Consider the following 71,305-nt stretch of genomic DNA (forward strand, 5'->3'; position numbering starts at 1 on the left):
GGCACCTTAGAGACTAACCAATTTATTAGAGCATAAGCTTTCGTGAGCTACAGCTCACTTCATCAGATGCATATCGTGGAAACTGCAGCAGACTTTATATATACACAGAGAATATGAACCAATACCTCCTCCCACCCCACTGTCCTGCTGGTAATAGCTTATCTAAAGTGATCATCAGGTGGGCCATTTCCAGCACAAATCCAGGTTTTCTCACCCTCCACCCCCCCCCCACAAATTCAAATAAATTCAAATTTGTGTGGGGGGGTGGAGGGTGAGAAAACCTGGATTTGTGCTGGAAATGGCCCACCTGATGATCACTTTAGATAAGCTATTACCAGCAGGACAGTGGGGTGGGAGGAGGTATTGGTTCATATTCTCTGTGTATATATAAAGTCTGCTGCAGTTTCCACGATATGCATCTGATGAAGTGAGCTGTAGCTCACGAAAGCTTATGCTCTAATAAATTGGTTAGTCTCTAAGGTGCCACAAGTACTCCTTTTCTTATTGTGAGTTAAGTGTTCTTTAATGGGCCATTCAACTTGAATAGTTCCTTCACAATGTGCTGGCTAAATATCTTGTGGGTGCTACCCAGAGCAAACATTTGAAATCCAGGTATAGAGGCAATACTCATCACTTCAAATCCAAAAATGATGCATGCATACAAATAGCACAGTCATATTCAGAAAATCATAACCTTTCCATAGACACCTTACTTGATATACCTTATAAGATTTGTTACAATTATATATCAGTGGTAGCAACAATGATCTACATGGTCATATTTTAATCAGATAATGTCACATCCCCTCTTCCTGCAACCTGTACAGAGCTGGCAGCCCCTAGAAAGGAAAGGGCCCATGTCCCATTCCCCACATCCCCTGAGCCAGTGGGTTCCCCAACTCAGAAAACTGAAAAACTCAGTATGTGATATACATCTAGAGGGAGTAGATAGGGACATCTTATATTTTCTCTAAGTAATGTTTCTCTCCTTGCAATGACCTGATTTCTTCTCTTTCCCCAGCCCAATTGCACACACTCCCTTTATCTATTATCTAATCTAATCTATCTATCTATCCAATCACACATTCTCTTTCTCTCTCTCCAGTAGAGGTGACTCTGAATTCTAAAACAGCCAACCCTGAGCTTGTCCTGTCCAGTGACAGGAGGAGTGTGTCTCTTGGAGACGAGCGGATGGACCTGCCCAACTACCGCGAGAGATTCGACACAGCTCCTTGCGTCCTGGCCAATGAAGGGTTCTCGTTTGGGAGGTATTACTGGGAAATGGAGGTGTGGGATGCTGGCTGCTGGGCTGTGGGGGTGGCCAGAAAGTCAGTGAAGAGGAAGGGACATCTCAGACTCACACCTAAGCATGGCTTCTGGACTGTGGAGATGCACATGGGCAAATACTGGGCTCTCAACACCTCCCTGGCCCTTGTGTACTGCAACGAGAGGCTTCACAGGGTCGAGATTTACCTGGACTACACGGAGGGTTAGGTGGTCTTTTACAATGCTGAGTCCTTGACCCATCTATACACCTTCATTGCCTCTTTCAAGGAGGAAAATTTCCCCTTCTTCTATACCAAGGACAAGAAGATCCCACTGGTCATTAATAGGTTCGAGACAGAGGGATGGATTCCTCTGACTGAACAGACGCAGCCTAGTCCAGCCCCCATCATTTGACTTGCATGTGCTTTCCATTGCCCCTGGCACAGACAGAACGTGAGCATGTTGCTTACATCCGCTTTGCAGTCAAATATTCCATTTTAATGCCATTGAAACGCTGCCTTTGGATTTTTTTCAGACTGAAAATTTGTCAACGTGAGTGGAATGAAACATTTCAATTTTTCATTTTGAAGTTTTTCATTTTAAATTTTTAAAGTCCAAATCAGGAGAAAACATTTGAATTTTATCAGATGAAACATTTTGATTGACCTAAACCATTTTTAAAAAATGCTGTTTTGCAAGAAATTTTAATTAAAAAAATTCATTCCAATTTGGACTGAAAATAAATTTTGAAATTGCAGAATTTCTAATAGAAAGGAAATTCCAGTTCTCACTCATAGAGTGCTAGACTCTTCTGGTTTCTAAGCCTTTAGGGAGTCACATTTAAAAGTAATTATGAGGAACAGAAACCTATTATTTTTCTTTTAAATGAGAGCTGAGATTTTTTGTAATCACAGGACTCTGGGAGCTGGGGCTTTAAGGAAAACAGAAGTTTTGCCATGAAATTGCGGGACTTGGCTTATGTCATAAAAATAAAGGGAAGGGTAAACCCCTTTGAAATCCCTCCTGGCCAGGGGAAAGCTCCTCTCACCTGTAAAGGGTTAAGAAGCTAAAGGTAACCTCGCTGGCACCTGACCAAAATGACCAATGAGGAGACAAGATACTTTCAAAAGCTGGGAGGAGGGAGAGAAACAAAGGGTCTGTGTCTGTCTGTTGCTGGGTCTTTGCCGGGGATAGACCAGGAATGGAGTCTTAGAACTTTTAGTAAGTAATCTAGCTAGGTATGTGTTAGATTATGATTTCTTTAAATGGCTGAGAAAAGAATTGTGCTGAATAGAATAACTATTTCTGTCTATGTATCTTTTTTGTAACTTAAGGTTTTGCCTAGAGGGGTTCTCTATGTTTTTGAATCTAATTATCCTGTAAGATATCTACCATCCTGATTTTACAGGGGGGATTTCTTTATTTCTATTTACTTCTATTTTTTATTAAAAGTCTTCTTGTAAAAAACTGAATGCTTTTTCATTGTTCTCAGATCCAAGGGTTTGGGTCTGTGGTCACCTATGCAAATTGGTGAGGCTTTTTATCCAACATTTCCCAGGAAAGGGGGTGTGCAAGTGTTGGGAGGATTGTTCATTGTTCTTAAGATCCAAGGGTCTGGGTCTATAGTCACCTAGGCAAATTGGTGAGGCTTTTTACCAAACCTTGTCCAGGAAGTGGGGTGCAAGGTTTTGGGAAGTATTTTGGGGGGAAGGATGCGTCCAAACAGCTCTTCCCCAGTAACCAGTATTAGTTTGGTGGTGGTAGCGGCCAGTCCAAGGACAACGGGTGGAATATTTTGTACCTTGGGGAAGTTTTGACCTAAGCTGGTAAAGATAAGCTTAGGAGCTTTTTCATGCAGGTCCCCACATCTGTATCCTAGAGTTCAGAGTGGGGGAGGAACCTTGACAGCTTAGAAACCAGATGATTAATAGAAAGAACTCAATTTTGTTACTCATATTTTATATAAAATTATTTTTTAAAAAATCTCTTGGTTTTAAGCCAATCTCATGATTTCAGGGGGCAGTGTGTGTGTCTTTTGACACATCGATCTTGGACACTGTGGGGTTGGTGATGCTGCCTTTCCCTCGAAACCATCACACCATGGACCAACCTGGCATTGCCACAGCAACTATGACCACTGCCTTCGTCGTCATGGCAACTGTGGCCAGTGGATGTGAAAAAAACCTCATAATAAATTAACGCCTGAAAATGAACATGGGTTTTTGGTGTGATTTGGACTCATTTGTTAATTAAAAATAAACAAATAAACACCTAATTGTTTTTACTGTTAAAAAAATAATGGTTTCTTCCAGCTAGCTCTTCCCCGAGGATAAAGATGGGACAGTCCCCGATCTCTGATTGGCTGCTGAGCCTTACGTGGTACATCATATCTCCGCCGCCAGCTTGAACGTGCGAGCAGGCAAGCCCCTGGCTTCCCTTCCAAGGAGAGAACACCGGTGCGGGTGGATCACGTGACCATACTGGTGGCGCTATGGGCGTGTCCATGTTGGAGTCTGCTACGGGCGTCGCCATATTCTCTTCCCTCGTTGTCGTCACCATCTTGCGTTACGGCAGGAGCAGAGGGCGAGGTAAACAGCTGGCACCCTAGAGGCCCCGGATGTTACTTTCTCTTCAGCTAGACCGTAAACCAAGATGGCGACGCCCACCGTGGATCCAGGATGGCGGCGTTCACGTGTGATTACTAACGCTCTCACTTTGAGCTTATTTATTTACCTCGGTGAGAACTGAGCCGAGCGATCTCTCTGAGCCTGCAGGGATGTTTCCCTCTATCCCCTCCCGGGGGCAGCTTGAGGGCAGAAACGGGGCGGGGGCTGCGCACATGGGAGCCGCCATGTTGTACGGCAGATATGCAGACGGGGAAAGAGGTGTCCCGGAAGAGCGGGTTCCGGTTCCGCTTGGCCTGGCTGGGTTGCGGGGAGGGGCTGCAGCTAGTTGCTTAGCCTGGAGAGTAAGAGGTAAATAGAGCAGGTCGCCCCTACCCCGGGGGTTGTCCGCCCCTATGCACTGAGCCGAGGCCCCTGGGGGCGGGACCAGGGCCCGGGGTACATGGGGGTGGAGGTAGCCGGGGCAGGGTGCATCGAGGGGGTTCAGGGCGCATTTCGGTGGGTGCAGTTTGCGATGTGGGAGGGCTGGGTGCATTAGGGGAGGGGTGGTTGCATGGAGTGTTCGGCTGGGTGCAGGCGTGGCAGGGAATGGGCAGCTTGCATTGGAGAGGAGGTTGATGTACTTTGTTTTGGGGTAGAGGGGTGCTGGCTGCATTGGGAGGAGGGGTGGGCGCAGAGGACATTGGAGTGGGTGCAGCTTGCATTGAGGAAGGGGCAGTGGGATCATTGCTGGGCACATAGGGGGAGGGGGGCGCTGATTGGGTGCAGGGTGCATTGGGGAGGAGGATGTGGGGTGGATGTAGAAGACATTAGGGTGGGTGCTGGCTGCATTGGGGTGAGTGCAGGGAGCATTGGGGAAGGGGCGGGGGTGTGTGCTGGGTGAATTGGGGAGGAGAAGGTGGGGTGGCTGCTGGGTGCATTGGGATCGGGGAGAGGGCGGTTGGATGAGTGCAGGGTGGCTGCAGAGTGCTTTATGGGAAGTAGCAATAGATGGGGTAAGGAGTAAATAGCATGGGATGAAGTGGGAACCTGGTGACTCTTCTGTGTCCATTTAAACGTGACAGGGTTCTCTTCTGTCTGGGGTGTGTATGTGTATCTGGTGGGGTGGGGAGTCTTGGTGCTGACAGGGGTCTGCCTTACTCTGTTGGTGTCTGGTACAGAAAGCAATGTCTGATTCACTCTCTGCCGCTTATTTTCCAGCCTCCTCTCATATCTCTGCAGATCCAGCTGGACCCCAGTTCTCCAGACTTCACGCTCTGAGCCCCCCCGGGACTGGCTCTCATCAGGGTCTCGCTGGGGCTGGCAGTGGGGGGTGGAGGCGTGTCTGGCTCTCTGCCACTGGAGATTCTTCTCCACCCCCTCGGCGAGCTCCCTTCCTGGCTTTTGGTCTCTGTCTCAGATTGCTGAGTCTCCGTGGTCCTGATTCTCTCTTCTCCGAGCTAGCCATCCTCTGACTGGGCAGCGAGAAGTGGTTCAGATGCTGGTACAAGGAGGGACATCCATCTAATACCTCCTCTCATGCCTTGTTGCTTGATGCCCCAGCCACTCTCCAAGCTCTTGCTGTAACCCAGGGCTGCCGCAACCATTCCCAATTCCCTGCCTGCTCATGGCTCGTATGTTGGTGTGACCCAGTGGATGGGCCCAGCACTAAGATGCCTGCGTCCCTGTGAAGGCTTCACCGGCGGCCTGCCTGCTGAGGAAGACCTGATACTGCCAAAGGGAGGAGTGGCGTGGGGGCCCCACAATGGAGGACTCAGACCAGCGGCTGGTTCTGGGTATGAACGTGGGGGATGGGCGCCAGACGCCTCCTGGGGAGCTGCGGACACCCACGCAGGAGGGTGAGGAGCTCAGGGCTCCTATCCCTGAGGATGTCTGCAGTGGTGATGAAACCAAGATGCCGTTGAGGGACGAGGAAGACGTGGAGGAAGAGTTGGATCCCAGGATACAGGTGAGGGCTGGCTGTACCTGGCTTTCTCTAATGCTATCAGTCACTGGTGTGGATGTGAGCTGCGAGCCAGTGGGAGCTACGCATTCCCATGGGGACCTGCTCCATAGGGGATGTCACAGCCCCAGCTGCAGAGCCTGGATGTTTAGCTTGAGCTGTGGAGACTCTTGCTTTTAGCACTGGTTCAATTCCTGGTGTTGGTTAAAACGGCCCCCCGTCACCAGGGTCTACATTTGTACATACATCAGAGGGGCAAAGGCGTGTGTAGTCCCTATTGCAGAAGGCAGTAACCTGTCCTTGTGTGGTAAACTGGTGTAACCTCCTGTGTGGAGACTTGTAATCCAGTTCATAACAATTTATCTTAATCTGATTCATAGAATCATAGAATATCAGGGTTAGAAGGGACCTCAGGAGGTCATCTAATCCAACCCCCTGCTCAAAGCAGGACCAATCCCCAGTTAAATCATCCCAGCCAGGGCTTTGTCAAGCCTGACCTTAAAAACTTCTAAGGAAGGAGATTCTACCACCTCCCTAGGTAATGCATTCCAGTGTTTCACCACCCTCCTAGTGAAGAAGTTTTTCCTAATATCCAACCTAAACCTCCCCCACTGCAACTTGAGACCACTACTCCTTGTCCTGTCCTCTTCTACACTGAGAATAGTCTAGAACCATCCTCTCTGGAACCACCTCTCAGGTAATTGAAAGCAGCTATCCAATCCCCTCTTTCTTCTCTTCTGCAGACTAAACAATCCCAGTTCCCTCAGCCTCTCCTCATAAGTCATGTGTTCCAGACCCTTAATCATTTTTGTTGCCCTTTGCTGGACTCTCTCCAATTTATCCACATCCTTCTTGTAGTGCGGGGCCCAAAACTGGACACAGTACTCCAGATGAGGCCTCACCAATGTCGAATAGAGGGGGGCGATCACGTCCCTCGATCTGCTCGCTATGCCCCTACTTATACATCCCAAAATGCCATTGGCCTTCTTGGCAACAAGGGCACACTGCTGACTCATATCCAGCTTCTCGTCCACTGTCACCCCTAGGTCCTTTTCCGCAGAACTGCTGCCTAGCCATTCGGTCCCTAGTCTGTAGCTGTGCATTGGGTTCTTCCGTCCTAAGTGCAGGACCCTGCACTTATCCTTATTGAACCTCATCAGATTTCTTTTGGCCCAGTCCTCTAATTTGTGTAGGTCCCTCTGTATCCTATTCCTGCCCTCCAGCATATCAACCACTCCTCCCAGTTTAGTATCACCCGCAAATTTGCTGAGAGTGCAATCCACACCATCCTCCAGATCATTTATGAAGATATTGAACAAAACCGGCCCCAGGACCAACCCCTGGGGCACTCCACTTGACACCGGCTGCCAACTAGACATGGAGCCATTGATCACTACCCGTTGAGCCCGACAATCTAGCCAACTTTCTACCCACCTTTTGGTGCATTCATCCAGCCTGTACTTCTTTAACTTGCTGACAAGAATACTGTGGGAGACCGTGTCAAAAGCTTTGCTAAAGTCAAGAAACAATACATCCACTGCTTTCCCTTCATCCACAGAACCAGTAATCTCATCATAGAAGGCGATTTAGATTAGTCAGGCATGACCTTCCCTTGGTGAATCCATGCTGACTGTTCCTGATCACTTTCCTCTCATGTAAGTGCTTCAGGATTGATTCCTTGAGGACCTGCTCCATGATGTTTCCGGGGACTGAAAAAAGCCCTCTTCACTGAGGGCTTGTCTACAAGGAGAGATTGACCAGTAGAGCTATAGTGGAATAATTATCATGCTGTAGCTATGCCGGTATCACTCCCTGCATGGATACGCTATTCTGGTATAAAAATGACTTTCTTCTGGAAGTTCGAGGGGGAAAAAAGGTGGGTGAGGTAATATCTTTTATTGGACCAACCGAGCTTTCAAATTACATGCAGGTTTTCAGGTTGGGGAAAGGTACTCTGAGTGCCACTGCGAAATACAAGGTTGAAGGGATAGTTTAGTGTAAGTAGTTAGCACATATTCTAAGGGGCCATTCAAGGTGAAGTGGCCTGTTAACACAGAATAACAGAAGTTGTCCAATAAAAGATATTACCTCACGCCCCTTAACTCTCTACAACAATGCTCATCCCAGAATAATTACTTGCAAGTAAACAGTCACTTTTATTCTGGACTGGCATATCCTCTCGTGGGGGTACACGGGTGTAGCTATTACAGGATAATAGTATGCTGGACAGTTTCCCTATGTAGACAAGCCCTGAATTAAATTAAACTGATTTCTAAAACATCTTTGAATTGGATTAAGGCTTTGTCTAGATCAGGATTTAAAAGTGTCCTTTGATCCTGTTATCTCACTTGATCTAATTAACACCTCCTGGGATTCCAAGACAAAGCAGCTGTAACTGCAGCTTATGCTAAACTGGTCAAATTAAAAGCCTTCCTAGGATCCTGGTAATGTAGGGCTGGAAGGGACCTCGCAATAGCCTGTAGTCCAGCCCTTGTTGTCTGTCCACAGCTTAGAGTAGGGACTGTCTTTCTTTGTGATAGTACAGTGCAGCCCCTAGGGGCTACCGTAATGTATGTGACTCAGGTCATGATCAGAGATCCAGGATCCTTGGTGCAGGGTCCCATCCTGCCGCCTCAGGGAACAGCAGAGCTCAGGTGCCATTAGACAACTCTGATCATCAATAGATCTCAGAGCTCATTAGGTCTCTGGTCCAGGCCCTTGCTGTCTCGCATCTCGATTGCTGCAGCATCTTCCTCCCTGGCCAGGACCGGTCCCATCTTCTTACCCCACTTACGTGTGTTCAGAACGCTGCTGCTGCAAAGATCATTTTCCTGTGGGACCCCCCCCCCCCACCTCTCTGCGAGCTCCCCATTGGCTCCCCTTCGCATCTCACACACAAACTGCTTATCTTAAGGCTCTTCATGGCCCTATCTATCATCCCCCCTGTGCTATTGAGATGTGGAGCCCAGCCTCCACTCTGCTAGTGACACCAGCCTTCATCACCCACTTGGTAGATTTTCCCAGCAGCACCTCCCTGCTGCCTGCCATGTCACCCCTGTCTGGAGGAGGGGGAGCAGCAGCTCCCATAAACACCCACCAAGCCACCTAAGTGCCTCCTTTGCCGCGATACCTACATGACTCTCGACGTTGGGTAGGAGCTGTGGCTGCTGCTTATCGCTCTGATCAGACGTGACTCATTGTTCCTTTGCGCTCCCCATCCATCTGTCTCAGCCTGTTGTCTCTTGCACATCTATGTTACTGCAGGTGTTGTACATGGTGCCTAGCACGATGCGGCCATGACCATAATACTTGTTGTGCCATCAGAGAGCCTGAGTCCCTGGCACAAAGCCCTGTCCTGTCTCCTCAGAAGAGGTACACACAATGATCCCCACCTCTCCTCTAGTACTTCTCCCCAGCAGAGCCAAGTGTTCTACAGATTTATCAGCATTTCACAGATGGGGAGATGAGGCAGAGAGGGGCAAAGCGACTTACCCAAGGTCACCCAGCAGGCCAGCGGCACAGCCTGGTATATGCTCTGTGCACTAGGCCACACTGTGTTTGTGGTGCCATCCCCCGCAGCTGTGCCGGGAGTGGAAGGGGTGCAAGGAGGGGCTCTCGCAGGCTGGGAGGGGGGCCTGTCGGGGTGGTGCTGTCCTGCTGAGCTGGGCGTAGCATTGGGGCAGGTACCTGAGCCTCCTGCTCTGCTTCCCCCTTGCAGGAGGAGCTGGAGCATCTCAACCAGGCCAACGAGGAGATCAACCGGGTGGAGCTGCAGCTGGATGTGAGTAAGCGCTGGGCTCCCTGTGGGGCCGGCCGCCTTGCCTCAGACTGAGCACGACCCTGCCACGACCACCCTTATGTTACAGCCCTGTCCAGGCCATGGAGATCCCCGGCAGCTCCCACCGATTGTCTCCGTGCTGGGCCAGCGAGCCTGGCTGTTACCTTGTGGTGGTCGCGGCTCTTACTGGGCATTCAGTGACCCTTGGAGCTGCTTCTGTAGCCCCTGTGCTGCCCTGTGAAGCCAAGCAGAGTTGGGCTGGGTTAGCACTTGGAAGGGGGCAGGGGTGCTCTCTGGTAGTCAGTGTCCCAGTGTGGGGCCTGTGCTGAAGGGAGTGGGTTGGGGCTCAGCAGGGGCCACTCTCCCTTGGTGGTCAGTGCTGGCCCCAGTTCCCCATTGCAACATTAGGGGACGCTGTGCTGCAGGGAGCAGTGCAAGGGTCAACAGGGAGTACTCTCCCCTGGCGGTCAGTGGTGGCCCCAATGCTTCTGCTCTCCTCCCCACTGCAGGAAGCCAGGACTACTTACCGCAGGATCCTCTCTGAATCCGCCAGGAAGCTCAACACCCAGGGCTCCCAGCTGGGGAACTGCATTGAGAAAGCGCGTCCATACTACGAGGCCCGTCGCCTGGCCAAGGAGGTGTGAATGCTCTCCTCTGCCCTGCCTGGCGTGGCCACCTCCCTGGCACATGCCAAAATCAGACTCCTGGGTTCTATCCTGGCCCTGGGGAGTGAGTGGGGTCTAGTGGGTTAGAGCAGGGGGGTGGGAGTCGGGACACCAGAGTTCTATCCCTGCTCTGGGAGAGGAGAGAGGGCAGGAGTCCCTTGCCCTACTCTCTCTCTCCGTGTGACTTTCCTCTCCCCTCCATGCAGGCCCAGCAGGAGACGCAGAAGGCAGCGCTGCGGTACGAACGAGCGGTCAGCATGCACAATGCTGCCCGCGAGATGGTCTTTGTGGCAGAGCAGGGCGTCATGGCCGACAAGAACCGTCTCGACCCTACCTGGCAGGAGATGCTCAACCATGCCACCTGTAAGGTGAGATGTGGGTGTGGGGCCGGAGGTTGTACCACCCATGTAGGGGGGAACCACACCACTTGCAAGGTGAGACATGGGGGAGAGAGGGGGCTGTACCAACCACATGGGAGGGAACCATGCCATTGGGAAAGTCAGACATGGGGACTTGGCCAGAGAGCCATACCAATCATGGGGTACAGGGGAATTATACCAACCACATGGAGGTGCTGACAATGCTACCTGCTAGGGGAGAGCTGGGGGACCACATTGGCTGGGCACAACGGGAGGAGGACTTTGCCATCTGCCTGGTGAGAGCTGGGAGCATGGACATGGTGGAGGCAATAACCAAATGATCACACCATCTGCCAGAGGAGGGGTAGGGGTGCCACAAGGACCATACCAATTGCACAGAGAAGGGGGGGTGGTAGGTTGCACCCCCCTGGCGGGTGACAGCCTGAGTCCCTGTCAGGGAAGGATGGATGGGGAGGGGTGATGGAGCTGGATGGGGAGGGGTGATGGAGCTGGATGCGGTGTGCGTGGGAGGATGGGGAGTGGATGGAGGAGACTGAGATCTGCAAGGCTCTGTGTGTATGTGAGGGCACAGGCTGGGTGGGAACAGGGACCTGCTCTGAGCTGTATGTCATCCTGCTCCGGCTGCAGGTGAATGAGGCGGAGGAGGAGCGGCTGCACAGTGAGCGGGAGCACCAGCGTGTCACCCGGCTCTGCCAGCAGGCCGAAGCCAAGGTGCAGAGCCTGCAGAAATCCCTCAAGCGCGTCATCGTAAAGAGCAAGCCCTACTTCGAGCTAAAGGCCCAGTTCAACCAGATCCTCGAGGTGAGGCGTTACAGCCCCACTGAGATCCTGGGGGGCCGGGGCACACATCCGCCCCCGCTGAGATCCCAGCATCCCTGTGGGTGGATGAGCAGGTATATGCCTGCTTGCCCCTGCTGAGATCCCAGCATCCCAGGGGGGGCACACACGCATGCCCCCACTGAGATCCTGGCATCCTCAGGGGGGCCAGGGCACGTGCACGCCCCGCCCCCGCTAACATCCTGGTGTCAGTGATTTTGAGGGCTGGGTGTGTGCGCGGCTGGGGTGGGACATACCCACCCCTCTGAGATCCCACAATGCCCTGAGTGACGTGTTGCTGCTCCCTACCCAGGAAGGGATGGATTTTCTCATGGGTGCTCCCCTCCCATGGCTGTGGGGCCTGAGGCAGGGGAGCAGGGAGAGATGTGAGGCTGTGATTGGGTTTAGAGAGGAGTGGGATGCGTGTGTGTTTGTCTGTGCGCACACGTGTGGATACCTGCAAGGAAGAGTGGGGGTGGGGCTGAGCATGCAGGGGGTGGACTGAATTTATAGGATGGAGAGAGGGGGGGTGTCTTTCTATCCTGGGTTTGGCTCCTCCTCTCCATCCCCCCCTCCCCCCCGGAGCACAAGGCCAAGGTGATGGGACTGGAGTGGTGGGGTGGGCGGGAAGGGTTTGGGCACATTGTGTGGTGGCAGAGGGAGCTGTCGGACCCCTGATGTCCTCCAACCCCCAGGAGCACAAGGCCAAGGTGACGGGGCTGGAGCAGCGGGTCTCCCAAGCCAAAATGCGCTACTCGGTGGCGCTCCGTAACCTGGAGCAGATCAGTGAGCAGATCCACGCCCGGCGGTTGCAGCGCCTCATCCAACGCCGGGCCTCGCCGGTAGGGGCGGAGGCGGGGGCCGGGCTAGGCGCCGAGTGCCCCCCCACGGACACGCTCTCCATGCTCAGCCTGCAGACCATCGCCTCCGACCTGCAGAAGTTCGACTCGGTGGAGCATCTGCTGGGGCTGTCGGACGCCGCCAGTCTCAACAGTGATGAGCTGGAGGAGCAGGAGCGGCGTCGGGGCGGGCAGAGCCAGTTCAAGCACCACCGCAGCGTCAGCCTCTAACCCACCTTCCTGGCCCTTCCCCTTGGCAAGCCCAGCCGGAAGGGGCTGTGCCGTGGTGAGGAGGGAGTGCGGTGGCTGGATGCTGCGGCACTAAGGCGGAGCAGCCTTTCCCGGGGTCCGCGAAGCACCGCTGCTTCCTAAGGGGGGCCCAAAGACACTGCACCTCCTGGGGACGTTGCTCATTCTCTCCTCCCCCCCCGGCCCCCCGCACTTCCATGAGTGCCCTCTGACACTACACCTCCCAGAGGGCATTGCTCATCCCCTCCCCCCCAGGTGAGTGACCCCTGGCACTGCACTGGGTGACCTCTGGCACTACGCTTCCCAGGGGGCATTGCTCATCCCCTCCCCCCCAGGTGAGTGACACTGTGCTGGGTGACCCCTGACACTGCACTTCCATGTGGGCGTTGCTATACTGACACAAGTAGCATGGAGGCTGCTGATTCCAGCCAGCAGGGCTGTCTGGGTACCCTGGGGCAGGGCTCCATGCTGGAGGCAGGAGCAGACATGGCCCTTTGCTGGAGCAGTGTCACCTGCAGACCCCGCTTCCAGCATGCACTGATCAGAGCACCCAGTTCCCTTGAGCGCAGTGTGCTGGCAGCTGGGGTCTCCCCAGAGCAAAGACAACAGCACACTATTCGTGGTCTGCTGCCTTCACCGACCTGGTCTCCGGCACTGCTACATGTCCTGGGGACGGGGAGCAAAACTAGCTGCTGTCTGACAGACTACATTCCTGGTGGGGGCATAGGCCCTGGCCTGGGGCTACTGCATGTGTACATCCTGGGGGACAGGGCGGGAGCTATGGAACAAGGGCCCTATGGTGTCAGCTCTCTGATAGCTACAGCCTAGTTCTTGTCCCCAAGCACCGGCTGGTGAGGGCTGCTGCTGAGACATAAAGATGGCCTGGAGCCAATGCCCTCTCCTAGTGTAAACACAGACTGGGTCAGTCCCCTCTGCCTATCCTGTGGAGCCTGCAACGCTCACTGGGTGGGTTGCTCACTCACCTCCTGCAATGTAACAGGGATGCTCCTGTGAGAATTTGGGTGCTTGTGCCTGGGGTTCATATCCCAGTGGCAGAGGTTATAGGAGCAGCCAGTGCAAACTTTATAGCCTTCCCCGCTGCTCAAAGGTGGCTGGGCTCAGAGATGCCTGGAGTCTGCCCTATGAGCAGAACACCTTCACCCGAAAGATGGCAAGGAGCTGATTCCTTCCCCCACTAGCAGGTAGCACCAGATGGTTCACCCTGGGCAGCTCCTTGTACTCTTACCTAGCCTGGTTCCTCCAGATTTCCTAGGTCAAATCCCACTCAACTCTTCCTTTATATTGAGACAAGTAAGTGTCAAAGCTGCGTGGAAAGTAATTTGCACTAGTTGGTGTGGGGATGGGGGGCCTTGGTGTCTGTTGGGAGGGGGAGTTCCTTGTGCATATCCTCTGTCCTGTAGCCCACTCTGGGCTCATCTGTACCCCCTGTGGTCTCCCAGGAGCTGGGGCTGCCTCCTCTCTTGTGATGGGTGCCCCTTTTCGGGGGGAGGCTGTTGCTGCTGCTGTGCCCTGGTGTGGCTTCACTCTGCTGTGGCTGTGGTGATAACTCTGCCAGTTTGAGGCAGCCCAGTGGATCTGTATGAGTGAGTGGCTGTGCTGTGTATTTTATTTAAAGTAAAGATGCCCTGTGGAGACTTGTGTGTGTGTCTCTGTCTCATGATTCAGTGTAATCCTGGATTGTCCACACTGCAGACACACAATATTGCAGCCAGTTCCCAGGACTCTCATCTGATCTGGGTACAACACAGGGATTAGCTGTGTGCATGCAGTGGTTGCTTTTTGTAACTACTCGGCACTGTTTCAGCCTTGGAGCTTCATATTCACTGTACAAATCTGCAAAGATTAACTCCACTAGCTGGCAGGAGGAGTTGGCTGTTATCCACTAGAGGGGGATATTGGACAGTTTGCCAGGGTGTTACAATTTCACAGTACAGTCTGGTCAGCTGTATTTTTTTTTCACTGCACTGCCAATTTGTGTGTAGTGGGGAAATCTTTACAGCCATCCCAAAGTGCCTCAGCAGACTAAGGGTTTATCTACACTGGAAAATTTTCACTTACACTGATATAACTCCCTTCATGGGCACTCCTGTTCCAGAATGAGTGGCTTTTTAAAGCTTAGCTTAAACTACTTTACTTTGAAAGTAACAAGCTTAAAATGGAAAAAGGTCACTCTTAGTAAGAATAAGTGTCCATGTGGGGAGATACACTGGTGCAATTATAGTGGTTTAAATTCACTTCTGTCATACCATGGAAGAAGCTTCCTGTGTAAACAGGAGATTAACTATAAAGATAAATTTTAAGTGATTATAAGTCAAAACACAAGAAGTCAGACTTGGTCAAATGAAATAAAAGGAAAATGCATTCTAAGCTGCTCTTAACACTTTCAGTGCCCTTACAACCTTAGATGCTTCTCACCACAGGCTGGCTGGTTGCCCTTCAGCCAGGCTCTCCTCTTTGATCAGCACTTCAGTTGCTTGGTGGTGATGTCTGTAGATGGAGGTGGAAGAGAGAGAGCATTGCAAATGTGTCTCTATTTTCTCATGTCCTTTCTTCCCTCTTGACTTTGTCCCCCAACCTTCAGAGTAAAGTGAGCATTACCTCATCGCAGTTCCAAAGTGACCAAAGGAAGGGGGGTGACTCCCTCGAAGGTCTAACAAATTTGTTTGTTGCTGTCTAAGCCACCGTCTATTGTTCCTGTGAAGCTGGGCTGAGTTTGTCCCATCCATGCCCTGATGAGGTGTGAACTGCCTCTCTGTTCTTGGAGAGTTTTTGCATGGGCTCGCTTTAAGCCATGAGGATAAATTTTCGGCCCCATAACTACATACATGAAATTATAACCTATAACCTTACTGTAACAATTACTATAACAACCATGCTCAGTGCATCATGAGCCTTCTGAAGACACCCAACATGACAAACTTTGCATTGGATACCACACAATCATTTTATAAAGATGAATGTGGGGGTGTAGGGTGTTCCTCCAAGGTGTACAGAGCATCACACCGCCCCTCTTAGTTTACTCCAAGAGGCTTAGTCACTGACTAGCTCAAAGGCAGTTTGTGGTATAGTTCTCTTGGCATCCAGCCATTAAGGCCATAAGGCAGTGTGCCTCAGTTTCCCCATTCACACAGCAAACCAGGTTTTTTTATGGCTTCTCTGCTGTGATAAGCTTTAAACCTGTTTACAGGTATTAATTTAAAAGTAGCATTACCATAAGGTTTAACATCTGTCAAAATTCTTATCCCCCAAACTTAACATTAATACCAAAATTTTTATCACAGATGGGTGTTTACAAGAATATTTATGATACCACACCTTCTGTTCTGATCGTGTAGTTTGAGGTTAGTTTGTTCATTGCCAATGGCGTCCTTTGAGACTCTTTCATGTAATCAGTCACTGGCTTTTCTTTCCCTCCAGTGTGTGGGCTCTTAATTTAATCATGTTTCTGGCATTTTGATGTCTCAGAGTCTGGCAAGATAAGGGTCCAGGAGGATCCTGCACATTGGCTGGCCCTTTGGGGAACAGTCTCCCAACCCCAGGGCTGTACATATGTAGAAAATCCAGCTCCCCTTTTGGGGTTACCCTGTGTGTCCCCCTCCCAGCACTGAGTCCTTCCCTGCCCCCTAGAGGGCTGTGAGCTGGGCGAGGGGTGCTTACCCTTTGATCAGATGCACCTTTTCCCAGCAGCTTTCCCATAACTGCTGTCTGTGTCTCACCAGCCTGGGGGAAAACACCCCCTTCTCTGTCAGTTGGGTCATTTGTATTCTGGCAAACTACCACCTGGCAATTTCCTGGTCCAAACTCCTCTGTTATCACAGGCATTAGAGCTGCATCTTGATTTAAAGAGAGACAGTTACTTTCCAAAAACTTATCAGAAATAGCATCCTGAAAAATTGGGACCTGGAATGGGGTACCATCTGCCACCCCTTTCTCTGTCCCTGAGAAGTCAGCGGTGTGACGGCTCCCCTCCAGGAGGTCAGTGACACAGTCCTTCTCAAAACCTGGGTCACAGCCTGAGTGTCTGGGTGCACAGATGCTGACCCAGCCATCCTCCTAGTGTCCTGGGCATCCTGCCCCAAGTGACTAGTGAGGAGACATTCCTGTACCCCCACTATTCCTTCCCCAGTTTCCTCTGGGCTTCTTGCTCAGACACATTTCTCTGTGCCCCCTAGGAAGGGTTCTGTCCTGTGACTCTGTAACACAGGGAAGCAGAGTGCTTCCAAGTATGGGGGGGCTGAGACTAGCTCCTTTCCAGCAGAAGGCAATATGCCCTCTGGCGCAGGGGCAGGAGAGGTGTTGTCAGGGATTAAGGAAACTGTCCCAGTTGTTAGCTGGCAGAGTTCTGCAGAAGAACCAAAGACAGAAGGAAGGAATAGTGGGGGTACCGGAATCCTCACCCACCTCAGCATTTTCTGAGATCCCCTGCCCCTTCTCTGGACTCTCCTCTGGGACACATTGCTCTATGCTCCCTAGAGCCATGTGACGGGGAACCGTGTTGGATCACAGAAAACCGCTTGAGAACTGCCAACTGATTTCATAGATGTGTTGAGACTACTTCTGCCCCTGCTTTCCCTGCCAGACTGGGACTTCAGTGCCCTGCCTGGTTTGAGCCAGACACACTAGCTGGCTGCAAACCCAGAACCAGGTCTGAACCACATCCCCTAACAGCTGCAGGCTTAACTGAAAGCAATTTAAGAAGTGTTCCTGTCTTTAACACTCAGATGCCCAACTCCCAATGGGGTCCAAACCCCAAATAAATCCATTTTACCCTCTATAAAGTATATACAGATTAAACTCAAATTGTTCACCCACTATAACACTGACAGAAAGATATGCACAGCTATTTGCCCCCCCCCCCCCGGTATTAATACATACTCTGGGTTAATGAGTAAAAAGTGATTTTATTAAATATAAAAAGTAGGATTTAAGTAGTTCCAAGTAATGACAAACAGAACAAAGTGAATTACCAAGCAAAATAAATTAAAACATGCAAACCTATGTCTAATACAGTAAGATGCTGAATACAGATAAAATCTCACCCTCAGAGATGTTCCAATAAGCTTCTTTTACAGACTAGTCTCCTTCTAGTATGGGTCCAGCAATCACTCACACCCCCAGTAGTTATTATCCTTTGTCCCAGTTTCTTTCAGGTATCCTTTGGGGTGGAGAGGCTATCTCTTGAGCCAGCTGAAGACAAAATGGAGGGATCTCCCTGGGGTTTAAATAGACTCTCTCTTGTGGGTGGAGACCCCCCCTCCTCTCTCCTGTGCAAAGTCCAGCACCAAGATGGAGTTTTGGAGTCACATGGGCAAGTCACATGTCCATGCATGACTCAGTTTTTACATGCAGTAGCCATTGCCCACATGCTATCTTGAATGTCTCCAGGAAGACTTCTTATGTGGATTGGAGTCTTCCAAGATCCATTGTTTGTTAAGTGTTTCTTGATTGGGCACTTAAGTTGCACATTCCTTTCTCAAGAAGCTGACCAAATGCTTTACTAAGGCTACTTAAAATCAAGCAAGTACGCAGCCAATATTCATAACTTTGAATACAAAAATGACAAGCATACATGGCATATGAAGCATAAAACATATTCCATTTATGTCATATATACATTCATAAGCATATTCCCATAAAGCCTTATGGGGTGCAGTGTCACAAGCCGGTTCAGCCGCAACCTGCTGGCAGCTAACAACCTGGACAGTTATTTCTCTGGCGGACATTACACCCCCATCCCTTCCTGATGTGGTGTTGCCTCCAGCTGCAGTGCAGGAGTTGATCTCAACCACCCTCCCACCTGGAAGCACATGGCTTCCCTGTGTTACAGAGTGACAGGAATCCTCACCCACCTCAGTGGTTTCTAAGATTCCCTGCCTCTTCTCTGAGCTCTGCTCTTGAACACATTTCTCTCTGCTCCCTAGAACCAGTTTTGTCTCTGGTTGAGCTGCGACCTGCTGGCAGCCAACAACCTGGACAGTTCTCTCCCCAGCCGGCATTCCATTGAATACATCTGTCTGCTCACCTGCCCTGCCCCACAGGGTGGATTAACTACACAGACCCTAATACAACACCCCCCCCTATATGCCACTATATTAGCATGAACAAAAACTCTGCTTGTTACAGCTCAAGCTGCTCACATGTAACCTGAAAAGCACGTCCAACCTCTGAAAAGCAGGGGAGTTTCCAGTTAAGGGAGATGTTTTCAGCATGACAAAACGCCCACACATTATGTTAACCTATCTCCTTGACAGACTCTGCACCATCGCATGGAGCTCCCTTTGCCTCCCAATGTACCAATGATCACAGTGCACATGCCGAATCTCCCTCACTCGCACTCTGAGAGAAAACCATAATTCTGACCTGAGCAATATCCCCAGGCATCTAATGCAGACACTTGTAAGCCATGGGAAGTATATTGTTACCCCTGTTGACAAAAACAGCTAGCCAAAAATTGGTGGCAGGGAGGTGCGGTTGAAGGTTGTTCCAGTTAGGAGGAGCAGCTGGTGGTTGTCAGGTATTTCTTCGATGCAATTTTATTTATAAACGGAATGTACAAAGTCCTGCTTCCCTGAACACAGGAGGAACCAAACAACATGGGCAGTGTCTTTTCTCACAGCTCCAAGCTTCTGTCAGTCAGCACATCAGCACAAAACCTTTCTCTACGCTCCTCCCATCACAACACACTGTGCTTCCAGGTAAGTCTGCTTGACTGTCTTTCTGCTTCTTTCTCACACACACACACCCCTCCACCATCCAGACCCTGACCCCTGCATGTGAAACCCCTTGGGCCACACAATTCAGTTTATTCGCATGTTTTTCCATGTCCCTGTGGCTTGGGTGCTATTGCTGTAGCTTAGGTCACATTTACCCTGGATGTCAGGTGGCAGCTATGCCCATCATACAATAGCAAGGTTTAACTCAGTCCACAACAGTGTTTTAGATCTCCACGGATAGAGTCTGGGGTGGACACCAGGGTTTTGCATTATGTGTGAAGTAGGCCTGGTATATACAGGTTTTGTACCAATTTAAATGTATTGGTTAGGTTGTGCATATTTACAAAAGTAGTCTATAAAACATAAGCCCCTTCATACCAGTATAAGGGCATCCACACTAAGGGGTTTACAATATTGTGTTCTAAAGTTGAATCAATATAAAAACTGATTCAGGCCTTAGAGCATTTGGTACATAAAGTGTGTTTCTTTGGCAGTGCAATGAGTATCCTTGTGAGGTTGCAGAGTCTGGCAGTACGATAGGTTAACGTGCCATGCAAGTTCAGTTCTGTTAAAGACACCTCCCTTAAAATGGACATTCCCAGACATTTCTGCAGTTGTATCAAATACTTTGTTTCTTCTAATATATTTAGAATTCTGGTTTCTTCTGATAAAAGGAAACTCTGATCCTATGGTGCCTGTCATCTTATCTTCTAGGGCAATAAATACTTCCCAGGTAGGCAGCCACTCCCCTTCTACTGAACAAAGTCTCTTTGGAATCACAGTGAGTTTCAGCCCTGGTCTACACTAGGACTTTAGGTCGAATTTAGCAGCGTTAAATCGATTTAAACCTGCACCCGTCCACACAATGAAGCCCTTTATTTCGACTTAAAGGGCTCTTAAAATCGATTTCCTTACTCCACCCCTGACAAGTGGATTAGCGCTTAAATCGACGTTGCCGGCTCGAATTTGGGGTACTGTGGACACAATTCGATGGTATTGGCCTCCGGGAGCTATCCCAGAGTGCTCCATTATGACCGCTCTGGACAGCACTCTCAACTCAGATGCACTGGCCAGGTAGACAGGAAAAGAACCGCGAACTTTTGAATCTCATTTCCTGTTTGGCCAGCGTGGCAAGCTGCAGGTGACCATGCAGAGCTCATCAGCACAGGTGACCATGATGGAGTCCCAGAATCGCAAAAGAGCTCCAGCATGGACCGAACGGGAGGTACGGGATCTGATCGCTGTTTGGGGAGAGGAATCCGTGCTATCAGAACTCCGTTCCAGTTTTCGAAATGCCAAAACCTTTGTGAAAATCTCCCAGGGCATGAAGGACAGAGGCCATAACAGGGACCCGAAGCAGTGCCGCGTGAAACTGAAGGAGCTGAGGCAAGCCTACCAGAAAACCAGAGAGGCGAACAGCCGCTCTGGGTCAGAGCCCCAAACATGCCGCTTCTATGATGAGCTGCATGCCATTTTAGGGGGTTCAGCCACCACTACCCCAGCTGTGTTGTTTGACTCCTTCAATGGAGATGGAGGCAATACGGAAGTAGGTTTTGGGGACGAAGAAGATGATGATGAGGAGGAGGTTGTAGATAGCTCACAGCAAGCGAGCGGAGAAACCGGTTTTCCCGACAGCCAGGAACTGTTTCACACCCTAGACCTGGAGCCAGTACCCCCCGAACCCACCCAAGGCTGTCTCCTGGACCCAGCAGGCAGAGAAGGGACCTCTGGTGAGTGTACCTTTTAAAATGCTATACATGGTTTAAAAGCAAGCATGTGAAAGGATTACTTTGCCCTGGCATTTGCGGTTCTCCTAGATGTAGTCCTAAAGCCTTTGCAAAAGGTTTCTGGGGAGGGCAGCCTTATTTCGTCCTTCATGGTAGGACACGTTACCACTCCAGGCCAGTAACACGTACTCGGGAATCACTGTAGAACAAAGCATTGCAGTGTATGTTTGCTGGCATTCAACCAAAATCCGTTCTTTATCTCTCTGTGTTGTCCTCAGGAGAGTGAGATATAATTCATGTTCACCTGGTTGAAATAGAGTGCTTTTCTTCAGGGGACACTCAGAGGAGCCCATTCCTGCTGGGCTGTTTGCCTGTGGCTAAACAGAAATGTTCCCCGCTGTTAGCCACAGGGAGGGGGGAAGGTTGAGGGGGTAGTCACGCGGTGGGAGGAGGCAAAATGCGACCTTGTAACGAAAGCACATGTGCTATGTATGTAATGTTAACAGCAAGGTTTACCCTGAAAGAGTGTAGCGACTGTTTTATAAAATGTGTCTTTTTAAATACCGCTGTCCCTTTTTTTTCTCCACCAGCTGCATGTGTTTCAATGATCACAGGATCTTCTCCTTCCCAGAGGCTAGTGAAGCTTAGAAAGAAAAAAAAAAACGCAGTCACGATGAAATGTTCTCCGAGCTCATGCTGTCCTCCCACACTGACAGAGCACAGACGAATGCGTGGAGGCAAATAATGTCAGAGTGCAGGAAAGCACAAAATGACCAGGAGGAGAGGTGGCAGGCTGAAGAGAGTAAGTGGCGGGCTGAAGACAGGGCTGAAGCTCAAATGTGGCGGCAGCGTGATGAGAGGAGGCAGGATTCAATGCTGAGGCTGCTGCAGGACCAAACCAGTATGCTCCAGTGTATGGTTGAGCTGCAGCAAAGGCAGCTGGAGCACAGACTGCCACTGCTGCCCCTCTGTAACCAACCGCCCTCCTCCCCAATTTCCATAGCCTCCACACCCAGACGCCCAAGAACGCGGTGGGGGGGCCTCCGGCCAACCAGCCACTCCACCACAGAGGATTGCCCAAAAAAAAGAAGGCTGTCATTCAATAAATTTTAAAGTTGTCAACTTTTAAAGTGCTGTCCTTAAAGTGCTGTGTGGCATTTTCCTTCCCTCCTCCACCACCCCTCCTGGGATACCTTGGTAGTCATCTCCCTATTTGTGTGATGAATGAATAACGAATGCATGACTGTGAAGCAGCAATGACTTTATTGCCTCTGCAAGCAATGATTAAAGGGAGGAGGGGAGGGTGGTTAGCTTACAGGGAAGTAGAGTGAACCAAGGGGCGGGGGGTTTCATCAAGGAGAAACAAACAGAACTTTCACACCGTAGCCTGGCCAGTCATGAAACTGGTTTTCAAAGCTTCTCTGATGCGTACCGCGCCCTCCTGTGCTCTTCTAACCGCCCTGGTGTCTGGCTGCGCGTAACCAGCAGCTAGGCGATTTGCCTCAACCTCCCACCCCGCCATAAACGTCTCCCCATTACTCTCACAGATATTGTGGAGCACACAGCAAGCAGTAATAACAGTGGGAATATTGGTTTCGCTGGGGTCTAAGCGAGTCAGTAAACTGCGCCAGCGCGCCTTTAAACGTCCAAATGCACATTCTACCACCATTCTGCACTTGCTCAGCCTGTAGTTGAACAGCTTCTGACTACTGTCCAGGCTGCCTGTGTACGGCTTCATGAGCCATGGCATTAAGGGGTAGGCTGGGTCCCCAAGGATACATATAGGCATTTCAACATCCCCAACAGTTATTTTCTGGTCTGGGAATAAAGTCCCTTCCTGCAGCTTTTGAAACAGACCAGAGTTCCTGAAGATGCGAGCATCATGCACCTTTCCCGGCCATCCCACGTTGATGTTGGTGAAACGTCCCTTGTGATCCACCAGAGCTTGCAGCACTATCGAAAAGTACCCCTTGCGGTTTATGTACTCGGCGGCTTGGTGCTCCGGTGCCAAGATAGGGATATGGGTTCCGTCTATAGCCCCACCACAGTTAGGGAATCCCATTGCAGCAAAGCCATCCACTATGACCTGCACATTTCCCAGGGTCACTACCCTTGATATCAGCAGATCTTTGATTGCGTGAGCTACTTGCATCACAGCAGCCCCCACAGTAGATTTGCCCACTCCAAATTGATTCCCAACTGACCGGTAGCTGTCTGGTGTTGCAAGCTTCCACAGGGCTATCGCCACTCGCTTCTCAACTGTGAGGGCTGCTCTCATCTTGGTATTCATGCGCTTCAGGGCAGGGGAAAGCAAGTCACAAAGTTCCATGAAAGTGCCCTTACGCATGCGAAAGTTTCACAGCCACTGGGAATCATCCCAGACCTGCAACACTATGCGGTCCCACCAGTCTGTGCTTGTTTCCCGAGCCCAGAATCGGCGTTCCACAGCATGAACCTGCCCCATTAGCACCATGATGCATGCATTGTCAGGGCCCATGCTTTCAGAGAAATCTGTGTCCATGTCCCGATCACTCACGGGACCGCGCTGACGTCGCCTCCTCGCCTGGTATCGCGTTGCCATGTTCTGGTGCTGCATATACTGCTGGATAATGCGTGTGGTGGTTAATGTGCTCCTAATTGCCAAAATGAGCTCAGCGGCCTCCATGCTTGCCTTGGTATGGCGTCCGCACAGAAAAAAGGCACGGAACGATTGTCTGCCGTTGCTCTGACAGAGGGAGGGGCGACTGACGACACGGCTTACAGGGTTGGCTTCAGGGAGCTAAAATCAACAAAGGGTGTGCCTGTACATCAAGGAGTATTTCAGACAGGACTGCACGGAGGGTTCCAATAAGAAATGGTGCACCTAAGTTATCGTTGTTATTGGAACAAGGAGGTTAGCCTGGCCTCTGATTGATACATGTCTAGATTTACCTCGCTGCACCTTCTCTGTGAGTGACTGCAGTGTGATCTAGACAGGGGAGGAGGCAAATGAGTACAAAACAAATCTGGTCTATTTCTTGTTCTGACCCACTCCATCTATCTTTTACATCTTTGGCTGGCAGCAGACGGTGCAGAAGGACTGCATGCCATCCACATCTCATGGCTGCTCGGCAGAAGATGGTACAGTACGACCGCTAGCCATCTTCATCTCTTGCCTGCCTGGCATAAGATGGTACAATACGACTGCTAGCAATCCTCATCTCTTGCCTGCCTGGCAGAAGATGGTACAGTACGACTGCTAGCAGTCCGTATCGCCTGCCCGCTCACCATAAGACGGTTCAATAGGACTGCAGGTCTAAAGAGAATGACCTGGTTAAGTCACTCCAAATTTAGTCCCTGCGCCCATGTCTGCCCAGGCGCTCCCAGCCGACGTGGCCAGGAGCACCTCGGACACGACGAGGACGACTACCAATCGTATTGCACCGTCTGCTGCCAGAAGGCAATGGGTTGCTGCTACTGTGCAGCAAAGCCGTACCGCGTCTGCCAGCACCCAGGAGACATAGGGTGACGGTTACCTGAGCTGGCTCCATGCTTGCCGTGGTATGGCATCTGCACAGGTAACTCATGAAAAAAGGCGCGAAATGATTGTCTGCCCTTGCTTTCACGGAGGGAGGGAGGGAACAGGGGCCTGACGATATGTACCCAGAACCACCCGCAACAATGTTTTAGCCCCATCAGGCATTGGGATCTGAACCCAGAATTCCAATGGGCAGCGGAGACTGCGGGAACTGTGGGATAGCTACCCACAGTGCAACGCTCCGGAAGTCGACGCTTGCCTCGGTACTGTGGAAGCGCTCCGCCGCGTTAATGCACTTAATGCACTTAGAGCATTTTCTGTGGGGACACACACACTCGAATATATAAAACCGATTTCTAAAAAACCGACTTCTATAAATTCGACCTAATTTCGTAGTGTAGACATACCCTCAGAGTGTCCCAGCACTCTATTCTCCAGTATTTTATCCAGTCTGAGTTTCCAGTATCCCAAGCCCATGGGGAGAGGCTTCTCCAGCCCCAGAGCTCTTTTTGTTTTATAGATTCTTATATTCATGTTAAGGCCAAACAATGAATGACTGCTGCATCCAGCTCACTGACTTGTGCCTGAGCAGATCTTTCAGAAAGCGTTGTCCAGTCACAATTTAGACTCCAAGTGATGGAAAATCTACCACATCCCTTGGGAAGCTGGTCCAATAGTTAAATACGCTAAATAATTATTTCCTGAGATTCAATCCACATTTTCACTTATTGTCATTGCATTCATCATCATTATTTAGGGGTGTGGTGGGTAAATTTTTTTCCCTCTGGTGTCCTCAGCTTTCAGGTATTTGCAGTATGTTCTCAAATCTCCCATGAGGTTTCTCTAGACTAGCAAGTGCGTTCCCCTATTTTAACTTGAGTTAATTTATTGCTATTTAGCTCAAGTTAACACACACACACTATTGTAAATGTTCATCTAGACACTTCACAAACATTTGTTCCAGGATAAAAAAAACAATTTGTGGTTTACCCCAGAGCTCAGCCACAAATGTCTAGACAATGATTTAAGATATGGGGTGACACATTTCACAACTCGGGTGTAAACGTGGATTTCAATAGGAGTTCAGTGCCTAACCTGCTTAGGTGCTTTTGCAAATTCCACTGGGGCTGGGAGTCACAAGGGGGACCTGTGTGCTGCAACACCCTGCATAGTGGAGCCGGATTTTTAAACACTCTGCTGCCTAGTGGAATACACAACCCTGAGTTAGGTGCCTAAAAATTGGATTACAAAAGCCAGTGAGCAGAGAGGGAGGGGCTATCTAGGCTGGCCAATGGGAAATGTTGAGGAGAGGGGTGTGTGGCCTAAAAAAGGTTCCTAAAAAGGGAGTTTGGGACCTAGGTCTGGGATGGAGTGAGGCACCTTTCTCTGTATCCTTCAGAGACACAAGTTCAAATCCATGCTCTACATCAGGCAGATCATGCAGGGTCATGTGCCCTCCCACCCCATATTTGCTGCTCAGCCATGCTCAGTAACACTGCTGAAGCCAGCTGCCTTCACTCTGCCCCGCCCCCCACTATCGGCAGGCACTGGTCCTCTCACTTCCCTGACTCTTTCCTCCTGCTCCCACTCAGTTCACAACTGCCCTGCAACAGACAAAACATGAGGAAACATGAACAGCGTGCCAATGCCCCACATCTCATGCTGAAGCTGATTGGTTTGTCATAAACAGGTTATGAAATCTTACCCCCACCTGTGCCTGAGGCAAAGAAGCATTTCTGTGGCTCCTCCAGAGCATTTGCAAAGCCTCATTCAGTGGTTTCATTCCAGGTGGTGAACTGCCTGGTCAATCACAGCTGCCTCGCTGCTGATGTGAGTGAAATTGCTGGATTCACTGTGGACAAAAGGTTCCATACATAGCCAATCAGACCAGCTTGTCTGTGATCTTTCAGGCAGGGCAATGTGTGATGGGAACAACTCTAGGGCCTGACCTATGCTGAAAAACTAGGTCAACATCGCTATGGTGCTCAGGGGTGTCCAAAATTCACACTCCTGCATGACGTAGCTATGGATTTCCTAACCCTACTGTAGACTCAACTAGGTTGATGGGAAAATGGTTCTGCTAGCCTAGCTATCGCTGCTTGGGAAGGTCGATCATGTACAACAACAGAAAAAACCCTTCAGCCATTGTAGAAAATATCTACACTATGGTGCTACAGAGGCATAGCTACAGTGCTGTAGAGCCCAAAGTGTAGACATGGCCTAAGACTCCTCTACTTCAGTTTCATCACGTTACTTATGGAGGTTCTGGATATGTTGGGGGAACTTCATGCCACACGCTTTCATTTGGCTCCATGTCGTGTCTGGCTGCTGAAGACAAGTGTGGAAGTCCTGGGTCCTTTGACACCAGTGCTCTGGATCTGCACTGGCTGCCCACAGCCTTTCATGTGGAGTTTTAGATTCTGGTTTTGACACCGAGAGCCCTAAATGGCCTGAGACCGTCCTGCTTGAGAGACATTTCACTTCCCTTGCCATAATACTGCTCCGCTAGAGGTGAGTGAGGTCACTTGAGTTAGAGCCCCCTCCCCCACTTGACATAAAAAAGGGGCTGCCGGCAGGGTGTTCATGGGTCTGAAATTGCCCGAATCTGTTGACCTTCTGGTCACACTGCAAAGCCTGTCTGTTTGGGCTGGCACTTGCAGACTAGTGGGGTGGGTTTGGGGGAGTGATGGGGCGATTTTGATTTGTAATATGTGTGGGGAGGAAAAATATGCTACAGTGTGGTGTGATGATTTTTATATTGCAGCCTCTAAAGGTTGGTGAGGATGGGGGTCTGCTTTACTGTTTTACATAAAGCCAAATAAATGGATACAATAGATGCCCATGAAATAATGAAACATCACAACCCGGTCAGTTAGGCTACGGGTGTTCTAGTGATGTGATTGCTTGGTCATCACATTTTTATCAGTGAGCCTGTGGGGTCTGATCACTGAGAACAGCCCAGTTTCATTTCTTGCTGGCTGTAGGATCATTTGCTCAGTGCAAATTTTCAAATGAATGGGCATTCAATATAGTTTTATCACTAAACCTTGTAAACCTTGTACTTTAGATATGGATGAAACTTTATGGGCATCATGAACTCTGGAAGCCAGGACTGTGCTCTCTTAACCAGGACTATAGTTGTTCCTCATTGCCCCAAAAGACAGAGTAAAAGGTAGTCTACCTAGAAAAGTCACATCAGCATAGCTGTGTCTCTGAGGGATGTGAAAATCCACACCCTAGAGAGGTGTAGTTAAACCGACCTAATCCCCAGTGTAGACAGCGGTAGGTTGATGGAAAAATTCTTCTGTCAACCTAGGTAACACTTTTTGGGGAGGTTGGTTAACTACGCTGATGGGTAATAAGTGTCTACCCTAATGCACTTCAACAGTGCAGGTGCAGCTGTGTCCCTGTAATGGTTTAAGAGTAGACATAGCGTTAAATAGAGAACCATGGAGTAAAGAGAGTTCTGTGTGGGGCTTGTTATCCCTCTTCCAGCACAGGCAATGGGGAAATACCTAATTAAATAGATTTAGAAAACATGCTGCTTTCATTCACATCCCTCTTTAAAATCCACTTCTTCTGTAAGGCCCTTGACATGAGATTATCACTTAAAGAATAAACCACATACCCACGCCTTGTTATGACTCTCCTGTGTCTTTTAGACTGCAGTTACCATTGTGTAATGGTTTGAATCTGCAAGTGACCTATGCCCCATGCTGCAAAGGCAGAAGAAAATCCACCAGGGGTTCTGCCAATCTGATCTCGGAGAAAAAATTTTCCTTACCCCAAATATGGCAATCAGACCCACGAGCCAGACACCTGGGACAGAATTCTCTTTAGTAAATCAGAGCCCTCCTCATTTAGTGTCCCATCACTGGCTGTTGGAGATATTTTCTGCTAGCAGTCACAGATCGGCTACATGCCATTGTAGGCAGTATCAGGATACCATCATCTTCATAAACTTCTCAAGCTCAGCCTTGAAGCTAATTAGATTCCTCTTCTCCCTCCCACCTCCTCCCCACCTCCCCTTGGAAGGCTGTTCCAAAACTTCACTCCTCTGATGGTTAGAAACCTTCATCTGATTTCAAGCCTAAAGTTGTTGATGGTCAGTTTATATTCATTTGTTCTTGTGTCCACATTGGTGTTTAACTTAAATAACTCCTCTCCCTCCCTGGTATTTATCCCTCGGATGTATTTATAGACAGCAATCATATCTCCCCTCAGCCTTCATTTGGTTAAGCTAAACAAGCCAAGCTCCTTGTGTCTCCTCTCATGAGGTAGGTTTTCTATTCCTCTGATCACTCTAGTAACCCTTCTCCAGTTTAAACTCATCTTTAACATAGGAGACTAGAATTGCACACAATATTCCAGATATGGGCTCACCAGTGTCTTGTATAATGGTACTAACACTTCCCTGTCTCTATTGGAAATACCTTGGCTGATGCATTCTAGGACTGCATTAGCCTTTTTCACGGCTGCATCACATTGACGGCTCATAGTCATCATGTGATCAACCAGTACACCCAGGTTTTTCTCCTCCTTTGTCACTTCCAACTGATAAATCCTGAGTTTATAGCAAAAATTCTTGTTGTTAATCCCTAAATGCACAACCTTGCACTTTGCACTATTAAATTTAATCCCATTTCTATTACTCCAGTTTACAAAGTCATCCAGATCTTCTTGTATGATATTCCGGTCCTCCTCCATGTTGGCAATACCTCCCAACTTTGTCATCTGCAAATTTTATTAGCACACAACCACTTTTTGTGCCATGGTCAGTAATAAAAATGTTAAATAAGATTGGTCCCAAGACTGATCCCTGAGGAACTCCACTAGTAATTTCTCTCCAGCCTAACAGTTCATCTTTCAGTGTGGCCCATTGTCGCCTCTCCTTTAACCAGTTATTTATCCACCTTTCAATTCTCATATTAATTCCCATCTTCTCCAATTTAATAATTTCCCAAGTGGAACTGTATTAGATGCATTACTGAAATCCAGGTAGTTTAGATCTACTGCATTTCCTTTATCTAAAATATGTTATCTTCTTAAAGAAGAAGATCAGGTTGGTCTTGTATGATCTACCTTTTGAAAAAACATGTTATACTTCATCCCAATTACTGTTAACCTCTATGTCTTTAACTGCTTTCTCTTTCAAATTTGTTCAAAGACCTTGCATAAAATTGAGGTCAAACAACAGGCCTGTAGTTTCCTGGATAACTTTTTTTCCTTTTCTTAAAAATATATTAGCAATTCTCCAGTCGTAGGGCCTGACCCCCAGTTTACATATTAATTAAAAATCCTTGCTATTGGGTTTGCAATTTCGTGTGCCAGTTTCTTTAATATTCTTGCATGGAGATTATCTGGGCCTCCTAATTTAGTCCCATTAAGATGTTTGAGTTTCACTTCCACCTCGGATGGGGTAATTTCTACCTCCATATCCTTGTTTCCATTAGCCACCCTGCCACTACCTCTAAGCTCTTCATTAGCCTCATTAAAAACTGAGACAGTATTTGTTTAGGTGTTGGGCCATGCCTAAATTATCTTTAATCTCCACCCAGTCCTCAGTGGTTAGTGATCTCACTTCTTCTTTTCTTGTTTTCTTTTTATTTATATGGCTATAGAACCTTTTACTGTTGATTTTAATTCCCTTCAGAAGGTCCAACTCTGTCTGCTTGGCTTTTGGCATCTCAAAAATTAAGGAAATTAGTTAGGGAAGTGGATTGGACTGAAGAATTTATGGATCTAAAGGTAGAGGAGGCCTGGGATTATTTTAAATCAAAGCTGCAGAAGCTATCAGAAGCCTGCATCCCAAGAAAGGGGAAAAATTCATAGGCAGGAGTTGTAGACCAAGCTGGATGAGCAAGCATCTCAGAGAGGTGATTAAGAAAAAGCAGAAAACATACAGGGAGTGGAAGAAGGGAGGGATCAGCAAGGAAAGCTACCTTACTGAGGTCAGAACATGTAGGGATAAAGTGAGACAGGCTAAAAGTTAAGTAGAGTTGGACCTTGCAAAGGGAATTAAAACCAATAGTAAAAGGTTCTATAGCCATATAAATAAGACAAAAACAAAGAAAGAAGAAGTGGGACCGCTAAACACTGAGGATGGAGTGCAGGTCAAGGATAATCTAGGCATGGCCCAATATCTAAACAAATACTTTGCCTCAGTCTTTAATAAGGCTAATGAGGATCTTAGGGATAATGGTAGCATGACAAATGGGAATGAGGATATGGAGGTAGATATTACCATATCTGAGGTAGAAGTGAAACTCAAACAGCTTAATAGGACTAAATCGGGGGTCCCAGATAATCTTCATCCAAGAATATTAAAGGAATTGGCACATGAAATTGCAAGCCCATTAGCAAGAATTTTTAATGTATCTGTGAACTCAGGGGTTGTACTGTATGATTGGAGAATTGCTAACATAGTTCCTATTTTTAAGAAAGGGAAAAAAAGTGATCCAAGTAATTATAGGCCTGTTAGTTTGACATCTGTAGTATGCAAGGTCTTGGAAAAAATTTTGAAGGAGAAGGTAGTTAAGGACATTGAAGTCAATGGTAAATGGGACAAAATACAACATGGTTTTACAAAAGGTAGATCGTGCCAAACCAACCTGATCTCCTTCTTTGAGAAAGTAACAGATTTTTTAGACAAAGGAAACGCAGTGGATCTAATTTACCTAGATTTCAGTAAGGCATTTGATACCGTGCCACATGGGGAATTATTAGTTAAATTGGATAAGATGGGGATCAATAGGAAAATTGAAAGGTGGATAAGGAATTGGTTAAAGGGGAGACTACAATGGGTCCTACTGAAAGGTGAACTGTCAGGCTGGAGGGAGGTTACCAGTGGAGTTCCTCGAGGATCGGTTTTGGGACCAATCTTATTTAATCTTCTTATTACTGACCTCGGCACAAAAAGTGGGAGTGTGCTAATAAAGTTTGCAGATGATACAAAGCTGGGAGGTATTGCCAATTTAAAGAAGGACAGGGATATCCTACAGGAGCATCCGGATGACCTTGTAAACTGGAGTAATAGTAATAGGATGAAATTTAATAGTGAGAAGTGTAAGGTCATGCATTTAGGGATTAATAACAAGAATTTTAGTTATAAACTGGGGACGCATCAATTAGAAGTAACAGAGGAGGAGAAGGACCTCAGAGTATTGGTTGATCACAGGATTACTATGAGCTGCCAATGTGATATGGCCGTGAAAAAAGCTAATGCGGTCTTGGGATGCATCGGGCGAGGTATTTCCAGTAGAGATAAGGAGGTGTTAGTACCGTTATACAAGGCTCTGGTGAGACCTCACCTGGAATACTGTGTGCAGTTCTGGTCTCCCATGTTTAAGAAGGATGAATTCAAACTGGAACAGGTACAGAGAAGGGCTACTAGGATGATCCGAGGAATGGAAAACTTGTCATATGAAAGGAGACTCAAGGAGCTTGGCTTGTTTAGCCTAACTAAAAGAAGGTTGAGGGGAGATATGATTGCTCTCTATAAATATATCAGAGGGATAAATACCGGAGAGGGAGAGGAATTATTTAAGCTCAGTTCCAATGTGGACACAAGAACAAATAGATATAAACTGGCCACCAGGAAATTTAGACTAGAAATTAGATGAAGGTTTCTAACCATCAGAGGAGTGAAGTTTTGGAATAGCCTTCCAAGGAAAGCAGTGGGGGCAAAAGATCTATCTGGCTTTAAGATTAAACTCGATAAGTTTATGGAGGAGATGGTATGATGGGATAACATGGTTTTTGGTAATTAAATATTCATGGTAAATAGGCCCAATGGCCTGTGATGGGATATTAGATGGGGTGGGATCTGAGTTACCCAGGAAAGAATTTTCTGTAGTATCTGGCTGATGAATCTTGCCCATATGCTCAGGGTTTACCTGATTGCCATATTTGGGGTCGGGAAGGAATTTTCCTCCAGGGCAGATTGGAAGAGGCCCTGGAGGTTTTTCGCCTTCCTCTGTAGCATGGGGCACGGGTCACTTGCTGGAGGATTCTCTACTCCTTGAAGTCTTTAAACCACGATTTGAGGACTTCAATAGCACAGACATAGGTGAGAGGTTTTTTGCAGGAGTGCTGGGTGAAATTCTGTGGCCTGCGTTGTGCAGGAGGTCAGACTAGATGATCATAATGGTCCCTTCTGACCTAAATATCTATGAATCTCTCACTTTATCCCTGTTACCCGCACACTCTAGGGGCGCCCACCTTTACCCAGTTTCTAGGGATCAAGGCATAACCCTCTTAATTTAGGCACCCACCCTTACTCCATTCCTATGGCTCAGGGTGTAACCTTACACTGTATGGGTTTGTGGGGTCTTTTACCAGTGAAAGAGCATTACATGGTAATATCCTTATCTCTATTTATTAACAATCACCAAAACAGAATGCACATGCTAAGCATACAGTGCTCACCACTCCCAATAAGGCAAACAAACTTTTCCTGCTAGCAAGTCATAATCAGGTGTGACAAAGTTCCTCCTCTGCCTTGGGGGGTCCTGCGCTTATTGTTGGATTTGCTCGCCTCAGAGATTCATGGCAGCCCTCAGTTTGGCCACTTTTGCTAGTGGCTCAAACTTGCCGTTCACTCAGCTAACCTAATCACTGGCCAGCATGGGGAAAGGGAGGAGAACAATCCCTGCAGTCTCTGCAGACTCACCTAGTGGGTCTGGTGTCAGGCCAGGGACCTTCCCCTCGGGTGAGATCCACAATCCAGGTCAACTCCTCCTGTATCCAATAGGGAGTTGGGGGGATGGGGTGAACCTGGGCCCACCCTCTACTCCAGGTTCCAGCCCAGATCCCTGTGGATCACAGCTATCTACAGTGTTTCCCGTAACAGCTGTGCGACAGCTACAACTCCCTGGGCTACTTCCCCATGGCCTCCTCCCAACATCTTCTTTATCCTTACCGCAGGACCTTCCTCCTGATGCCTGATAATTCTTGTACTCCTCCAGCAGTACACCTTCTCACTCTCAGCTTCTTGCACACCTCTTGCTCCCAGCTCCTCGCACGCACCTCACTAACTGAAGTGAGGTCCTTTTTAAACCAGGTTCCCTGATTAGCCTGCCTGTCCTAATTGATTCTAGTAGCTTCCTGATTGTCCTGGAATTGCCCCTGTTTCCTTACCCAGGGAAAAGGGACCTACTCCACGCCACATCCCCTGTGTCTCCTCCCTTGCCTGCAGCCTAGTGGGGAGGAGTGGTCGACCTGTCCCCTCCTTTCCCCTCCTCCCTCTGGTGTTTCCCCTCCCTCCCTGCTCATTATGGCGGGGGACACGGCGGGTGAGTCTCCTCAGGCGGATCCCACTGCCCTTTCCCCGCCTGTCCCTGCATTGTCCCCGCTAGCCTCTACCTCAACCGCTGCTGCCAGACCACCTGCTATTGCCCCCGCTGGGGCGCCGGCAGCAGCGGACACAGGGGTGACCTCTGCTGCTGCCACTTCCCTCGCCCCTTCCTATTCTGGGGGAGCCCCCGAGCCGGCAGGAAGGGCCAGGGCAAAAAGAAGGGGAAAGGCCCCGCCAAAAAGACCAGGCCCTCCATGGCAGGGGCTGCCCCCACTGCCACAGCCCTGCCACCGGCCGCGGCATCCCTCCCCGCTGCTCCCTCCACCAGCTCTGCGGGTGCCATTCCCCTGGCCCCCAGGGTGTATGCCCAGGTGGCGACAGCCCCCCCACCTGCCACTACATCATCTCCTCTGACCACCACCTCTGCTACCATCTATAGCAGCTGGGGCCCCTTCCCCACCTTGACCAGGAAGCACAGCGTCTGTTGCCTCCTGGTGCCTGCCTCACCCCATGGAGAAACCTATGTGCGGGCATTGGCAAGGGTGGTGGGGCCCACGGCCATCATGGCAGCCTCAAAAATGTACAGAAAGGTCATGTTCTTCCTAGCATCGGAGGCCACCGCCCAGGAGGTGGTAGAGAAGGGCCTGGCGGTGTGTGTGTGTGGGGGGGGTGTTCATCCCCCTAGAAACGCTAGAGGAGCTAGGCGTCCGAATAGTCCTGACCTCTGTCCCTCCCTTCCTTCCCAGTGTCACCCTGTTACCCACCCTCTCTACCCTGGGGAAGCCCACCTCCATTGTCAGCCCTCTCCCACTGGCCTGCAAAGACCCCACCCTCCGTCACGTCCTCTCGTTCCGCCGGCAGGTGCAGCTTCAACTGCCGCTGGTGGCACGTGACAGAGAGGCGCTCGAGGGGTCCTTCCTGGTTCCCTACCAGGGGGCCCGCTACCAGGTGCATTATTCAACTGGGGAGGCCCGGTGCTACCTCTGCCGGGCAATGGGGCCCATCTGGAGGGACTGCCCCTTGGCCCAGCATGGAGGCGCATCCTGGACCCCCGAACCCTGGCAGGGCACCGGCCCTGTCATCACCGGTGCCCCGGCTGCCCGGCACCCAGAACCGCCTCTCCTCCTCTCCAGCTCACCACTGCTCCCGCTTGGGCCAAAGGGCACCTCACCCGGTATGCCCAGACGAGCAGGAGAGCCCCACCTCTGCTGCCTGCAATCAGGCGGGGCCTGTGGAGGAAGGTGCGGTGGGAATACCGCCGGGCATAGGAGAAGGCCCACCCCAGGGGGAATCTTCCCTCCCTCATGCTGCCCCACTGTTACCTCCCCGAGTCCCTGAGCCATCGCCCCTGCCCCCCAACCCGACCACTGCTAGCCAGCCCCCAGATGATGCCATGGAAGGCTGGGTCCTAGTACAGGGGAAGTGGGGCAAGTTGAAGGCTCGAGCTCCCCTCCTTCCATCAGATGCGGAGGCTCCCCGGAAGACCAGGAAGGGGAGCACCAACACCAAGCCTTCTGCTTTGCCCACGGGTGTGTTCCATCCACCGGTGCCGGCTGGAGAAGACGTGGCAGCACTGGGGAGAAGCGCTGCCCCTCCATAGAGCTGGGGTCTGCGGCGGGCCGTGTGGCGCCGACCGATTGGGCGCCACGTCGGGGGTCCACCCCTTGCCTGCCCATCTCAGTGGGGCTGTGCCAGGAGCCCCTCTGGAGCAAGGCTGGGGGCCAGTGACCCCAGGCCCCCATATGCTGAGAGAAGAGCTGTGGGAGTGTCTTGAAGACGTCCATGGCTCCCGTAACAAGGTGCAGCTCGCTCTCCAGCGATGGGGGGATTTTCATCAAATCCTTTGGGCTGCGAGGGCCCTTATGGAGGAGGGTAAAAGGACCGGGAAGCAGGCCACCACAGCCTATCAGAGGGTCCATGGCTTCCGTGACTCCTTGCTTACCTAGGGGGTAGATCATGGTTTGCTGTGCGGCCCAATGGGGACAGTGAGCATCCCTGCCGGCGAGGATCCTCCCAGCCCTCCTCATGGCACCCATTATCTTTGCAGCATTGAACACCTGAGACTGTAGGATGGGTTTCCCCAGGTGCCAGGTGCTCTCCTTCCTTTGGGGGCGGGGGGTACTCTGTGGTTTTCCTGCAGGACACCCATATGGATCCAGCCGCTGAAGACAGCTGGCGGCTGGAGTCGGGGGATAGGGTCTACTTTAGCCATCTCACAGTTTGTATAGCTGGAGTGGCGACGCTGTTCTCCTACAGCCCGAGCTGCTGGAGGTCACCGAGGCTGTGCCAGGCCACCTGCTGCATCTCCGGGTCCGCATGGAGGGGCTCATGGTCAACCTCGTTAACATTTATGCCCTGACATCGGGCCTGGAGCGGCTGCGTTTCGATCAGCAGGTGTCCGCCTTCCTTGACTCCTTGGATCCTCGCGAATGCCTGGTCCTGGGCGGGGACTTCAACACCATCCTTGAGGAGCGGGACCGCTCAGGGACCGAGCAGTGCCTGGCCGCCGCGAACATCCTCCAGGAGATTGTAGACCATCACTCCCTGTTGGACGTCTGGCGTGACCACCACCCGGACGATGTCTCGATGTTCACTTTTGTCCAGGTGGAGGCCCATCGGTCACACCACTCCTGGTTGGACAGCAGATACTTGTCGCACTTCCACCTTTCACAGGTCTGTTCCTCCAACATCCAGCCGGCCCCATTTTCAGATCACCATCTAGCCACCGTGATGGCCTCTCTCTGTGCGGAGAGGCTGGGGCCGGCCTATTGGCATTTCAACAACAGCTTGTTGGAGGATGTGGGCTTTGTGGCATCCTTCTGGGAGTTCTGGCTGGCCTGGTGAGGGCAGAGGCCTCGGCACCGCGGTGGTGGGACGTGGGAAAGGTGCACACCCGGTTCTTCTGCTGTGACTACACCCAGGGCGCCAGCCAATGGAGGGATGCAGCGATAGATCAGTTGGAACGGGAGGTATTAGAGTTGGAGAGGTGTCTGGCTGCCAGCCCCGAGGATCCATCCCTCTGCGAAGCGTGCCGGGAAAAGCGGGAAGAGCTCCGGGCCCTTGAAGATCATTGGGCCTGGGGTGCCTTTGTTCAATCCAGCATCTGCTTCCTTCAAGAGATGGATCGTGGCTCCCGCTTCTTCTATGCCCTGGAGAAAAGGAGGGGGGCCAAGAAGCACGTCACCTGCCTTCTGGCAGAGGATGGAAACCCCCTCACAAATCCGGTGGAGATATGCGGGAGGGCCAGAACCTTCTACGCAGGCCTTTTCTCCCCAGATCTGACTGATCCTAATACTTGCAGAATGCTCTGGGATGGGCTCCCGATGGTCAGCGTGGGTAACCAAGACCAGCTAGAGCTGCCTCTCACTCTGGCTGAGTTCTCGGAAGCCCTCCGCCGCAAGCCCACCAATAAATCTCTGGGCATGGATGGGCTGACCGTGGAGTTCTACCGCGTGTTCTGGGACATTCTCGGCCCAGACCTAGTCACTGCCTGGGCCGAGTCCTTATAGAGCTGGGTCCTCCCTCTCGTGCAGGTGAGCCGTGCTCGCCTTATTGCTGAAGAAGGGCATCCGTCTTGCTCCTCAGCACAGATTACAAAGTCATAGCGAAGGCCATCTAGCTGCAGCTGGGGTCCGTGCTGGTGGACATGGTCCACCCAGACCAGACCTACTCCATCCTGGGTAGTACCATATTTGATAATCTGTATCTGGTCTGGTATCTCTAGGAGCTCGGGTGTAGGGATGGTCTGTCATTCACATTCCTGTCCCTGGATCAGGAGAGGGCATTCGACAGGGTGGACCACGGGTATCTCCTCAGCACTCTGCAAGTGTTAGGCTTCAGACCCCACTTTGTAGGTTTTCTCCAGGTGCTGTATGTCTCCACAGAGTGTTTGGTCAGGCTCAACTGGACCCTGACCAAATCGGTCACCTTTGGGCAGGTAGTATGGCAGGCGTGCCCCCTCTCGGGCCAGCTGTATGCTCTGGAGATCGAGCCCTTCCTCTGTCTCCTCCATCAGAGGTTGACGGGTTGGTGCTGTGAGAGCCAGAGCTGCGGGTGGTCCTGTCGGTGTATGCCGACGACGTGCTCCTCGTGGTCCAGGACCCGGGCAACTTGGCACAGGTTGAGGCTTGCCAGGCCGTCTACTTGGCCGCCTCCTCTGCCCGGGCCAACTGGGTCAAGAGCTCTGGCGTGGTGGTCGGGGATGGGTGGCAGGCGAGCTCCCTCCCACCCGTGCTTCAGGCCATCCGGTAGAGCGCAAGTCTGCTGCTCTATCTTGGCGTTTACCTTTCTGCCATGCATCCATCTCCGCCGGAGAACTGATATGGTTTAGAAGGCAGGGTGACAGAGCGGCTCCAGAAATGGACAGGACTACTCTGGTGCTTCTCTCTTTGAGGGAGGGCACTGGTGCTTAATCAACTAGTCCCGTCCATGCTCTGGTACTGGCTCAACACCTCTGTCCCAGCCCTGGGTTTCCTGGCCAACTGCCGGATGGTGATTCTGGAGTTTTTTTGGCCAGGAGTGCACTGGGTCTCTGCAGGGGTCCTCCACCTGCCCCTGGAGGAGGAGGGCAGTGCCTGAAGTGCCTACGGCACTCAGGTCCATGTCTTCCGCCTCCAGACTCTGCAGAGGCTCCTTTATGGTGCAGGTAGTCCGGCATGGAGAGTACTGGTACACGCCTTCCTGCACTGCTTCCGAGGGCTCCGATACGACCGGCAGCTCCAATACGACCGGAAGCTCCTTTATCTCCATCCAAGAGGTCTTCCGCAAGACCTCTCCGGGCTGCTAGTCTTCTACCAGGACCTCCTCTGGACCTGGAAACTGTTCTCTGTGACCAGGTCCGTGGCAGTCACCTTAGGCTGGGGGGGTTGACCTTTAGCAGTGGGCAGGCTTCCACCTGCCCACTTCCTGGATCCCAATAGGATTACTCTCCTGTAGCCATCTGGCCTGACCCTGTCACACAGGTCATCCAGAAACTCCAGCTTTGCATCATATAGTTGGCAGGGTGTTGAGGTCTGGCAGCTCTGATATTGGGCTGTGTCCTGGTGCTGGTTCCAAAGAACTGCCTTTTGGACCCCAGTTTATATAGTGAAACTTGAGTCCTGCTTAGCTATTCCTTAACCAATCATTTTACTAAAGTATTACAAAATAATTCTTTGACCAATCCTAACATAATGAGAAACAATTCTTTACTCAATCGTACCCCACCACCTTAGTTGATTTACACCTTCTTACATAACTAATTTTGGAAGACAGAAACAATTACAGAACCCGACAAAAAACATACCAATAAACAATAGAAAAGTGGGGACCATAAAGACAAAACAATAAAGAAGTAGAGATTTCACACCCACAACTGTTGATAGGTGATGCCTTGCCAGACGGAATGCCATCAAAGTTTTCTTTAAAAATCTTAATATCTGCTTCTTTATCTGGTGATGGGTACTGTTAGGGCAGGATCCCCTTCTTAAGAGCCCGATATTACATTATCTTCATGTAATTGAGATGGAATGTGCAGATGTGACTTTCTGCTTCTCGGCTCATGTCTACTGCTCTCCTAATATGGCTGCAGGAAAAGGCCTCAGACTTTACATCCTGGCACTTTCTGACCTCCAAGAGGTAGTTTTCCTTGCATATCCCTCCCATCTTCTCTTCCTTCTTTGCTTTCTGCTTCTCTTCATCACCTGTTTGAGATGTTTGCTCATTCAGCTTGGTCTGCAGCCCTTCCCTATGAATATTTCCCCTTGCTTGGGATGCAGGCTTCAGAGAGCTTTTGCAACTTTGACTTAAAATAATTCCAAGCCTCCTCCACATTCAGAACTTGAGTTCTTCAGTCCAGTCCAATTTTCTAACTAATTTCCTTAAATTTTTAAACTGAGCCCTTTTGAAATCAATGACCCTAGTTACAAATCTATTTTTGTTTATCCTTCCATTTATTTTAAACTGAACTAGCTCATGATCACTCAAACCAAGCTTATCTCCTACAACCAGCTCTTGTATGAGGTCCTCACTACTCACCAATACCAAATATAAAATGGTATCACCTCTTGTTGGTTCAGCAACTATTTGGTGAAGAAATCTGTCAAATATCAAATCCAGGAAAATCTAGGCCCAACTATTATTAGTAGCACTTGTCCACCAATCTATATCCAGGAAGTTAGTCTCCCATAATTAACATAATTCCCAGTAGTATTTAATTCATATGAGAATCTGTCACCCAGAGATTTTAACCCAAATTAGTGGTAATTTAACTGTTTAATTCCAGGTGGTGTTAGCAATCAATGACAACATAGCATTTCTGGCTGATGAAAATGTATACAAATAAGTGTGCTCTTATCTAAAACTATTATTTATTAGATTTAAACATACAGAGACATAAGCAATAGGTTTAGGACATCCCAAATAATTACCTAAAATCTGAGATGGTATTGAGTAATTAGCAGCAGGTCAGCAATGGCCAGTCATTTCCGCATTGGGGAGTAAGGTGTCAGGAAACAAGTCTCTCAGGATAGCTTCAGAGAATTGCTCCAAAGTACACTCTATTATCTAGTCTTTTTATAACTAACTTTTACAAAACATACAGCTCATAGTGACCCCTACTAGGTCATCACTTCTCCAATCTTCAATAAACTACTCATCAATAAAATATTCCTAACAACCTTAACCATAATAAACTTCTATATCAAAGGTGCCCAAACTCAAGGTCTCCATCCACTTATTTTCTTTCAGTCTCATAATTTGTTGACTCTTTTCTCCCCTCCTCCATTCTGATTAGCAAAAACTGCAGGTCTGCAGCTAGTATTTGACCTTGCCTCCAAAAGCCCTGCTTGTCCAAATTAACCCTTAACTTGTGGTGTTCTATTTTATTAATTAATGGTGCCTCATACATATAATATGGCTGCGATTAGCTTGATCAATTTCTGGGGTAACAAAGCAATTACTTTATAATGCAATCTAATTAATTTTCTTTCTCCCAATTATCAAGTTTGATAATTGTTTGGTTCTTCTGGTCATTTTACTTTGAAAATTGCCTGGCATCCAACTCCTTTTTACCCGACACTCCTGTCATTCTGGGAGACAGCTTCCGAACCATTTTTCTGGATACTTGAGCTGTTTAACTATCCTCTAAGCCAGGAGTTCTCAAACTTCATTGCACTACAACCCCCCTTGTGTCAATAAAGTTACGACATGACCCTGGGTGGGGGCAGAGCCCAAGCCCTGCCACTCCAGGTAGGGGGAGAAGGGGCCAGAGCCTGAGCCCTGCTGCCCTGGGTTGGGGTGGAGCTCGGGCTTCAGCTTCAGCCAGGGGTCCCAGCAAGTCTAATGCTGGCCCTAGCGACCCCATTAAAATGGGGTCATGACTCACTTTGGGGTCCCAACCCACAGTTTGAGAACTGCTGCCATAAGCAACTGCAGATTGTCAGTAGAATGGGGGTTTGGAAGACTGAAGGGAAGGAGGAGAAGTTTCCTGACAAGGCTGGAGGCTGCTGAGCAATATCTGAATCTTGTGATAGGTGCTTGATATGTTTTGAAAAACACCTGTGAGAACCAGGGGGAGATCCTCAGTGATGGCTTAGGGGGAGCTGGGAGGGACTTTCTGTATGTTGTGAATGGCCAGACAAGGGGCCTCTACAAGGTACCTCAACTGGTTAGGGATGTGGGGCCGGTCAGGGATGTGTTGGGCTCCTACTTTGACGTCAGAGTGTAGTGTCTGAAAATGAATATCCTGTAACCAAGGACATGAATGCCATGTGTTTGTGTAAAGAAATTATTAATAATTAATGTTATTAGGGGGGTCTGTAGCTCATTAAATTTTTAAGATGAATTGTACATGATAAAACCTTTATTGATTTATTATAACTCAGGGCAAATTTAAAACCAATGGATGTGTGGCACAACACACCCAAAGTGCTGAGCGCACACATGGCTGTACTGATGGGCTCACAAAAATATGTAGGTGAAAACTATTCTCCTTGTCTTGGTGAGTGGAATGGAGTGGGCAGAGCAAAACGGGATCCTCCACATAGCATGACCTCACAGACACTGAACAAGTGAGGTTATACCACATCGAGGACACCATTTTGCTCTACAATATGGAATCCTCCATGTATCCTTGTGTGCACTGTACATCTGAGGTCACACCGTGTGGAGCAAAATGGCATCCTCCACACAGTAGGGATTGCTGTGACCCTCCACATGCTGATGGCACAACCCCGGCTGCTTGTGCATCACTCAACACCATATACGCAGCTTCTGCTTCTGCTGCGAGGTAGAGAGCCAATCAGAGGACCCATATCCCCTTTACCAGCCTGCTCCTGACATTGCCCTCTCGAATGTTAACAAAAAGGTGTTGGAGTCATCCTTCAGGCCTATTTTACACAGTCCCTTACCCACTTCCTGGTTATCACAGTCCCCTGCCAGGGGACTCATCTGTTCTTCCATGAGCTGTTGCTGCAACTATACCTGAAATGTAATAAATTGTTGTAGGAGCTGTTGTTCTTCTTGCCAGAATAGCCAGGTGTGACATACTTCCCCAGGGTACAACCTGGAACTGGGGTACCGCTGAGCCCTCTGTCTCACCAACCTGGGCCCCCTCTCACACTGATGTTGTGAAGAGCTGCAGACCCCCTTCTGATCCTTCACTTACACAAACATTTACAGACAGGGACATACCCAGGTGCAGTTACATGAATGCTTCTAACCACACGTGAACCAACAATAGAGAGGCTCTAGCCAGTTTCCCAAGCCTAGAACCCCAGAACTGTACTGACTTGCCCTGGTCAAAAGCCTGACCAGTGTACATTTTTAACCCCATCCACCCTTCCCTCAATGTGAAGAGGACCATGCACCAGCCCCTGTTCCGGAGCAGATTTCCCTTTGCACTTCAAACAACACACTGTTTTAGGTAAAAAATATAAAACAGATTTATTAACTACAGAAAGATAGATTTTAAGTGATTATAAGTTTTAAGTGTACAGATCAAAGTAGATTACCTAAGAAATCAAACAAAACTACAATTCAAGTTCTATAAACTAAACAAGATTTGAATCAAGCAGTGTTTCACCCTGATGGTACAAACAGTCCACCAGTCTTCCATACACAGGCTGGAATTCCTTCTTTCTCAGCTGGCACCCTCTCCCCAGCTCATTCCTTTGTTTCTAGATGTCTTTCCAGGTGTTGAGTTGTGGGGGGAGTGAGGCCAAATGATGATGTCACTTCCCCCTTTTATAGAATCATAGAATAACAGAGTTGGAAGGGACCTCTGGAGGCCATCTAGTCCAATCCCCTGCCCAGAGCAGGACCAATCCCAACTAAATCATCCCAGCCAGGGCTTTGTCAAGCCTGACCTTAAAAACTCCCAAGGAAGGGGATTCCACCACCTCCCTAGGTAATGCATTCCAGTGTTTCACCACCCTCCTAGTGAAAAAGTTTTTCCTAATATCCAACCTAAATCTCCCCCACTGCAACTTGAGACCATTACTGCTTGTCCTGTCATCTGCTATCACTGAGAATAGTCTAGATCCATCCTCTTTGGATCCACCTTTCAGGTAGTTAAAAGCAGCTATCAAATCCCCCCTCATTCTTCTCTTCCGTAGACTAAAGAATCCCAGTTCCCTCAGCCTCTCCTCATAAGTCATGTGTTCCAGACCCCTAATCATTTTTGTTGCCCTTCGCTGGACTCTCTCCAATTTCTCCACATCCTTCTTGTAGTGTGGGGCCCAAAACTGGACACAGTACTCCAGATGAGGCTTCACCAATGTTGAATAGAGGGGAATGATTACATCCCTCGATCTGTTGGCAATGCCCCTACTTATACATCCCAAAATGCCATTGGCCTTCTTGGCAACAAGGGCACACTGTTGACTCATATCCAGCTTCTCATCCACTGTCATCCTTAGGTCCTTCTCTGCAGAACTGCTGCCTAGCCATTCAGTCCCTAGTCTGTAGCGGTGCATTGGATTCTTCCGTCCCAAGTGCAGGACTCTGCACTTGTCCTTGTTGAACCTCATCAGATTTCTTTTGACCAATCCTCCAATTTGTCTAGGTCCCTCTGTATCCTATCCCTCCCCTCCAGCATATCTACCACTCCTCCCAGTTTAGTGTCATCCGCAAACTTGCTGAGGGTGCAATCCACACCATCCTCCAGATCATTAATAAAGATATTGAACAAAACCGGCCCCAGGACCGACCCTTGGGGCACTAGATACCGGCTGCCAACTAGACATGGAGCCATTGGTAACTTCCCGTTGAGCCCGACAATCTAGCCAACTTTCTACCCACCTTATAGTGCATCCATCCAGCCCATACTTCTTTAACTTGCTGACAAGAATACTGTGGGAGACCGTGTCAAAAGCTTTGCTAAAGTCGAGGAATAACACGTCCACTGCTTTCCCTTCATCCACAGAACCAGTTATCTCATCATAGAAGGCAATTAGATTAGTCAGGCATGACTTGCCCTTGGTGAATCCATGCTGACTGTTCCTGATCACTTTCCTCTCCTCTAAGTGCTTCAGAATTGATTCCTAGAGGACATGCTCCATGATTTTTCCGGGGACTGAGGTGAGGCTGACAGGCCTGTAGTTCCCAGGATCCTCCTTCTTCCCTTTTTTAAAGATTGGCACTACATTAGCCTTTTTCCAGTCTTCCAGGACGTCCCCCGTTTGCCATGAGTTTTCAAAGATAATGGCCAATGGCTCTGCAATCACATCTGCCAATTCCTTTAATACTCTCGGATGCAACGCATCTGGCCCCATGGACTTGTGCACGTCCAGTTTTCTAAATAGTCCCAAACCACTTCTTCCTTCACAGAGGGCTGGCCACCTCCTCCCCATGCTTTGCTGCCCAGTGCAGTAGTCTGGGAGCTGACCTTGTTCGTGAAGACAGAGGCAAAAAAAACATTGAGTACATTAGCTTTTTCCACATCCTCTGTCACTAGGTTGCCTCCCTCATTCAGTAAGGGGCCCACACTTTCCTTGGCTTTCTTCTTATTGCCAACATACCTGAAGAAACCCTTCTTGTTACTTTTAACATCCCTCGCTAGCTGCAACTGCAGGTCTGATTTAGCCTTCCTGATTTCATTCCTACATACCTGAGCAATATTTATATACTCATCCCAGGTCATTTGTCCAATCTTCCACTTATTGTAAGCCTCTTTTTGTGTTTAAGATCAGCAAGGATTTCACTGTTAAGCCAAGCTGGTCGCCTGCCATATTTACTATTCTTTCAACACATCGGGATGGTTTGTCCCTGTAACCTCAATAAGGATTCTTTAAAATACAGCCAGCTCTCCTGGACTCCTTTCCTCCTCATGTTATTCTCCTAGGGGATCTTGCCCATCAGTAGCTTCTTCCATGTAGAGGGAACTTCATTGTTCCAGCCAAAGTCCCCAGCACAGTTTGTGGAAAAGTATAGGCATAAGATGGAGTCCAGTATCACACGATCTGGTCACATGCCCTTGCATGCTTCAATGAGTCATAGCAGCCATTATTCATATATTGGCTGCCACATCCACAGGAAAATTCCTCAGGTGAAGATAAGCTTCTTCCATTGCCCATTATGATCACTGATAGGCCATTAACTAAAGACTATTCACAATGTGCTGGCTAGGCTGGATGTAAACTACTTTGTGGGAGTTAACAGAGGAGCAAACACATTTGAAATACAGGTACATACTTAATATTCATTACTTCAGATGCAAATATGATACATGCATAGAAATAGGAGAATCATATTCAGCCAACGATAACTTTTCAGTTGACACCTCACATGACATATTTTGTACAAGATACATCATAATCATATCACCATGGTGAAAATGGGAGTTCCAGGGCATTGCTTTGGGGTACAGAATGTCACACAAGGATGGTATCATTTGTCACTGGGTCTTCTGAAACTCTTGGAGGGTTTTCTGCAACTCCTTTTGCTGTTCTGCTACCCAGAACATCAGTTTCTCCCTGCTGCCTGGTCTGGCACTCCTTCTCATCAGCTCCCCTCTCTAGTCTTTCTCATCCACCACAGCATGCAACATACTGGGCAAGCCCTTTCTTGTAACAGGGTCAGGTTCCCTCATCCTGCTCTGCTTGTTGATAACAGCCCTCACACACTCCTATGGCAACGTCAACACCATGTTCTTTATTTACAATGTCCCATATGAGTGCTTGTCTCCCACACCATAAGGCTTTTACCATCCCTCCAGACACAGGATGCCAGGGAGTGTGGTGGGGTGGGAGGAAATCTCATCTCTTTGGGTATGTCTACACTGGCAGAGTTACAGTGCTGGCATTTACAGCACCGCCCAGAGTGTGCTGAAGGGAAACTGCTGTTGTGTATTCACACTGTCAGCTACCTGCACAATAGTGTGTTCACGCTTGTGGCACTTGCAAAGGTATTCGGAGTGGTGCACACTGGGCAGCTATCCCACAGAGCACCTTTTTCTTTTCTGCTGCTAAGAGTTGTGGGAAGGCGGAGGGGGTCACAGGGCATCCTGGGTCCTGTCCCAATGACCTGTGGTGCATTGCTTCGCATCTCAGCAATCCTTGTGCTTCTGTCTGCATTTGGCGCCATCTTTCAATGGTTTGTGTACTGTGTGCTCTGCCTCTTCAGTCTGCAGGAATGGATCCTGCACTGTTGACCAATATGCTGCTTGCTCTGACTAACACGTCATGAGTGGCAGTGGAATTAGTCCTTAAACTACAAAGACAAGAGGAGTGTGACATTGATTTTGCCATGCATAGTAGCTACGACAAGATATTAATTGTGGCGTTCGTGGAGGTGCTGACCACAGCGGAACACTGCTTTTGGGCTCAGGAAACAAGCACTGAGTTTTAGGATCACATTGTGATGCACATCTAGGATGACGAGCAGTGGCTGCAGAACTTTCAGATGAGGAAAGCCACATTCATAGGACTGTGTGATGAGCTCGCCCCAGCCCTGCGGCACAAGGACACGAGAATGAGAGCTGCCTTGTTGTTGAAGAAGCGCATGGTGATTGCACTGTGGAAGCTGGCTACTCCAGACTGCTACCGATCAGTCGCTAACCAGTTTGGAGTGGGAAAGTCAATCGTTGGACTCATATTGACGGAAGTATGCAAGGCTATTAATCGCACCCTGCTCCAAAAGACCATGACTCTGGGCAACGTGCATGATATTGTGGATGGCTTTGCACAAATGGGCTTCCCTAACTGCGGAGGGGCGATAGATGACATGCATATTCCAATTCTGACACCAGACCATCTAGCCACAAAGTACATTAATCAGAAGGGGTATTTCTCAATGGTTTTCCAGTGATGATATGGATCACTGTGGGTGTTTCACGGACATTAACACAGGCTGGTCCAGAAAGGTGCATGACGCATGCATCTTTCAGAACACTGGCCTGTTCAGGTAGCTGCAAGCAAGGACTTTCTTCCCAGACCAGAAGATCACTGTAGGGGGAGTTGAAATGCCCATTATGATCCTGGGAAACCCCGCCTACCCCTTAATGCTGTGGTTTATGAAGCCATATATGGGGCACCTTAACAGCAACAAGGAGCGGTTCAACAACAGGCTGAGCAAGTGCAGAATGACTGTTGAGTGTGCTTTTGGCCGTTTAAAGGCCCGCTGGCACTGCCTATATGGGAGGCTGGACCTGGCTGATGACACTATTCCTATGCATGCTGTATGCTCCATAATATTTGTGAAGGGAAGGGTGAAAGCTTCACTTAGGGCTGGAACACTGAGGGTCAGTGCCTGGAGGCTGCATTTGAAGAGACCGGGGGGCACAGCGCGGGGCCATAAGGATCAGGAGGCAGCAATTTGAAGCTGAAAGCTACTAATATTTGTTGCTCTGCTCGGGAGAGCAGTGCTTATAATGCTAGCAGGTGGTTGTGATTGGTGCAGATGATGCACTATGAAGGTGTAAGAAAATTGCCTGTTGCTTTGCAGGGCTCTGTTTGCTTTCAATGAATGGAATAAAGATGGCTTTCAGACCAAAACAATTCTTTTATTTAAAAACAACTGGACGAGAGAGACAAACAAAAAACCACATCAGCACTGAGGGGGATGGGGGAAGGGAGGGTCCCAGGAGGAGGTGGGGTCCCGGGACGGTTAAAGATTTGTGTATGTCCAGGTATTATATCCAACCTTCTTCTCTGGAGTACGGGGCAGTGGGTACTGTACTTTAGCAGGGCTAAACAGCAGCTGCAGGGGAGGGCGGGCGTGGAGCTGCTCAGTTTGCAGTGCTGGTAGTGCCTGGAGCATGTCCACTGGGTGCTCCATAACATTTAAGAGCTGCTCCGTGGCTTCCTCTGTGTTCTCCTTTCAGTCCCTCCTCTCGCTGTCCCATCGCTCCTTCAATTCTTGTTTTTCAGTCACGGAGTGCATCATAACATCACACAGAAAGTGCTCCTTAGTTCTTCTTGGCCGCTTTCTAATTCTGTGCAGCTGTTCAGCCGCCGATAACAAAGAGGGAGGCTGGGCTCCCAAGGTCATACCAGTGAAGGTCAAAATGCAACAATTTACAGAAGCAGTGTTGTTTGCAACACAGAGACCACTAATTTAAAACACATCCACTATTCACGTACCTGTTACTAACTGGCTCACCCCATGCAAGCACACATGAGCCAAAAGACCCCTAAAATGGTAACCACAGGGGCAGGGGAAATCAGTGTTCCAGGACCGTACTGTACATTGAGCACATGGCTCTTGGGGAGAGCCAGCACTGTAGGGGGAGCATTATAATCTTTGTAGTCCTCTTTGCATTGTGCTCTTTGTAGTCCTGTCCCCACATTTTCCACAGACTATGTTCATTATGGAAGATAGCTCACTGCTGAGGGAGAGCAGGGAATGTCTTCTCCAGGACTACAGCTTCCACCCTGGCTCTTATGGGGCTCGCCCATTTGCAGCAATGGTCCTGCTCATCCCCCCCAGTGATGGCAGAGTGGTGTGGGAAAGTTACCCTTAATTGCTCAAGAAACAAAGCAGCTCTGCTAAAGAACCTGCAGCAGCAGATTGCCTAGTATCTCCATGAGAGTTTCCTGGAGATCTCTGAGGCAGATTCCCATGAAGTGAGGGAGTCAATCAACACCCTGTTCCACCGCTCAGACTAGGCATGTGGTGGTAGGCGCATCATACAGACACAAGCCTGCTTTCTGCAGCCCTCCCGCCCCCAACAACTTGCTTCATCGATTCCCAAAATCAAAGCCAGGGGCCTCCTCTCCTGTTTACATTTCACCAAGATCCGACAGCTGTGACTGGCTAGCCTCCTCCATGGTAGAGAAGAGCTCCTGGCTGCATGCATCTCTGACCTCTGAGTCATCCTCTGCCTCATCCTCTGCCTCTGGGTTCCCCTCCCGCTCCACATCCTCATCCAAGATTTCCTCCTCCTGGCTCGGTCCACTCTCGACTGGCATGCAAGCTAACGAAGTGTCCACATTGCCTTTGCAGTGGAGGTGGGGTCACCACCTAGTATCACGTCCAGCTCTTTGTAGAACTGGCAGCTCGTGGGTGCAGCACCAGAGTGGCAGTTTGCCTCCCGTGCCTTGTGGTAGGCGTTCTGCAGCTCCTTCACTTTGACCCTGCACTGCGGTGTGTCTCAGTCATGGCCCCTTTCTGTCATGCATCGTGAAATCTGTCTGTAGGTATAATTCCTACGGCTGGAGCGCAGCTGGCACTGGACAGCCTCCTCTCCTGAAATATTGATGAGGTCCAGCAGCTCGGCATTGCTCCAAGTGGAGAATCGCCTGGTGCGTGAAGCAGGCATGGCCACCTGGAAAGATGCGCTGAGACCACTGCACGCATCACTGAGCAAACAGGAAAGGGACTTTCAAAATTCCTAAGGAATTTAAGGGGGTGGAGATCATGGTTGGTTACCTGAGGGCAGGGCAGTAGAGTTCAAACCGATGACCAGAGAGGCCAGTCGCAGAGCTGTAATCGACCAGGGTGTCTACACTGGCATCGCAGCGCTGCAGCCCCAGCGCAGAAAGCTGTGCGCCTCTCGTTGGGGTGGGTTTTTTGCAGTTCTGCAACTGTGTAGTTTCTGTTCATTAAGTGGCTCAGCAGTGTGTACACCTAGGGAGTTAGAGTGCAGACAGCTGCTTTACTACTAAGCAGGGGCCAGGCAGCTGGAAGAGAGTCAGCCTTGGCTGGTTTGGGACTCATGGGGAGGACCAAAGCCCTGGCCCTGGGCTCCCCTCCCCGCAAGATGGTCTTGGCTGAAAGTCACTGATTTCTGTGCTAACAAGTTCTGCCCTATGCTGTGTTCCTGTCAACTAATAAACCTTCTCTTTTACCGGCTGGCTGAGAGTCATGTCTGACTGAGGAGTTGGGGTGCAGGGCCTGCTGGCTTCCCCAGGAACCCCACCCGGGCAGACTCACTGCAGGAAGTGCACAGTGTGAAAGGGGATGCTGAATGCTCCGAGGTCAGACCCAGGAAGGTGGAAGCTTCTTGCCCTGGAGACAGTATGCTCAGAGAGAGGAGGCTCCCCCAGAGTCCTGACTGGCTTCGTATGGAGTAGTTCCAGAGCATTGACCTGGTGGCTCTGTGACAGGGGCATATCACCAAGGAAGTATACATGGGAATAGTGTAAGCATGTAGGGACAAAATCAGGAAAGCCAAGGCAAGGAATGAATTACAACTGGTAAGAAATGTTAGAGACAATAAGACGAGGTTCTTCAAATATGTCAGGCAAAAAAGAAAGATTAGGGATGTTGTGGGTCCACTGCTCAGTGGAGAAGGTGAGCTAGTAACAAAAGATGATAAGAAAGCAGAGCTGCTCAATGTCTACTTGCTTCAGTCTTCACACAAAAACCATGTAACTGGACAACTAGCAATGGTAATTTAGACAAAGGGGAAGGGCTGCAGTTCAGGATAAGTAAAGAACACATCAGCAATCTTCTATTTTTCAATTTATCTAATGTTTTATCCCACTTTAATTAATCCTCTTTGGAAGTGCCATTATTCTGTTCCACAATGAGGTCTATTAGTAAACGGTTCCTATTTTGGATTAATCATACCACTTCTGGCAGTCATCCCATTGCTATTCCATGCTGCATTGCTGCATGTCCAGATTAGCCTGTGTATTTCTAGGGCCACCATGACCAGCTACCATCACCCCATTTAAATGCTTGCTCACAGCCTTATGCACCTCTTTATCAGTTCTACTCATGGGAAGCTGACACAACTGGAGTCCCATGCCCATTACAGCAGATACGCATCATGTTTCTGTTTGATCCCATCTGGTGATCGTGCACTGCCTTGCTCTCTAGAGAGATGAGCACACTCAGTTCCATCTGAACAAGAATGACTGGACTGTCAGGATCTATAAGGGACTGGCAGAGCACATACAGGAGAAGGGTCACTCCTGGGATATGGCTCGGTGCTGCACCAAAGCAAAGATGCTCTGTCAGAGCTACAAAAACACAAGGGATGCAAACAGGACCTCCAGCAATGCTCCCAATGACTGCCCTACTATGAAGATCTGGGTTGGACTTTTGAAATGAGGCCACCACTGAATGCCAGCATGGGACTCTGGGCACTTTGGAGTCAACCCCACAAGAAAATTAGATGACCCCAGATTCTGACTAGGAGAAGATTTTCTTAAAGAGCCAGTGCATCTTTGGCATGCCCGAGCCAGAGATCCAGGGGCTAGAGAGCCCCCAAACTCCAGAAGGAGACCCATCCTGAGACTGTTGTGGATGGGAGCTCTACTAGACAGTGTTATGTGCTGTATTTCAGTACAACTATATAGGGAGATTTAAACAACTTTGTTCCGGTACTGGCTGGACAGATGAGAGTTATGACTCTTTCTCTCTCTCTCTCTCTGACTGCTCTGCCTTCCCTTCCCCCCATCTTGAGTGCTAAAAAAATGGCACCCATGCCAGAAAACTTTAAACTCTAAAGGATTTATTTCCCTGAACTATCAAACCCCTCAACCAGTGGCCAAACGTGCCATACCCTCAATCTGCTTTCCCATTATGCTTAATGCTCACCCTTCCTCCCAGACCCCTGCAGCCCTCCCTCCATCTTCAGTGAAGATGACGGCACTGTAATGGTTGAAAAAATGTAACATGTTGCAGGGTGGGATCTGAGTTACTACAGAAAATTCTTTCCTGGGTATCTGGCTGGTGAATCTTGCCCACATGCTCAGGGTTTAGCTGATCGCCATATTTGGGGTCGGGAAGGAATTTTCCTCCAGGGCAGATTGGAAGAGGCCCTGGAGGTTTTTTGCCTTCCTCTGTAGCATGGAGAACAGATCACTTGCTGGAGGATTCTCTGCTCCTTGAAGTCTTTAAACCACGATTTGAGGACTTCAATAGCTTAGACATAGGTGAGAGGTTTTTCGCAGGAGTGGGTGGGTGAGATTCTGTGGCCTGCATTGTGCAGGCAGATCATAATGGTCCCTTCTGACCTTGGTATCTATGAATCTATGTTTATTGTAGCAGAAGATACAGAAAGAGAAAAAGGAATAGAGAAAGTCATGTGGCTCACAGAGTGACCAGTGCCCCGAGCTTTCAGCTACCTTTCCTTTTTCAAACTCATATTGTACGAGGATAATGGCACAATTAATTAGATGGAATTATGAATTAATTGCTTCTCACCTAACTAGCTCAGGAAAACGAGGAACTAATGTGCTTAATCTGGAGCAAGGGAGATTTAGGTTAGATATTAGGGAAAACTTTCTAAATATAAAGGTAGTTGAGCTCTGAAATAGGCTTCCAAGGGAGGTAGTGGAATCCTCATTGCTAGAGGTTTTTAAGAACAGGTTGTGCAAATTCTTATCAGGTATGATTTACTGTCTCAGTGCAGGAGGCTGTACTTGATGACTTCTTCAGGTCCCTTCCAGTCCTACTGTTTTATGATTCTATGAATGGACTAGTGTTATAAAACTGAATATAAAATTCAAACAGCTATGAGAATTAATCAGAATGGTATTCCATTAAATATTCATAAACCACATCAAGAGATTGTTTGCCCTAATTAAGAATAACTAGTAACTAAAAATTATTAACATAATTTAAAAGTTAAACTTAAAGCAATAGTATCAGATAACCAAGTATAAACTTAGTAAAGCAAATAAATTACAACAATTATACTTCAACTTGATATTCAAACTTTTAAACTAACACTGAATAAAACTAGATAGGTTGGGTAGGAGAATATAACTGAAAGTATTGTCAATGTAACAAAAACAAGCAAAACTGTTGCTACTACTTTTACTTCCGTCTCAAAAACGGTAGCATTTTGAGGCTAAGTGAGATTTTTAAGGCGAAGCCAGAGTATATGATTACTACAGCTTGAAATTCAGCAGAGTTTAGACAAACATCTCTAGCTGGAAATGACTACAATTACGTAGAAAAGCGGGGGTACAAGAATCACCCAATGTGATTATTATACGACAGTGAAGAGCAGAGAGGATTACTTTTGATTAGTGAAGTTAATAGGCAATTTTACAAGTGTGAAAGTTCAGAAAGTAGTTTGATTAACCATGGTATTCAAATTACAGCTAATCAAGCAGGCTGAGGGAGTGTTCTTAGAGTTAACAAGCAGCTAGCAGGAAGATCCTGGTGATTGAATTAATTGGCAGAAAAGAGAGATTATTAAACATAATTCTGTATACCAGTGAGTAAACACTGTAGTGTTCAAGTATAGAAAGAGAATTATCACAAAGTACCCTACTTATGGTATTTTAAATACACAAAGATAAACTAGTTAAGCTACCACCCCAAGGGTGAAATGAGGCTAGTATAGGAGTATAAGGTATTAACATATTTGATAACTCTTGTAGTTAAAAACACACCACACAATTAAAAATAGAATAAAAGTATTCTAGAGGTTAGAACATAAATATTGTAGAAAGATGCTGAAGTTGGAAGGTAGCTTTTCTCAATCTCACAGAGTGTAATGTTATAAGGGAGAGAGATCTAAGGCCTGATCTACATTATTAGGTTGGTATGACTACATCACTCATTGGTCTGAAAAATCCCTCCCCTCTCAGCTACACATTTAAACTGATCTAACCCCCCGGTGTAGAAAGTGCTAGGTTGATGGGTGAAATCTCCCATTGACCTGGCTACTGCCTCTCCAAGAGGTGGAGTACCTATGCCATGAGGAGAAACTCTCTCATCAACGGAGGCCGTGTTTTCACTGAAGCACTACAATATTTTTCATAGTTGGGTGGAAGTTGTTAGCCTTATATGACTGGTATTTTCCAAGTAAGAGTTCCTACTGTCCCAAGAGTCTGGATTTATGGAATAAATCTGAACTCCAATGGGTTCAGTGTTCTAAGGAAACAATAATTATGCTCTGAAAGAACAAATTCTGACTTCATTCAAAGTGCATAAATTCCCTATGTAATTTTAGCAACAAGCATGGATTTCCTAAATCCTTCTGCACTTTTCACCAGGTGGAATTTCTCACCCTGCCTTCTGTTGTTCATTGTGAAGTCTCCTTCATGGTGGGACATAGGATTCTGTCTTCAAAGAAATGTAAAGAGTCAATGGAAAAAGGGAACTTGACTCACAGTCACCCACCTTATGGAGTGGTTGCCCTAACCATAATGCTGCTGAGTCATTCCAACTCTCTCTCTCTAGCCAAAGGACTCTTTTAGTATTTATATAAAGTGGAATTGTTTCATAAGGAGATACTGAGGGATCTATCAGAATATCCCATAGTTCGTGGCCAGGGCACTCACGAGAGGTGACAGATACCTGCTCAGATACCTTTGTTTCATTAGATGGAGGGGGGACTTGAAATGGGGGAGGTCTCCCACATCCTGGGCAAGTGCCGTAATGACGGGGCTAAACGTTATGAGTGAGATCCTCCTTTCCCACACCAGCTGTTTTGTGTGGAGGTAGGCAGCCTCTGAACATACCTATTGGCTTGGATGCCATCAGCAGAGGAGTGTCTAACTTCTCCACTTCATGAATCAGAAGCAGAGATAGGTGCCTATCTCCATGAAATGGGCGGGGCTTAGGACATACCCTTCTCATTGGCATCTCCTACCGATTAGCTTAGGCAGCTCCCCACCTAGTGCAAAGGCTTTTGTGAATCACATTCTAAGATGCATTCTCTTCCCCTTCATTGTATAGGGAGCCTGGATATCTAACTTGGGCTTTGTGGATCCCAGGGTTGTTCCTGTGAACAACCTAAAAGTTAGGCATTGTAATTATCTGAGTGTCACAATGCATAAATCCCATGTTGGATTTGGGCCTAAAACACTATCAAGAATAAATGAGAAGTCATAACATATAACATAAAGATTGTTCTACATTTATAACAACTGAATGGAGCATGATCAGTGTTCAGAGCTTCTGAAGAAGTTACAATCTAATCCCATCCTAGCCTCTTGCTCTGTACATCTCTGTCCCAACAAAGTGATTTCATTTTCTGTTTTAATAACTACACATTGCATATCCTCACTACATGGCTACTCCAGCCTAGCCTGATCCTCTGAAATTCATGGGAATTGGCAAAGGTCATCCCTAACCAGGGCATTTCTATGATGTGTGTCCTGTGTGGAATTTCTTATGAGGTTTAGGCTCTGCCAGGAGCATTTCCCACAGTCGGGCCACTTATAGGTTCTCTCTTGCCTGTGGGTTCTCTGATGTGCTAGAAGATGTGAGCTCAGCTTTTCCCACACTCCCTGCATTTGTAGGGTTTCTCTCCCATGTAGATTCTCTACTGTTGACTAAGAGTTGAGCTTCAACTGAAGATTTTCCTTCAGTCAGAGAAGATATAGGGCTTCTCTCCTGTGTGGATTGCATGATGTGTAATAAGCGCTGAGCTCTGACTGAAGCTTTTCCCACCGTCCATACACTTGTAGGGTCTCTCTCCACTGTGGATTCTCTGTTGTGTAGTAGGGGCTGAGTCATTCTGAAACTTTTCCTACACTTGGGACATTGAAAGAGTTTCTTCTCCATGAGATTCTTTGGTGAATAATAAGGTTTGACCTCTCTGAAGCTTTTCCTGCACTCAGGGCATTCATAGGGTCTCTCTTTTGTATGGGTTCTCTGATGGGATAGATGTTGTGAGCTTTGACTGAAGCTTTTCCCACACTCACTGCATTTGCAGTGTCTCCCCCTATGTTGATTCTCTGGTGATTAGTGAAATCTGCATTCTGAAGCTTTTCCCACAGTTGGGGTAGTTATATCATTACTTTCCTGTGTGGATTCTCTGATGTTTAATAAGGGATGAGTTGTGACTGAAGCGTTTCCCGCAGCTGGGGCAATTATAGGGTTTCTCTCCTGTGTGGATTCTCTGATGTCTAATAAGGTGTGAGCTCTGACTGAAGCTTTTCCCGCACTGGAGGCATTCGTAAGGTCTCTCTCCTGTGTGGGTTCTCTGATGTGATAGCAGGTGTGAGCTCACACTGAAGCTTTTCCCACACTCATTGCATTTGTAGGGTTTCTCTCCTGTGTGGATTCTCTGGTGAGTAATAAGAGTTGAGCTCCTACTGAAGTTTTTCCCACACACAGGGCACTCATAGGGTCTCTCTCCCGTGTGGGTTCTTTGATGTGATAGAAGCTGTGAACTTTGACTGAAACTCCTCCTGCACTTGGAGCATTCAAAGGGTCTCTCTCCTGTGTGGGTTCTCTGATGTGACAGAAGGTGAGAGCTCACACTGAATCTTTTCCCGCACTCACTGCATTTGTAGGGTTTCTCTCCCGTGTGGATTCTGTGATGTTGAATAAGGGTTGAACTGCAGTTGAAGCTTTTCCCACAGTCAGGGCAATTATAGGGCTTCTCTCCTGTGTGAATTGTATGATGTGTAATAAGGGCTGAACTCTGTCTGAAGCTTTTCCCACAGTGCAGACACTTATAAGGTCTCTCTCCTGTGTGGATTCTCTGGTGAATAATAAGGACTGATTTCCAAGGGAAGCTTTTCCCACAATCACCACAAGTGTAGGGTCTCTCTATAGTGGGGTTTCTCTGTTCAACAGTTTCTTTGATTTTCTTGACCCATCTGCTTCTGTGACTGGATTTAGCCCATCTCTCCCCTGAGTGGTTTTCTTGCTGCCTCTCTGGCCTGTGCTGGCTCTCACAGAAGTCTGGCTCCTCAGGACTCTGGGAAACGTCCTTTTCAGCTCTTCCGGATACCATCCCATGTAGATCCACTTGCTCAGGACCTTCTTGCTGAGGATTCTCTTCCTCATTCTCACTCATCATGCCATCACCTTCTGAAATAGAGAGAGAATCCAGACAGGAAGCAGTCTCAGTGCTGGGGGGAAGGGAACGACAGTAAGGGGAACAGGAAAGGGGATCAAAACCAAATAATTGCTAGGGAGATTAAAATATCAGCAGCTGAATCCTACTAACTCCCTGTGATCCTAAGAGCAACTCAATGCCAGAAGGCTAGGGGCTTCCTGTAGCAGTGAGTTTCAGCTGGCCTGGCCATCTCAGTGGACAACAACTCACTATTGTTATCACTTAACGTTATCCTGGTTAATGTTATTTCATTGTTACATCACTGATCTATTTGGGAACATGCTCATTTAAAGTTGTGTGATGCTTCCGTATAACGTTGTTTGGCAGCTGCCAGCTTTGTCCACTGCTTGCAGGAAGAGCAGCCCGTTGGAGCGAGCTGGGGGGGGCTTGGAACCAGGGTGAGCAGACAGCGCCCCTATCAGCTCCCCTAAGTTCCCTATGCTGCAGCCACCCAGCAGGCTATCAATTGCCAGGCAGTTCAGGTGTCCCTGCCCCCACTGCGGTGTGCTGCTTCTGCCCTCTGCCTTGGAGCTGCTCCCAGGAGCCTCCTGCTTGCTGTGCAGGGGGTGGGGGGGAAGAGGGGTGCTGATGTCAGGGTGTCCCCCTCCCCCCGCTCCTGTACCTCATCTCCACAGAGCGGGGGGGGAGGGGCAGGAGACAGGGCTCAGGATGGAGGGAGCTTGCTGGCAACTTCTGTCTCAACTTGCTGATCTACTTAAAAAGGCAGTGTACTTAGAGTGGAGTCAGCGTACTTAAAGGGGCAATACACATTTCTCTCTTGCTCTCTCTCTCACACACACACATACACACACATGGTGTGTGTCTCTGTCTCACACACACATGCACCCCCCGGCACTTTGGAAAGTGGAGGGAGTGGTGTGCTCCAGTGGGACAGTGTGGGTTCATAATCACCTTCAGTTTCCACAGGGAATGTTTGCAGCCACTGCTACGTGTCTATTGTGTCTCCTCCCTCCATTTGTGCTGCCTTGTAGAGTGTGAGGCTACATTAACAACGTGTTAACCCTTGAGGGCTCAGCCGAGTGCTAGTTCATCATTTAGCAGCAAGGCATTCCCTGGGACAGGTCCGTCCTTAGGATTTATGGGGCCCTGTGCAGTCTTATTAAACTGGTGCCCCTATGCCCGATGGCAGCCCGGGCTCGTAGCCCGGAGTGGGGGGGTAGGGACGAGTCAGCAAAGGATACGGAGCCGCCCGGCCCACCTCATGGCAGCAGAGAGCCACAGTTCCCCGCAGAGACCCCCGTACCCTCTCCCTCACGCAGAATGCACGGCGCTGGTGCATTCAGTTCTGTGAATACGGTCCCTTCCTAAGGAGACTGCAGCATGTGTTGGGCGTGCAGGAGCTGACCCGCTCTTACCTGCTGTCATGGGCAGTGGGTGAAGCTGCCGCTTGGGGAGGCTAGCTTCCCAGCCCACCTCTTCTGCCTGTGGCCCCGCCCATACTCCAGCCCTACTCCACCCCAGGCCATGCCCCCACTCCATCCAGGCACCACCCTCTCCCCACTATCTCCCTCCTCTCTTCCCTCCCCTTCCCTGCTCACCCCCTTCCAGACAAATCCCTGAACCCAAATGAAGCAAATGACATTTGAAAAAAACACTCTTTTGCAATTTCTTTCTAAAGAAAATGGAACACGTTTTCCACTGCAAGCCAGATGGTGAAGACTCGACATGCAGAAGGTACCTAACTAAAAGCACTAAATTTGAGAATAAAAAATGTCAGTCACAGGTTTTTTGATATACCCTGAAGTCTGTCAGAGATTTATTTGCAAAAACTTTGTAATAAAGGCAAGTCAGCTGTCCTGCTGAATGCAACATTAAATATTATGGAATACATGATGCAGCTCTTCTCTGTTTCACATTTTCTTAATCACTATTTCTAAGCTGATTTTATATTTTAAATGTAGTCTTAAGCCTTCATAATTATTCCAGATCACTACATATTTAACTCACTGAAACAAAGACATTATTTTAAATTAATCAGTCACAGGGGTTTAGAGTGTTCATAACAATGTTCATTGCTTTTAGAAAAAGGGAACACTAATTTATTTTGTGTGATCTCCATAACCATAGACATGTTTATGAAATTTCACCAACTTTAAAAAATATGTTTCCAAAGATTTTAGGCATAACAAAGCATTTTATATCTTACTAAGGTACTTATTTTGCTGGAGGGTCTCTTAAAACTAGTTCATCAAATAGTCAGAAGTAAAGAAAGGGAAACTTGTTTGTCCAGCTATCTGGAAGGAAAAGGGTGTTGTCCCTTTAAGGGCTCTCTTCAACGGGGGCATGAAGGGAGAAAGCGATGGACAGAAAGGACAGGAAGACTTTGGAAGCAAGTTTTTTGCACTATAGTAATTAAAATTAAAATGTATATTTTAGATAAGGGTGCTCTTTTGAAGGATTTATTTAAAAAACTATGTGTCTGAAGATCCAAGCATTTATGGCTAAAGATGAATACTCAGATTGTGCATCTAAAAATCTATGCAAGGATTTTTTAGAGATGTGATTTTACAATCTTCAGCAACACACTAATGAAATATTTGTAAAGCAAATTTTTAACTAAGGTTCTGTAGACTAATATATTCTGAGTAAATATTGCAGTAATGCACAACTGTTTTTGTCAGTAAATTCAGAAACTGACAGTATATACCTGGGGGTTGGCAAATGCCTATTAAATGGCTTAATTACCACTTGAATGGCTTTTTGAACAGTTTCAATGAACAGTTTCACTGAACAGTTTCAGTGTTGTGCTAATAGGTCTGGCAGGCTGGAAGGCTTTTTCACTTTTAAGTTAACAGATCCCTTCTGGAGGAAGACTCATGCTGCAGCCAGCTGTGGTGGGTGCCTGCAGGAAGGGTCAGAACAGGGATAGAAAGAGGCGGGAGGGTGTACACTAAGACCCATGGGTGCCCCAAATTTTTGGGTGCCCTACGCAACCGCGTATGCTGTGTATGCCTAAGGACGGCCCTGCCCTGGGAAATATCCCACCCTCTTCCACCCTCTGACTCGACCATCTCAACCAAGCTTTACAGTCATCATTGCTGTGTACAGTATTAAATTGTTTGTTTAAATTTATACTGTAAATATATACAAAATGTCTTTTGTCTGGCAAAAAACATTTCCCTGGAACCTAGCCCCCCCTATTTACATTAATTCTTATGGGGAAATTGAATTCACTTAACATCGTTTTGCTTAAAGTCACATTTTTCAGGACTATAAGTACAATGTTAAGCGAGGAGCTACTGTAATCTGTATCTAAAAGGTGTCATGTAATATGGCACTGGAAAATTAACAACTCGCTGATCATTAATATTCTTGTGTGATGTATGTACCACGAAGGACATGCTAGATGTGCACTGGAAATATATGACTAAAATATGTTTAATCTGAGCATGTAGAGGGAGTTGACGAGCAGGTTTTCTCCACACAAAGAGGCCAACACTTCAAACCAGTTATGGCCAAATACAATGAGCTATTCGTTTGAATTGGAAGTTGCAGGAAGATAATTTGCATTGTAAAAATCACCAGCTGGGGATGGAGAGAAGACAGCATGGCATCCAGACCCAGCAGGGAAAGGAACTTTGTCTGGGCTTAATTTTCAAGGAATTTTGTAGGTTTACTGGACTATAAAAAGAAAAGGTATATAATCCCATAGTTATCCATTCCTGTGCAGATACGAAGGCCAGTGCTCTTATATATCTGGGAAAAGTGGATCCTTCAACAAAGGAGGTTGAAGTCTCTGGGAACTGAATATAGGTGAGAAACCTGCTTAGATAAAAATTGTAAACTGCTGAAGTTAAACTTTAGTCTTAGAAAGCACATTTTTAAGTTTGTTTGTTTGTAACAATTTCTATCTTTATCCCTTGTACTTGAACTAACTTCAATCCTAACTCTTTAATCAAATAAACTTTTTTACTTTTTATCTAAACCAGCTCAGTGCTTGGATTGAGATAGGAGGGTTTGTCAAACACCAGTGAAATTAATGAGCTGCAGTATATTGCCTCTTTAAAGGAGCAACAAACTTAACTTCTGTGAGCATTCCAGGAGCAGTCTGGGCACTGCAAGGAGACAGTTTTCAGGGAATTCAGAACTGCAGGGGTGTTGGTTTCACTTTGCAAACAATAACTGGACAGCGGAAGCCAGGCTGTGACCTACAGGATTGTCTGTTGGCTGTTGGTGTTTGGGCTATGAGCCACAGTAGCAGAGCATTTAAGGCATCATAGTTGTAGGACAGGCAGTGAGATAACTCCTTAATGGTCTGGGTTGAACCCCAAAATGTCACAGCCTCCCAAACCCCTCCCCAGAGGAGAGAGAGGAGGGGACGCATTCTTCCTCCACATCCTCTGAATATAGAGGAAGGTAGGGGCTGAAGGGTCAGACAGGCTTGATGAAAATTCAGATGTGATGCCTGGCAGGAGGATACAATAATTGGTCTCTTAGTCAGTTTAGCTGAATCCTCACCTGTGTGGACATTCCTCAGGCTCTCCCCTTCCTTGTAGCCCTGGAGATCAGGGACCCATGGCTCCTCCCCTCGTTCCAGCCGGGAGATCATGTCAGGTTTTGCTTGGGGAGCAAGGAAACAAGTGCTGATCGTGTTTATTAAAATGAAACTGTTATTCCTTCCAAACTGAGGATCTGAATAGCCCACCGAGATAGGCTCCTTCCTCTCTCCTCCCACCCTATAGGGACTGGGCTATAAATCATAAAAGATCCCATGCCACACTGCTCTGCAGCAACAGTTTATCCATTCTACCTAAGGAATGGCCCTGCCTTATTCCCATGGGGACCTGAGGAGAGTTGCTACACTCTGAAGGTATCTGGGATACAACTAAAGGCTTAATCACTGCCAATTCCCACCCCCACCCCCCGCCACACACACATAACTCATATCCCTTCACAAAGCAAGCCACAATTGGAAGATGTTACATAGACTGTGAACTTTTTGAGGTAGGGGCTGTCTTCCACTATGTGTCCATGTACCACCTGGCTCAGAAAGGCTCTGATCACTGACTGCGGCTTCTAGGTGCTTCCCCAATGCAAGTTCTTCAGAAATAAACAGAGGAAACACCACCCATGGCCTGGAAAGAAGATCAATAGACAGCTGCCCCCAGTGCAGTGCAGAGAGCAAAGAACCTCCTCTCATGAGTCATGATAGACTAGGACTAGGGCAGATCCACATGTTGGTCACTCAGCCCTTCCCCATCACCCATGAGACCTGCTCTGCTCCCATAGCTGCCCATCTGGCAGACATCAAAGGACTGGTGCTGGATCTCATCCCCTCAACCTGTTCCATACACCACAGACCCAGAGAAACCAGCTCCGGAGGTGGAGTAGCCATTCTCTCCCACCTGGCCTGAAACTGCAGAATCATAGAAATGTAGGGATGGAAGGAAACTTGAGAAGTAATTAAGTCCAGTCCTCTGAACTTATGGCAGGACCAAGTATACCTAGACCATCCCTGACAGGTGTTTGTCCAACCTTATCTTAAAACCCTACAATGATGGGGATTCCATTAGCCTCCATTAGTAAGCTGTTCCAGTGCTTAACTAACCTGTTCCAGTGCTTAACTATCCGTATAGTTGGAAAGTGTTTTCCTGATATCTGACCTAAATCTCCCTTGCTGCAGATTAAGCCTATTATTTCTTATCCTACCTTCAGTGGACATGGAGAACAATGGATCCTCATCCTCATTACAACAACTCTTATCATATTTGAAGATTGTTATCAGGTCCTCCCTCAGTCTTCTTTTTTCCAACACTAGACACATCCATTTTTTTTAAACCTGACTTCACAAGTCATGTTCTCTAAACCTTTTATCATTTTCAATGCTCTGCTCTGGATTTACTCCAATTTGTCCACATCTTTCTTAAATTGTGGTGCCCAAAACTAGTTAACACAGTACTCTAGTGTCATCAGTGCTGAGTTGAGTGGGACAATTACCTCCAGTGTTTTACATGCAAGAGTCCTGTTAATACACCCCAGAATGGCATTAGCCTTTTTTTTCAACTGCATCACATTGTTGATTCACATTCAATTTGTGATTCACTATCATGCCAAGATTATTTTCTCAGTACTACTCCCTAGCCAGTTATTTCTCATTGTGTATTAGTACTTTTCACTTGTCTTTACTAAATTTAATCTTGCTCATTTCAGGTAATTTCTGCAATTTGTCAAGACTGTTTTGGTTTCTAATCCTGTCCTTGCAACCCCTCCCAGCTTGGTGTCTTCCACAAATTTTATTAGCATACTCGCCACTTGACTCCATCAGGTCATTAATGAAAACATTGACTAGTACTGGACCCAGGACAGATCACTGTGAACCCCCACAAAGTATGTCTTCCTCATTTAACAGCAATCTGTAGGCAACTATTATTTGAGTAAAGTTTTTGAACTAGTTGTGCACCTGCTTTATAGCAATTCCATCTAGACCACATTTCCATAGTTTGCTTATGAGAGCGTAATGTGGGACTGTGGTGGAGAAGACAGATCTCCTTTCTTTGATTCCAGAACCCAACCACTGGGACACCCTTCCTAGGCACCAGACATTCACATAGTAAGACACAGTCGCTGTCCCAAAGTCTAAAATGAAAAGATAGACAGTGGATTATTATCTCCATTTTACACAGGGGGAACTGAAGACCAGAGAGAATAAACCTAGGACTGTTAAAAGAGCCCAGGCCCCCAAGTCAACAGGGTTGGATGTGTAACTCCCTGGGTCCCTTAGAAAGCCACAGTCTGAGTGATTTACAAGAGCTCAGACAGGGAGGCTATAGCAGAGCCTGGAACTTAATCCAGGTCCCAGTGTAGTGTCTGAAACACAAGAGCAGCTCTCCTCACTTTTTCTACTTTGCTGACATACACCACAGAACACTTCCAGACCATAAAGCACTTCACAAACCCTCATTCAGCCCCACAACGCAGCCCCTCTCACTCTGAGAAACCAGCACTTCACAGAGACCAACCACGGCCAGCAAGAGACACCATCCTCCTTCCAGGGATTCAGCACATTGGCACGAGTGGTAGCCCATGAGGCATGAACAGCAGCACTCTGACACTCATCCATGCCCTTCATGATTGGTAGAAGAGTCAGGAACATCTGAAGCCTCCCACCAACACAGCTGGCTGAGGCAGAACATGGGCAAGATGAAGGTGAAGGGTGTTTGAAAATGTGGCCACTGGGGATTTAGGCAGAGCTGAGTCATGAGAAACTTGGCCATCTCTGAGATGGCAGATGGGTCAGAGGCCCCAGAGGATGTGACTAGCCTTGGGAACGGTCAGTAGAGTGTGACTTTGTCTTGAAAACATTGGTTAAGGGAAGAGCAGCATCATTATGGCCCTGAAACTCCTGTCCTATGAGAGGGGATGTGGAGGGGACAGTCACTCACACACAGGATTTGGGTACTATAGGGGCTGATTCCCCTGTAATCTGGGAGACCAATGAAGAGCCCTGCACAGAAGTAAACCCAGATGCTTCAGAGACACTTGCCCAACAGCTTCTCTTACCCAAGAAGACAGGAATCCTTACCCAGCGAGGTCACAGTCTCATAATTCTCCTGCATGACGTCCCTGTACAGGGCTCTCTCACCCAGGTCCAGCAAAGCCCACTCTTCCTTTGTGAAATACACAGCCACATCCTCAAAGGTTACCAACTCCACTCCAGCCATTTCCTTTCCCCGTCTCTCAAGGGAATGAGACAACCTGAAGCAAAATGTGGATGTTATTCTGCAGCCTGTCCGGGTTAGAAGGGTGACTGGGGATGTTTTGGAAGGGGATTTTGTCCGTTTCACGCTCCTGTTCCCCACATGTTCTTTCCCCGCAGGCAGATGTTCTGGACTCTGTGAGTCTGGGGAAATGTTTTTAATAGCTTTATTCAAACAATAGCATTTTAAATCCATATTCACTTTTCTCGAAAAGTGGCCAGAGTTTCAAAAATGCTGAGCCTGCAACACTGAGGTTCAGGTCTGAGTGCCCAGAGCTACTGAAATCAGTCCACTTACTCTGGTGCCTGAATATCATCACTTTATTATACCATGGACCCAGCCCCCTCCCACCAAGACTAACCCCAGAGACTAGAGATTACGTGAATTCAAGGTGACCAGAAAGACATGTTAAAAAAATTGGGACATGCCTGATTTTCCCCTTTTACAACCCGCACCACCATGTGGTCATGGTCTGGCACATCACCAGGGTACAATTTTAAACTGTGATCGGAAGGTAAGCTTTTACCACATTTCTTTAAAATTATATATACTATGACAGCCACAGGCATAGACGACTGGTATCTACTAATAGTGGGAAGGGCACCATTTACAGGTTTGCCACCCCACCCCCAACAGCTTGAGTCATGCCTCCCCAGGCACAACCCCCCACCCTTACTCTTAGTGGTCCCTCCCTGAAGCTCCCAGGCTGGGAGGTGCAGGGAGCAGCTGCTGCTTTAGCCCCTTGGAGAGAGGCAGCAGCAAAAGCATGGACTCTCCTTTCAGCTCTCAGCTGTTTTGCTGCTGCCTCTCCCCAGGGCCACAGCTTGCAGCTGGCCAATCCCAGGAGCTGCCACACAGGGAAGTTACTGACTGGGGGAAATCTGGGGGAATCAAAAAACTTGCCTGGTCCATGTTTGGGTAGTAGAGGGGCCAGACAGTGTTCCCTGGGTAAGTTGTGGGTATAGGTATTAACAATAAGCCCCAAGGGTCTTCCAGACATAGATCCCTTTAGGAGCAGGTCACGGGGAAAATATCTAAAAAGAAGCATCCTATGATAAAATATGTGTTAACTGCACAGTGTTCAAAATCCAGTAGAGTCAGATAGGATGTTCCTTCTGTGTTAAACTTGAGAAGGTTTATCAGAAGGTTTATCAGAAACCCCATACACTATCATACTGACTGTAGAGGGCAGTGCTCTCTACAAAACAAAGCTGCTCTCAGGTTTCCAAATTCAATCAAAAAGAAAAGGAGTACTTGTGGCACCTTAGAGACTAACCAATTTATTATAATAAATAATTATTATTTATTATTATTTATTTATTATTTTATCGGATGCATCCGATGAAGTGAGCTGTAGCTCACGAAAGCTCATGCTCAAATAAATTGGTTAGTCTCTAAGGTGCCACAAGTACTCCTTTTCTTTTTGCGAATACAGACTAACACGGCTGTTACTCTGAAACCTGTCAAATTCAATCAGAGAATAATGATCAGTGCATTCCTGGTCTGGGGTCAGGTTACAGGCATATAGCATGTAGGCCTGAGCAAATTCACCACAATCGATCAAGTGTGCTCAGTCTTTTACATCTTTCTCAGTTGCCTGCATGAGATCCAAGTACTCCCTCATCAGGGATTTCCCTATACCTCCCCCATAGGGCTATTTACCCCCCCGCCCAAATTCCCCCCCCCCCCCCCCCGGGTCAGTTTTGTGAACTAATTACATGCAAGTGTTGCCAATTTAGTGATTGTTTGGAAATCTGAATGGAAATTGAAACATTAATACACACTTTAAAAGCATACAAAGTGTATGATAAAATACGTGTATCTGAAAAAGTATAATGGATTTGAAAAGTATGAACATAGACTAGCTTCCTTATACAGCTGTTGCTTTTATGACCATGTCAGTGCATTCATCTCGGTGATGTTGGCCAACCTAATAATTTCAAATTATGATTTGTAAGCAAAGACTAAATGAGCTCTCCCTGACAGCTAGTGATGAGCTGGGGGGAAAGGCTTCAGGACCAGACTGTATTTACATTCACACCTAATCTACCTCGGTATCCAGCAAACAGAGCTGTGTTGCCCAAGTGATAGATTTTGGCTGCGGTTGGGTTACAAATCACTTGAATGCAGGGGTAAAGAAATGTTCTTATTCTTATTGTATGAGTAAAGGGCAGTAGAACTGTACTTAGCCTCTGGGGATTGGTCCTGCTTTGAGCAGGGGGTTGGACTAGATGACCTCCTGAGGTCCCTTCCAACCCTGATATTCTATGATTCTATGATGACTGAGGACATCGAGAGAGAGGGTGGGGACAGGTGTTTTGCTTGATGGTCTGCCTGAGTCACAAGTACTATTAAACCTGCCCCTCTCCACTGTTTAAAGACAGAGCTGATTATGCTCCATAGATAGTCTTTTGTTGTGTTAAGTGACCACTACAGCTGAAATCACTGAGAATCAGGTCTAAATGCTTAGACCTGCTGTGGAACAGTGTTTCTGTGGCAGGCCTAATCTGCACTAGCAGCGAGGTTCCCCCACTGAGAGCTCAGCTGAAATCACTGAGAGCTGGGTGGAACCTCAAGAGACCAAGTCGCAGCGGTCACAGTGGCAGGTGGCAGCAGAAGATGACAGCGCAGGGCCATTGGCAACAGAGCGATGGAGTGAACGGTGGCGCAATGAAAAACAGTGGCCAGAGCAAACAGTGAGCAGCTGGAGGAACGAGCAAGGTGCCTTCTTGCTCCCCACCTGGGAGGTGAACTCATGTGAAAGCACCTCTGACCTCTGAGTCTCCACTGACCAAGGACAACACCAGTGAGTGTTAATGAGGCTGTTAAGAATGCTGGAGACACAACAGAGTTCATGTGAACAAACATGGCTGTGGCATCATACTTTCTATTTAGGCAAGAGATACCGCACATTACAAACTGGAGGCCAATGTTAAGTGCATTGTCACTTGTTCATCCTGAAGTTGAACACTGGTTCTGAACAAGACCAGCAAATGCTCACTATCTTTCTGCAAGAAACTCAACTGACTGGCTAGACACATGTGGTGCAACAGTGAAAGACTCAACAGTTAAAGAAGTGAAGAACTCTCTCACCACATTCAAAAAATTTGCATACATGGCTGATGAATGCACCGATGCAAATGGGCATCAAGTATTAAGTCATTGTGTACGTTATCTTGATGTCAGTGGCAGGCCAGGAGATGCATTTCTAGATGTTCAAGTTATAGAAGACAGATTGGCTTCATCTGTGACAACCCACATCTTAGAAGAGTTAAATGCTTGTCAGTTGGACTCCAAACAGATGGCTGCTTGTGCATTTGATGGAGCTGCAAACGTCTCTGGAAGATATGGTGGACACATTTGCTCAGAGAAAAGTGTAACTCTAGTCTCTCCTAGACACTGCAGAGGCCATCTACTCCCACTAGCGCTAGTACGAGCTGCAGACTCTTCAAAAGACATTAAAAAAGCTATACATTTAATGTCTTCATTATATTCTTTTTTCAGCAAGAGTCCAAAAAGACTGAATATCTTGGAAAATATAGAAGAGACACTGGGACTGAAGTTTAAATTAGTCCAACCTGGGAAAAACCTCTGGCTTTCTCATGAGCGATACTTGGCTGTTGTCTTAAAATTATTCCAGCCATTATTACTGGCTTTGGACAGTATCTACCAAGATGGGATGGATCTAAGTAGTGAGGCTGATGGATTACTTTTGCTACTACGTTCAGAGAAGACTATTGCCATTCTCTCTCTTCTAAGTCTACTGTTGGAAACCACTTGAGTCATTAAACAATGCCATCCAGGCATCTGCTACAACAGTAGTAGACCTTTGTCTAGCAAAGCTTGTTCAGAAACTACATTTGGATCAATCAGAAAGCTATCCTTTGAAAAAGTACTGGAAGAAGCAAATACTTCAGCCCAGAAGTTGACTAATGAAGGCATTTATATTGAATCCTTAAGTGAAGAGGACAAGAAGTGTTTGTTAAGACAACTGAAAAAGTACACAGACTTGATTCTTAAACATCTACAACAGTGACTTCTAGATTCTACTCAACCTCTACGTAGCTTTCACAGATCCCTGTCTTATAAAACACAGACAGTTGAGTGGAGTGAGGCACTACCAGCAATGAGGCTGCCATGTGCTCAGGACAGAATAGAGAATTTGAACACAGACTGGAATATCATACGATGAATGAAAAAAGATTTGACTTCAACTTCTTTTTTATCATCACTAGTGGCTCGACCTGGTCTTTATGCTATGTTTCCTGGGCTGAAAGAAGTAGGAATTTATCTCTTGCTACTCTCAGTCACATCAGCTACCGTTGAGCGTTTTTTTTAATCATTGAATAGAATTTTGTGTTTTGAAAGAAGTCGCCTTCTGCCTGATCATGTGAATGAACTAATGAGCATATCAATGGAAGGAATGGAAGTACCGGACACACGAGAAGCTACCAAAGATGAATGCATTGCATTCAAGAAGTTCATTAACAGAGTTGTGCAAAATAATAACAAAAAACCAAGAAGGATGTAGACTTAGTGCTTCATAGAAGGCTTGAGTAGCCAACTTTAATTTGTGTGATGATTTTAAAACATGAGTTAAATCTCATAAAATGGTCATGAAACATTTTTCAGTTTTTACTATGGTGCCATACAGCCCACCTTCACCCTCATGGTCTCACTCCTCATCGGTCCTGACCCTTCCCCCACCCCCTGTAAATTTGAACACACACCCCTAATTTCAATTCCCAGGGAAAACACTGTCCCTCATGCATTTCCATTTCTCAGAATCAGTTTGTAGAGGTTTAACTTGCACCTGCTCACCATCCACATATAAGGCCACAAAATTAATGTCATAATGTTTAAAGTTGAAAGCACTGTTAAAGTAATTACTACTGAAGGCATCATGATCTATAAAGCCAATAACGAACTGGTAACTGCCCCCGAAAGAGGTTTTCCTGGTTACTGACATGACTGCAGTCAGAATGCTGAACACCTTCATCAATGATCTGGAGGATGGTGTGGATTGCACTCTCAGCAAATTTGCGGATGATACTAAACTGGGAGGAGTGGTAGATACGCTGGAGGGGAGGGATAGGATACAGAAGGACCTAGACAAATTGGAGGATTGGGCCAAAAGAAATCTGATGAGGTTCAATAAGGATAAGTACAGGGTCCTGCACTTAGGACGGAAGAACCCAATGCACAGCTACAGACTAGGGACCGAATGGCTAGGCAGCAGTTCTGCGGAAAAGGACCTAGGGGTGACAGTGGACGAGAAGCTGGATATGAGTCAGCAGTGTGCCCTTGTTGCCAAGAAGGCCAATGGCATTTTGGGATGTATAAGTAGGGGCATAGCGAGCAGATTGAGGGACGTGATCGTTCCCCTCTATTCGACATTGGTGAGGCCTCATCTGGAGTACTGTGTCCAGTTTTGGGCCCCACACTTCAAGAAGGATGTGGATAAATTGGAGAGAGTCCAGCGAAGGGCAACAAAAATGATTAGGGGACTGGAACACATGACTTATGAGGAGAGGCTGAGGGAGCTGGGATTGTTTAGCCTGCAGAAGAGAAGAATGAGGGGGGATTTGATAGCTGCTTTCAACTACCTGAAAGGGGGTTCCAAAGAGGATGGCTCTAGACTGTTCACAATGGTAGCAGATGACAGAACGAGGAGTAATGGTCTCAAGTTGCAGTGGGGGAGGTTTAGATTGGATATTAGGAAAAACTTTTTCACTAAGAGGGTGGTGAAACACTGGAATGTGTTACCTAGGGAGGTGGTAGAATCTCCTTCCTTAGAGGTTTTTAAGGTCAGGCTTGACAAAGCCCTGGCTGGGATGATTTAACTGGGAATTGGTCCTGCTTCGAGCAGCGGGTTGGACTAGATGACCTTCTGGGGTCCCTTCCAACCCTGATATTCTATGATTCTATGCCCACCCAGTGCACAGGGTACTTAGCATTGGTGGTTGTTACAGCCTCTGCCTGGCCCAAACAAACCTCTGAGTAACTTTCACCTGTTTCACAAAACAGGACGCTGAAATATTGTGCACTTTATAATTCTGAGTGGCATTCCCACTCATCAGGGGAAAAGTTTCTTTGCTACATGTAAGTTTAATTTTCAAGTCTACGTCCTTCAGCAGCAATTTTTTTTGAAAAAACAAATCACTGTGTAAAGGTCCCAGCAAATCCAGCTTTCTGCTGATGGCTGTTAGGTCGGCCCTGAGTATAAAACCTGTTACCCACACTGTCCAAAACGGTGCTATTGTGGGCCCCTGCTGTGTCTCTCTGAAACCTATCTGTGGAAACTAGGATATGCTAGGGTATGATTGCTGTAGTTCAGAATAAATTCTATCAAGATTCTGTAATAGTAACAATTGTTGCTCTGGCTGATAAGACAGACACCTAAAGTGACATCCAGCTGGTTAAGGGTGGTGATGGGGTAATTTGTTAGGATGACACTGGCATCTTTGTTAGCGTCTGCCCCATGTTCTTTCAGAACCTTGTGGCACAGGTACAGCAATGTGCTGTGAGGTCTAGGTAATGAGTCCCAGGCCTCAAAATAAAATTAAAAAATTCTAG

The 71,305-nt window shown here is 47.9% G+C and overlaps 2 protein-coding genes across 5 annotated transcripts in view; one reads left to right on the forward strand and one right to left on the reverse strand.

Moving 5' to 3' along the window:
* Positions 1 to 3,906: 3,906 nt before the first annotated feature.
* On the forward strand, positions 3,907 to 14,218 carry SH3BP5L (SH3 binding domain protein 5 like). 4 transcript variants are annotated; one of them, XM_073311787.1, is made up of 7 exons: positions 3,907 to 4,003; positions 5,091 to 5,838; positions 9,551 to 9,613; positions 10,120 to 10,248; positions 10,482 to 10,643; positions 11,283 to 11,456; positions 12,167 to 14,218. In XM_073311787.1, exons 2-7 carry the CDS (start codon positions 5,635 to 5,637, stop codon positions 12,539 to 12,541), a joined length of 1,107 nt encoding a protein of 368 aa, XP_073167888.1. In that variant the 5' UTR covers positions 3,907 to 4,003; positions 5,091 to 5,634; the 3' UTR covers positions 12,542 to 14,218. The 4 variants fall into 4 exon arrangements, with proteins under 4 accessions (XP_073167888.1, XP_073167886.1, XP_073167890.1 ...); XM_073311785.1 differs by lacking the exon at positions 3,907 to 4,003 and adding an exon at positions 4,139 to 4,241; XM_073311789.1 differs by lacking the exons at positions 3,907 to 4,003; positions 11,283 to 11,456 and adding an exon at positions 4,139 to 4,241.
* Positions 14,219 to 55,805: 41,587 nt separating this feature from the next.
* Positions 55,806 to 71,305, reverse strand: part of LOC140898226 (uncharacterized) — a 22,408-nt gene continuing 6,908 nt past the window's right edge. Inside the window, exons 5-7 of the mRNA XM_073311754.1 lie at positions 64,555 to 64,727; positions 61,491 to 61,592; positions 55,806 to 56,983 (exon numbers count right to left, since the gene is read on the reverse strand). Of these exons, the coding sequence (XP_073167855.1) occupies positions 55,959 to 56,983; positions 61,491 to 61,592; positions 64,555 to 64,727 (1,300 nt within the window). The 3' untranslated portion in view covers positions 55,806 to 55,958. The remainder of the gene's footprint in view (positions 56,984 to 61,490; positions 61,593 to 64,554; positions 64,728 to 71,305) is intronic.

Source organism: Lepidochelys kempii, chromosome 14, assembly GCF_965140265.1.
Source record: "Lepidochelys kempii isolate rLepKem1 chromosome 14, rLepKem1.hap2, whole genome shotgun sequence".
Lineage (NCBI taxonomy): Eukaryota > Metazoa > Chordata > Testudines > Cheloniidae > Lepidochelys > Lepidochelys kempii.

Coding starts and splice junctions, on each gene's coding strand:
- SH3BP5L (XM_073311787.1), top strand. CDS start 5,635: ATGGAGGACTCAGACCAGCGGCTGGTTCTGGGTATGAACGTGGGGGAT. Junction 9,614..10,119: donor GGGTGGAGCTGCAGCTGGAT/GTGAGTAAGCGC, acceptor TCCCCACTGCAG/GAAGCCAGGACTACTTACCG. Junction 11,457..12,166: donor AGTTCAACCAGATCCTCGAG/GTGAGGCGTTAC, acceptor TCCAACCCCCAG/GAGCACAAGGCCAAGGTGAC.